The 72,089-nt window shown below is 40.8% G+C and overlaps 2 protein-coding genes and 1 non-coding gene across 7 annotated transcripts; 2 read left to right on the forward strand and 1 right to left on the reverse strand.

Moving 5' to 3' along the window:
- The first annotated feature begins 24,417 nt into the window (after positions 1–24,417).
- On the forward strand, positions 24,418–35,598 carry LOC132621520 (uncharacterized). Of its 5 annotated transcripts, none has more exons than XM_060335821.1 (8): positions 24,418–24,594; positions 26,969–27,176; positions 30,810–32,650; positions 32,767–32,848; positions 32,997–33,063; positions 34,144–34,329; positions 34,439–34,499; positions 34,992–35,598. In XM_060335821.1, exons 3-8 carry the CDS (start codon positions 30,850–30,852, stop codon positions 35,156–35,158), a joined length of 2,364 nt encoding a protein of 787 aa, XP_060191804.1. In that variant the 5' UTR covers positions 24,418–24,594; positions 26,969–27,176; positions 30,810–30,849; the 3' UTR covers positions 35,159–35,598. The 5 variants fall into 5 exon arrangements, with proteins under 5 accessions (XP_060191804.1, XP_060191805.1, XP_060191806.1 ...); XM_060335822.1 differs by having other exon boundaries at positions 30,821–32,650; XM_060335823.1 differs by having other exon boundaries at positions 27,004–27,176.
- A 777-nt stretch (positions 35,599–36,375) lies between these two features.
- On the reverse strand, positions 36,376–36,570 carry LOC132625269 (U2 spliceosomal RNA). Its single transcript, XR_009576714.1, has one exon. It is a non-coding gene; the product is annotated as a U2 spliceosomal RNA (small nuclear RNA).
- An 11,204-nt stretch (positions 36,571–47,774) lies between these two features.
- LOC132624354 (uncharacterized) lies at positions 47,775–49,189 on the forward strand. The gene is made up of 2 exons (XM_060339147.1): positions 47,775–49,011; positions 49,128–49,189. The coding sequence occupies exons 1-2, from the start codon at positions 47,775–47,777 to the stop codon at positions 49,187–49,189; spliced, it is 1,299 nt and encodes a 432-aa protein (XP_060195130.1).
- Positions 49,190–72,089: the final 22,900 nt, after the last annotated feature.

The following is a 72,089-nucleotide window of genomic DNA, read 5'->3' on the forward strand; positions in this document are numbered from 1 at the left end:
CATCTCACCTTGGCCTTTCATGAAGTGGGGAATGGACATTGTTGGTCCGTTACCTCGGGCACCAGGTAAGGCCCGTTTCATTTTGTTTATGACTGACTATTTTTCTAAATGGGTTGAAGCGCAGGCCTTCGAAAAGATAAGAGAAAAGGAAGTCATCGACTTCATATGGGACCACATCATCTGCCGCTTCGGCATCCCGTCTGAAATTACCTGTGATAATGGCCCCCAGTTCGTGGGAGGCAAGGTCAACAGTTTCCTCGAAGGCTTGAAGATCAAGAAAATCGTGTCAACCCCGTATCACCCGTGTGCAAACGGGCAGGCAGAATCAACGAACAAAACGATAATCCAAAATCTGAGGAAGAGACTTGAGGCATCGAAGCATAATTGGAGGGAAATACTACCGGAGGTGCTCTGGGCTTACAAAACCACATCCAAATCAAGCACGGGGGAAACCCCGTTCTCGTTGGTTTACGGAGCCGAAGCCCTCATCCCTGTAGAGGTTGGCGAACCGACCCTCCGTTCCAGATATGCCACCGAAGAATCAAATGGGGAGGCTATGGCCGTGAGGCTCGACCTCGCGGATGAGCTACGCGAAGGAGCGTCGGTCTACATAGCGGCACAAAAACAGAGGATGGAAAGGTATTACAACCGAAGAGCCAATTTTCGGCATTTCCAAGTGGGGGACTTGGTGCTTCGAAAAGTCACATTACATACAAAGAACCCCAACGAGGGAAATCTAGGACCGAACTGGGAAGGACCGTACAGGGTAACCGGTGTAACGGGCAAAGGATCATACCAGCTGGAGTCTATGGATGGGCAATGCCTGCGCAACAACTGGAATATAGCCTATCTAAAGAGTTACTACTGCTAAGGTATGATCTCCCCACATGCTTTTTGATAACCGTATCTTTCTTTTGCAGGAAATCAAGGACAGCACAAAATTAGAAATTTAGGACTGAAAGCACGTGTTGCACTCTTTTCCTTAGTGCGGTTTTGTCCCGAAATGGGTTTTCCGATGAGGTTTTTAATGAGGCAATAAGTACAACGTGCTACGCAACAAAGATAAAGGGCCAGCAGTCGGACACACGAGGTCACACCTTCGGAGTGGGGGCTTGATAACACTCACCCGACCTCGAAGCTCGGATAAATGTTAGGGGGCACAACACCCACATCGAAGCACGCCACGATAAAGAAAAATGAAGGCCGGCCACCGGTCATTGCCATCGATGTAAGGACCAAACGATCATAATGAATCGTGTCCCATTCAGCATTTGCCACGGCAAAAATAAAGGCTGGCCACCGGTCATCGCCTTCGATGTAAGGACCAAACGATCATAATGAGTCGTGTCCCATTTAGTGTTTGCTACGGCAAAGATACAAGAAATAAAAATTCTCATATGTACGAACATTTACAATACAACGAGCATGGCATTGGTTGTATTTCGGCGTTGTTCAATTTATACGCCCTACACCGGGCACTGTGGTCGAAATTCGACAAAGTCAACGAGGTCATTACGAACCGGCCATAAAAAATGCCGGTCCTAAAGAGGCGCCTATCACAGGCACGAAAATATTCGAGGTCACAAAACATCTTAGTAAGCCCTACGGGCAGAATTAATCAATGACTACGGGTCATCTTGTCCGAAAAATGGACCGATAATTCAAAGCAAAATAAAAACAAGCACTCAAATGAAGAAACAAGAAAAGTGCAACTTTCATATATACATAAGGTACTCTTACAAAGAACACTTTCACAGCGAGGGTCAAAAATCCAGCAAAGACAAAAGGCAAAAGCCAAGTAAAAATCCTATGTTAGATGACTGGAGGCAGAATGATCGGACTTGGTTCTCTCGGAATCGTCTGAATCGGACCCGAGGGCGTGGTTCGCCTCCTCCTCCATTCCTTTGGCCTGGTTTATCAAGGCCGGGAGATCGGAGAATCCGTGCTCGGCTTCCTCGAGGGTGAACCACCGAGACTTCCACTTCTCGTACTCAGCGACGATGGCAATATGAGCCTCGGCCGCCTTCACGCCTTTCCAGGCTTCTTCTAAATCAGCCTCGACTTTACCTAACTTAGTCTCCAGCTCGGCCCGGTTTGCCACAACTATATTCCTCATGTGAACAGCAGCTTCTAGCTCAGCCTTAAGAACATCGTTGGCGCTCACCGCCTCCTCCAGCTCGGCTTTCAAGCCCTCACATATCCGAGACCGCTCCTCGGCTTTCCCATAAAAAACTCTCATACGTTCTTTATACAGAGCGATGTCGGATTCCAGTAGCCGGTTCCTCTCGGCCAGGCCCGCTGCATCGGCCTTCACCAAATCCAGTTCCCCCCGGAGTTGGGATACGGTGGTCTCCAGCTCGTCCAGCCTCGACGAAAAATGGGCCTTGTCTCGGCTAAGGCCAATCTTCTCAGCCTAGAGGCTTTGGTTATAATCGGTCATGGCGACCAACTCGCTCTTCAAACGACGATTTTCGTCCTTGGCCGCATCGAGCTCGGGACGAAGGTTGGCAAGAACAGCCGCCCGACCCAACTCTTCCTCTTTTTCTCGGAGAAGATGCTTGTATTTCTCCGTTTCTCGGCCTTGGGCATCTAGTTGACCTCGAAGATCGTCCATCTCGTGTTGGGCGCGGATGAAGGCCTCATTGACCAGTATCACACTCTGCAAGAAAAACAAACATAAAGAATCAAACAAAGTGAGCATAAAGTCTGATGATATATAAAGGTGGCTGAGGGTCTTACCCGGTTGCCCGCGTGCATGCCTTCGTTCATAAGGCACTGCCAGGTGACCCCGGTCATTTTACGCTTGTCCGAGTCGGAGACAAGAGGCCGTAAGTAGCTTGCTACTCCCACCGGGCGCGATAGAGATCCGCAATCCTCGGGGACGGTGATTACGGCCGATCTAGTCCTTCTTGGTTCTACGCTCGGGGCTGGGAAGATGGTCACCAGGTTATCTCTAGAGCCAGATTCTGACTGTCGGTTAGCCGGCCTCGTGGCCTGAGGAATTGGCAGATGGCCGAAACCCGCAGTTTCACCGGTAGCAGGAGGAGTGGTTGAAAACATATCTTCAAAATCTTCAGCTCTCCGAGCCGGGGTAGATGAACTTGGTGTGGACTCAATGTTTCTGGCAAAGACCGGGGGCATCGCAGTGAAAACAGGTTCATGGTCGGGAGACGGATGTGCGTGAATGGGGGCTTCGGCCTCCGGAACTGGGGAAATCCTTTGATCGGCTGTAGTGACAGCCGTTTCCCACGGTCCCTCCCTCTGCAGGGGGGTATCTTCCGGAGAAGTTCCACCTGAAATGTCGACAATGTCAACCGACCGGAGAGGAGCCGGGGAGAGGATTTCTTCCGCACCTGAAGGAAAAACGGAAATCAAGAGACCTTCGTTGACAAAAGGCAAAGGCGGAACGGAGGCGGTCTCCTCGGGTACTGGAGTCTTTGACGGAGCCGGGTTGACCCTCCGAACTAGGATGTCGGGCTCCGCTTCTTCTCTCGGGGGCCGGGCAACACCTCTTGCCTTCTTCCGTTTGGGCGGCTCTCCCTTTTCGGAGGGCCGTTTCCTTTTGGCAGCTTCGGCAAGAACGCGGGAAGAACCCGTCGTGTCGAACGCGGACGCCGGAGCAGGGGAAGCGACCCCCGACTCCGATCTGGATGCCACCGAGCCCTTCGGCAAACCTGAACGACAAAGGCATAGGCAGGGCTGAGAAAACGGACGACCGCGAATGGCTAAAGATACAACAGAAATGAAGGAAAGTCAAACATTACCATGATTTTGAGAAATCCATCGACCACGAGACAAATGGGCCCATGTTCGGTCCTCATAGGGAAGCTGGCCGAGGAGTGTCGTGACCCATTCACTCAGATCACGGATAACCGGGGGAACAAATCCGTTTGCTGCAAAAACTAAGGAAAGGGAAATAAGGAAACAACACTAAGAACGGCTAAACAAGTAAGGATGATTGCTTAAAGGATCGAACTTATGCTTATCGTTCCACTTCTCCGGAAAAGGTAGATGGGCGGCCGGGATTATGTCCTCGGTTTTCACCCGGACGTAGCGTTCTAGCCATCCCCTGTCCCGGTCTTCGTCCACCTTCGAGAAGAACGGGTTCCGGCTACGCTTGGTTAGTTTTATGATACCGCCCCGGAATATTCTCGGAGAATACAGGCGTATTAGGTGGCCCAGCGAGAATTCCATCTCGGCTCTGTTGGCCAGCTGCCGGAGGCAAGCGACGACCCTCCAAACGATTGGGCTGATCTGTGCCAAAGTCACACCATAGGTCCGGCACATATCCAGTATAACCGGATAAATCGGGGGGTCGAGTTTAAGGGTAAAGGGATAAGAGTACACGTACAAGAACCCTTCCCGGTGGTCGGTAATGGATTCGTCCGGCCCGGGTGCAAAAACCCTCACTGGGCGTGTGTTTCACCCGCAGTCTGCCCGGACTATGTCAAGCTTATCCTCGGTTATAGAAGAAGGATATCGCCTCACGTCGTAACCCCGGTCCGAGACGGCAGAAGGCTTTTCCACCTCGAGGTCTTTATTGAAGTTAAATTTGGCCGGTATAATATCCGAGGCCGTTGTCTCGGGGTTGCTCCTTTGTTTAGTTGGAGACACAGTCTCGGTCCTCGGGGATGAAACCGAGGGAATTTCGGGAGAAGTGGTTTCAGACATGTTGTAGGAATGAAGGGAAGGGAGTTTCGGAAGATAATGCAAAGGCAGTTGGCGAGAATGATGACAAAATTAATCTCCCTTTCACGTAAAAATAAGCGAAGATTTGGTAGTAGATTCGCTGTAAAAAGGATGAAGGTAGAACGCAGAGGAGAGAAGAAACAAAATAGAAGATCGTAAAAGTGAAAAAATGAGGAGATAAGGGGCTTTATATAGGCATAAGGAGGGGAACGGTTATCGAGGAGGGCCAATCGGGGATCGCCACGTGCCCCATCATTAATGCGAAGTGACCCGAAACGACGTGCAAAAGGCGATTGGCAGGAGCGGACCATCCGGAGCAGGGCACGTGGCCGTCGAAGGAAAAGGCATGACACAACTATTCCCGCCAAAATAAGGAGATAAGAATAGGCCATCCGGGAGGTCGGTTGTATGATTCATTCACTTCCCGTTACTCCAATGGATCATTGACCCGGGAAGCGTGGGGGCTAGCTGTATACGGTAGAAACCGGATATGAGTCATATCCGGAGAAACTATGGACCGGAGGAAGAAGAGGGCTGGGAGTTCGCACGAGGGGCGTCACACCTTCCCGGATAAGCGCTTTGATCGAAGCTGAGCAGGGGCGCCCTTTGGTCCGGTCTCCGTGCCACCGATGGTTCGGGGGCTCTACCCGAGGGTTCGTCACCGTTGATCCGGACACCGTTTGCCCATGTATCCGTTGGTCCGTTATGACCGTTGCCGAAGCGCACTAGTGGTGTCACGTCATGGTCGGCCACCAACTACGCGTGTGTCAGACGGCGCCGTCAGTCCAATCTCACCAAATCCGTGCAGGGGCTGTCCTTTTTATTGGTATTTTATTAATTCCTATTGTATGAAGCCCATGCGCTCACTGCTATAAATAGGGCATATCTACCTCCCTTAAGGGGGTTGGGCTCTTCTTACTTTCCAAGAACATTTGTAATAGAGGAACTCTTGTATACTAATTCTTTCATCATTTAATTCGGCCAAGGCCGCCCGCTATTGTGATTAACGCATTTCGTCTGTCAAGTACCATACATTGCTCACAAACCTATATATATCGCTAACCTTCAAATATTTTGTTTACTTTGCCTAGTACACATCAAGAAAAAAACACATATCCTATACCCACCTATAAATTTAATTGATCACCCGAATCAGGGGTAAACAGACATATATAAGCTATAACTGATAATTAACAATATGCCCACTTTAACGTTACTTTTGGGCATACATACATGATATACCAATGAAAAAACTGGAGAACGCTTGCAGGGATCGTAGTAGTTACATCTCCGTAGCCCTTGCCCAGGCTTCTTTTCCCCTATGCAACTGCCAGACACTTTTTCATTGCAGATAGGTGCCTTGTAATTAAGAGCAGAGTAAGAGAGACTATTTCCACCACCTGCAAGACTAACCTCAATTTAGACCATCCAATTCTGTCATATTCATCGTAGGGGTAGCTGAAGAAGTAGAGAGCAAAAGCTCCATGATCATCACCATGGATAGGAAGAAAGTGTGGCTCCTCATCCTCATGTTAGAAATCTCTCAGTATTGTCTTGGTTCAACGAGTAATGAAGATAATGAAATCACATTATCAATTGAGAGAATGCTGTCAAAGCTAAATAATTTGTAAACAGGCAATAAATAAATAAAGAAACAAAAATAGAAGCAGACACACAAGATTACCTCAGGGCCAGCATCAACGAACCACGGTGAGCACTGAATCTTCCTCTGAAGTTGGAACAATCGTCGTCATTTTTACTATGTTTTTTGGTCGATTAAACTCTCCGGGAAAGTGAAGGAGGGAGTATAGTAACGGAGATGAGGGGAAAGAAAACCCTAACTTGATGAAGTGGACTGGTGGTGAAGTGGACAAGGGTATCCACGTAAACATATTGCAACACATTGGTACTCAGATTACTAGTTGGGGTCATTGTCCTTATTTTTAAACCATGAAAGATTAATAATGGGTGATGTCACCAGTCAAAGCAATTAAAACTTTTTTGAGAGGTATGAGCCCGTTTGGATTGGCTTATAAGTTGCTGAAAATAACTTATAAACTGTTTTCAGTTTTTTTAAGTGTTTAGCCGGTCAACTTATAAGCCATTTTGTGCTTAAATTAAGCATAAAAAATAGGTTGGGTGACCCGACTTATTTTTTTTTTAGCTTATAAGCTGTTTTATTGTTTTTTTTAAGCTAAGCCAAACAGGCCCTATATCTGAACCTTTGGCATAAGTTTGATCTTTTTACAAGACAAATTTGACCTTTTCGCATATTTTTTTTTTTTAAAAAATATCTTTTCTCACAGTTTAAGGGCAAAGAGCATAGATAAAAGTTGTACCAGTGAAATTTTGTAAATCTATATATAATATAAAGCTAGGCAATAAGAGAGTGATGTGACACCTCTCTTTGGCCAAAGATTCTATTTATTTATTTATTTATTCTCCTTTTTTGAAATTTTCTCTTATTTTTTCATTTATTTTATTATAAAAATATATTTTCATAACTCAAACTTCTTCATATTCATATTCCTAACTTCTACTCTTAATTAGTATTAGTAATAGTAAAATTCATAACTCCCAAGCTCTTTATGTTTATAAGCTCCCAATTATTTATATGTAAGTTTATAACACCTTAAAATTACACCAAAATGATATTCCTATCCAAATAAATTTAGTTTGAGCTTTGGTATCTTATACTTTTGCTGTGCGTTAGCCATCCGAGAATGGGTTTGTCTTCTTCATTGCATGAATAATTCTTTCAAAAATTATTTCAATTTTTCTCTTTCTTTCTCTTTCAATTTTTCAAAGCAACTTCATGGTGACAATATAGTTCTTCTTTCTTCTTTAAAAACTATAAGCATTTTTCTAAAATATTCATTTGTTTATCTAACTTTTTTCTTCTGTTTTTCTTATGATGTTGTCTCCGGTGTATGGATTTTGTTGAGAGCGGAAGCAGGGGAAGGAACATATATGTTGTCACGGGCCGACTCCTCCTAAGCGGCAGCGGCACACAAATAGCCCGTGCGGCGCCCGTAGTCCCACCTGACTACAAGCCAGCCTTTCTCTATCCCAGGTTTTCTTGGCACGACCCTATGCCTATGGTGAAGCTTACCTCAGAGGCTTAGCTTTCCTTGTGCCGCCCGTTTGATATCAAGGCTTCAGCCTTGTGGCACATTTCATATGCTGGGTCTCATCTATGCGCACCCCTTGGGTTGGCTACGGACATGCACGTCCCTCGCCTGGCACTGAGCGTCGCTCTTGCGCGCACAGTCCTATCCTCAAGCTTGACACTTGCCTTGTGTCGTGCCCGAGTAGGGCAACTTCCAATCCTTGGCCTTTGTCAGGTGCGGTCCTCTTTCATGTGCCTATGGTTGTCCCATGGCATTGGCAAATATAGCCCTCGCAACGTACTTCCATCCCTCGTGGTGCAGCGTCACCCCACGACTGCACGTCTAGGCCAACAGACCCTTGCTTGCAAGGCTGAACCCAAGCCAAGCTCACAAGTCAATACACGAGGCTCTTGAGTGGTGCCTTGAGTACTCAATCGGTACGGAGGTCTTTAACATCCATAAAGATAGCCCGCGGGGCATAATCAGTTCCTACGTCAAACCTCCGGCACATGTTGTGCGCCCAACGCGGCCCGCAGGCACGATGCCGTCCATAGAGTCCCCTAACTCGTATGGATACCTAGGACACTCCTATGAGATGCCTAGGCAGGCCCTTGAGGTCCTCCCTCAAGGTTGCTCACTTGGTGCGACTGGACGACAGCACGTACGGGGGAGGCTGGCTGAGCTGTGACACCTCTGCCCCCCTTATATATGCTTTAAAAAAAAAACCCCAAGTTCTAGCACTGGACATCATTTTGCCAGAGAATCACAATGGGACTTTCTCACTCTTCCGAACTACAAATGAGGCGCCGTCTGTTCCTAACTCTTTCTCTTGACTTCCTTCACTCCTCCATGAAGTTTCGTCTCATCCCCATACTCGTGGAACGAGATATAGCCTTCGGGAGCTTTATCACTGACACTGCTCCTTGGCTAAGTCAAGCCCTTAGGTGAACGATCTTCAAATGACGCCAAACTTGGTAAGCACATTCCATAACATCCTAGGAAGGGTCCCCTCACCCTAAATCCCAAGATTCCATCCATAGCTCGGAAACGCACGGCCGACACTGCCTGCGCGCGGCTGACACTCATCTGCGCACATCTCCTGCACGACTGACACTCGCTTGGCCCTCCTGGGCGCGCAGGGGTTATGGGCACCAAGGCACAACGAAGTCAGCCCGTAACATTCTCCCCCACTCAAGCTCGTCATCGTCCTCGATGACATAGACAAGTCCACGCCAACCCGGAGTTTGCCCCCTCGGGGTCTCACATCCCCTTCCGTAATCCTTTGGGTCTAAAACCCATCTCATCTCCTCTTAAAAATGGAGTCGTGCCCCATGCACTTCTCCTCCCTAGTTTCTCCCAAGCGTGCCTCTGCACCCCGCTTGGAAAGTGCCTCCGCACTTGCACCCTCTAGTGGCTAACTTTGTGGTGACCGCTTGTCATCCACACTATGTTCCTCACGGCCTTCCTCTGATCAGGAACCTTTGTCTCCCTTCTTGTTAATTCCAACATAGCACCCATTGGTGCGACTTCCACAGTCCAACTGCAACCTTTGCAGCCCCCTTTTTTACCGTTTACTTCGGAAGACAATCGTCCTTCAATTTTCACATGGCCCAACGCCTCTTCATAGGCGAATACTCCCCCAGTAAAAGTGGAAGACACTTTTCCTTATTTTTCAAGGTAGGTATCCCTCGATGTGGAAACCTTTGCCAACCATTTCCTCATGGTCCTTTGTCCGTTTTCCTCCGCAAGATCCCGCTATACCAGCTGTATAAACAAATCAAGGCTCGACCCCATAAATTGAAGTTAACTTGCCCACACACTGACACTAGCGGCTTTTCAAATCTAATCTTTTCCCCTTTGACGTCTAACACGGCCCCTGCATGACCCACGCTCCACAGTGGTGTCTTTGGCACTTATATATTTTGCACCCTCTTGGCCTTCGTCAAGTTCTTGGGACGTACTCGTGGTGAGTACTTCATTTCCTCAAAGTGGTAGCTTCGCCCATTCTGAACAACATCTTGGTTCTTAGATTGTCACTCCCTCGACAGATCCCTTACGCTCTCGGTGTACCCCAATACTTGGTTCCATATTTATGGTTCCCCGATTGCTTCGTGTACCCTAGTACTCTCTGCTCTGGAAAGACTACATTCTCAAACTTGGAAACCCCATCCAATCCGAAGCTTAGCTAACCCCACTTTACCTTGGCCTCCTCACATCCGTGATTCAGCCCATTGCCTCATCGGCTAACTCTTGTATCTCCCCACTCTTGTGGTTTGATACATTTCCACACATCTGCCTCCCCACGCTAAGTGGTTCGGCTCGCCTTCAGCATCGCCGCCCTGCCCTCGCAGTTTGGCCCCATTTCCATCTTTGCCTCCCTACAAAGTGGTCCACCATCCTTCAAGGATCTCCCCGCGTCACGCGGTTCGACTCCGTCCTCTTCCTACTCCACGCAATTCCACATTCTAACCATCAATACCTCTCTGTCTAGCGGTTCAGCTTGGTTTTAATCATGCATCCCTACCTCTGTAGTGGCTCCCTTCTGATTTTTCCTCCCATTAAAATGGTTTGGCCTTCCATTTCACAAACATGGTGGCTGCCTCCACCTCATTGTGACATTCAATCATCCCGCAAGGCATCCTGCTCTCAGGCCATTCCTTACGTTGTCGCGGCTCACCGGTACGCCTCACTGAATCCTGCAAGCCAAGCTTGCTCCATGTTGTAGGCACCAAGCCCACTTGTCCGATATGGTTTTTGAGGGTCTCACCTTCCATTCATTGCAACCCTTAAGATGGCTAGGCGTCCGTCAACTTCCCCATAACGTCCAACCCTCGAATGACGCTTTCCAATGCCCTCAGGCAATACTCAAGTCTATCCATCCTGGAAAGACACTCAACTGATGCGTCCGTCGCATCCACTATAGGATCTCCACGATCAATCCCAAAGCTTATAGTCCATGGCTCGTAGCTCTCCACAACATGGTTTCTCGACCTGGCAAACATGGCCTTTTTCCTGACCACCCGACTCATCGGCATGTCCCTCTCCTCAACGGGAGCCCAGACTGTTTGAAAGAAAAATTATATTTCCTATTTCCCCTTCTTCCGAATGGCCAACAACTCTAACTTGTTGCATCACACGACCAGACATTTTGAACCGACAAGTTTCTGATGTAAGTGAACCCTATGGAACGCTCGCTACCTTCGCCAAGTCCATGCCTTGCTCAGCAAAGCTGCTAGCCCACTGCTAACAGAGTTTCTAACTAACTGATGGCTCATCATAATCAAGAACATTTGAGCTTCAGCTATCCGTTTGTCCCATCTTGCAACACTATCCCAACAGTATAGCACGCTGGTGCACTAAGATGACCATCCTCTGATGGCGCAAAAGCCAACCAAACATGCCTCAATGGAATCCCTCTGAAAACAGCATCCACTGCATGGAAGACATCCCCTGAAGATACTTCATTCAAACTAGGATGCCCTAAAATCAACTCCCAAAACACAGACGATGGCGGAAACAACGACTGTGAAATGGCCTGATCCTGAAAGTAGTAGTTCATGGCTGACAAAGCAAATTCTATCCATAATACGCGCAACCAATCCCTTGTAACCAGTAGTATCGGGTTCACCCACTCGACTGGCATGAAGAATATCATTCCTGCTTTGATGTGATCTCTGCACTGACACTCAACCAATGCTCTTAAAAAAAATTAGCTCATGAGGGTTGTGAACATAACCGTGGCTTCCCTCATCTTTCTGACCCTGGCCAGATCAACCTTCGCCAATGGCTTCATTTCAAACCGCACTGCAATCCACTATTGCTAATATCAATCACACGTGATATCAACTCAGCATCACAATGCTCACCCTTCGCTCTGATACCAACTGTCACGGGCCGACTCCTCCTAAGCGGCAGCGGCACACAAATATCCCGTGCGGCGCCCGTAGTCCCACCTGACTACAAGCCAGCCTTTCTATATCCCAGGTTTTCTTGGCACGACCCCATGCCTATGGTGAAGCTTGCCTCAGAGGCTTAGCTTTCCTTGTGCCGCCTGTTTGATGTCAAGGCTTCAGCCTTGTGGCACATTTCATATGCTGGGTCTCGTCTATGCGCACCCCTTGGGTTGGCTACGGACATGCACGTCCCTCGCCTGGCACTGAGCGTCGCTCCTGCGCGCACAGTCCTATCCTCAAGTTTGACACTTGCCTTGTGTCGTGCCCGAGTAGGGCAACTTCCAATCCTTGGCCTTTGTCAGGTGCAGTCCTCTTTCATGTGCCTATGGTTGTCCCATGGAATTGGCAAATATAGCCCTCGCAACTTACTTCCATCCCTCATGGTGTAGCGTCACCCCACGACTGCACGTCTAGGCCAACGGACCCTTGCTTGCAAGGCTGAACCCAAGCCAAGCTCACAAGTCAATACACGAGGCTCTTGAGTGGTGCCTTGAGTACTCAATCGGTACGGAGGTCTTTAACATCCATAAAGATAGCCCGCGGGGCATAATCAGTTCCTACGTCAAGCCTCCGGCACATGTTGTGCGCCCAACGCGGCCCGCAGGCACGATGTCGTCCATAGAGTCCCCTAACTCGTATGGATACCTAGGACACTCCTATGAGATGCCTAGGCAGGCCCTTGAGGTCCTCCCTCAAGGTTGCTCACTTGGTGCGACTGGACGACAGCACGTACGGGGGAGGCTGGCTGAGCTGTGACACCTCTGCCCCCCTTATATATGCTTTAAAAAAAAACCCCCCCAAGTTCTAGCACTGGACATCATTTTGCCAGAGAATCACAATGGGCCTTTCTCACTCTTCCGAACTACAAATGAGGCGCCGTCTGTTCCTAACTCTTTCTCTTGACTTCCTTCACTCCTCCATGAAGTTTCGTCTCATCCCCATACTCGTGGAACGAGATATAGCCTTCGGGAGCTTTATCACTGACACTGCTCCTTGGCTAAGTCAAGCCCTTAGGTGAACGATCTTCAAATGACGCCAAACTTGGTAAGCACATTCCATAACATCCTAGAAAGGGTCCCCTCACCCTAAATCCCAAGATTCCATCCATAGCTCGGAAACGCACGGCCGACACTGCCTGCGCGCGGCTGACACTCATCTGCGCACATCTCCTGCACGACTGACACTCGCTTGGCCTTCCTGGGCGCGCAGGGGTTATGGGCGCCAAGGCACAACGAAGGCAGCCCGTAACAATGTGCATGTTGCTTAAGGAAGTATGTATGTGATGAAAATCAAGAAGCCATATTGGGCTTTTGTTATTTAGGGCGTCAACAACAAGCTGTTGTGAACCCAAGAATTGGTATGTGGACTTGTCTTCAAATTCAAGAAGCCTAAGGATGATTTCAAGCCCAAGAAGCCAAGTTAAAATTATTTCCTTCTTAAATTAGGATTAGTTGTTTTCCTTGTTCTAGTAGGTTTTACTTTCCCCTTTCCTTGTAGAATAGGGATTTTACTTTCCTTGTTTTTAGCTACTTCCTTTCTAGAGTAGAATAGGGATTTGTAGTCATCAAAGAAGAGATCTTAGGCCTATATAAAGGGTTCTTATTCTTTGTTAAATACTATTCACGTTTTTAGCATAAACCTAAATTTTGCAATAGAGTTATTCTCTCTATTTCTTGTTCTTTATCCTTGTTTTTGGTTCCAAGCAAGGTGGTGATAGTCTTTACCTTGTTTTCAGTTGCGTGTGGTGTTTCTTTATCACGTTAATTGATTTCAAGTGGTGACTTAGGAACTTTATTTGTTCTTGATCATTCAAGAACGCGTTTCTTGATTAAAATTCGTTCTAGTTCATACACAGAACCTTAATTTTCTTTCCATCGTTTTTCCCTCAATACTTACTTGATTTAAACCATTCAATACTTATTTTTATATTTCAAATTGTCATCTTTCACATAGTTTTTGAATCACTTTATTCCTACGCCTACAACTTGAGATACATCCGTTTGTTGAATCTGCCCATCAATCGCTTCAAGAATAAGATCCTGGTCGATTGATTCTTTGTTAACTCGAAAAATCACATCAATTTGGTATCAGATCTCAGTTGATGAGTACCATGGCTAATAATATACAAGCAAGAAGAGGACGTTGGGTTCAAGAAGATGGCGGAAGAGCAGCGGATCGTGACATGGAGATGGAAGAGATGAGAAGGACCATACAACAATTACAAACACAACTTCGACGTTACCAAAGGCAAGAACGGCGAAGGATTCCTACGGATGATGATGAAGGGTCTGATATTAATCCCTTTCATGATGTTGATGATGATGACTCTAACGATAATTCTGATTTTACTAGGAGACGACAAGATGATGAATTTGATCATCCAAGAAGAAGGAGGAATAATATAAGGGATAAAAGAGATGATGTGAAGGTTGATGTTCCCGATTTTGACGGAAAAGCCCAAGGGGATGCGTTTATGGATTGGTTACTCACTGTTGAACGAATCTTTGAGTTCAAGGACTATTCTGAGGAGAAAAAGGTTAAGATTGCTGCCATCAAGCTTAGAGGATATGCATCACTTTGGTGGGAGAATCTTAAACGAGAAAGAGAAAGAGAAGGTCGTGGAAAGATTCGAACGTGGGAGAAGATGAAAAGAGAACTGCGTAGATATTTTATTCCTGATACATACAAGCAAGAAAACTATCTGAAGTTTCATAATCTTCGTCAAGGAGACCTGACCGTGGAAAACTATACTCGGGAGTTTGAATATCTCATGATTAAGTGTGATACTCGAGAACATGAGGAGCAAACTATAGCAAGGTACATTGGTGGGTTGCGGCTTTCCATCGCAGATGCTATTCGACTGCAACCTTATTGGACATTCAATGATGTGCGAAAACTTGCTATCAATGTTGAACAGCAACAAAAGGAGCCTAAAAGATCTTACCCCAAGAAGAACTATTCTAACTAGGGGAGTAATAGTATTGGTGCTGGGAATTCCAAGGCAATTCATAGAGGTAATTCTTCTAATTCAACTAATGCTAAGAGTGATGAGAAGAAACCTTAAGGGGATTCAACTAGGAGAAAGTGTTTTAAGTGCCACGGTTTTGGCCATCTACAAGCTGATTGTCCCAATCGAAAGCCTATTATGATAGTTGAGGAAGAAGATGGGGTTGATCATGAAGACAACCAAGAATCTGATCAAGTTGATGAGAAACGTGAGGATGCCGAAATTGAAGCCGATGAAGGTGCTTGTTTAGTTATTCAGAGAAGCTTACATGCTGGACATAAAGATGAAGAGCCATGTCAAAGAGAAACACTTTTCCACACTAGGTGTACTTCACATGGCAAGGTATGTTCTGTGATTATTGATGGTGGAAGTTGCACTAATGCTGTTTTGGAAGAGATGGTGACTAAATTGGGTTTGAAGACCGAGAAACATCCCAAGCCTTGCAACATTAAGTGGTTACAAGATGGTGGAGGTATGAAGGTCACAAAAAGATGTTTGGTCTCTTTTTCAATCGGTAAAATCTATAAAGACCAGATTTGGTGTGATGTAATGAGTATGGATGCTTGCCACTTATTACTTGGTAGACCATGGCAATATGACAGGCGTGCTCATCATGATGGATACCTTAACACCTATTCATTTATTGTTGATGGGCATAAGATAACTTTGAAGCCATTGCACCCAAGAGAGCTTAATAAGAAGACCAAACCCATGGGTGATGCCCTATTGACCAGATCACAAGTTGTTGGCCACGTTAATAAAGGAGAGCCATTGTATATTTCAGTAGCTATAGAAAACTCACAAGGGGAGGAGAAAGAGTAAGATGCACGAGCCAAAAAGCTACTTACTAAGTTTGATGATGTGATCTCTGAGGATGTCCCATTAGAAATTCCACCTATGCGTGATATTCAACATAAAATTGACCTTGTACCTGGGGATTCTTTGCCGAACAAAGCTGCTTATAGGATGAATCCTACACAACAAGCTGAACTCCAAAGGCAAGTTGAAAAGTTACTAGAGAGGGGCTTAATAAGAGAGAGCCTTAGCCCTTGTGCTATACCCGCTTTGCTTGTTCCTAATAAAAATGGCACCTGGAGGATGTGTGTTGATAGCCGGGCAATCAACAAAATCACCATCAAGTATCGATTTCCAATTCCTAGGTTAGATGATCAATTTGATCAATTGCATGGTGCTAAAATCTTTTCCAAGATTGATTTGAAGAGTGGATATCACCAGATTCGTATGAGAGAAGGTGATGAATGGAAGACTGCCTTCAAGACTACCCAAGGCTTGTATGAATGGTTGGTAATGCCTTTTGGTTTGTCTAATGCTCCGAGCACATTCATGAGACTTATGACTCATGTGTTTAGACCATTCACGGGGAAGTTTGTTGTTGTTTACTTTGATGATATCTTGGTTTTTAGCAAGGAGGAATTCGAACATGAGAAACATTTGGAGAAGGTTTTTGAAACCTTAAGAAGGGAGAAGTTGCATGCACAACTCAAGAAGTGCATCTTTTATGCTGATAGCGTTTGCTTCCTTGGTTACATAGTAACTAGTGCTGGTATTCAAGCTGATCCAAGCAAGATAGAGGCAATCTTAAGTTGGCCAACTCCTAGTTCAATTTCAGACATAAGGAGCTTTCATGGAATGGTGTCCTTCTATAGACGATTTATTAAAGATTTCAGCACATTGGTTGCTCCTATAACTGAGTGTTTGAAGGGAGGCATATTCAAGTGGAATAAAGCTGCCCAAAAGAGTTTTGAATTGATCAAGAATAAGATGACACAAGCTCCTATCCTTCAGTTACCAAACTTTAATGATCTATTTGAAGTAGAATGTGATGCTTCAGGTGTTGGAATTGGAGGAGTCCTTAGTCAAGAAGGTAAACCCATTGCATACTTTAGTGAGAAGTTGGGTGGACCTAAGCTGAGGTATTCTACCTATGAGAAAGAGCTTTATGCTATTATTCGAGTTTTGCAACATTGGAGTCATTACTTGCTGCCCAGAGAGTTTGTTTTATATTCTGATCATGAGGCACTAAAGTATCTTAATCATCAGCAAAAACTCAACGCGAGGCATGCAAAATGGGTAAAGTTCCTTCAGAATTTTCAATTTGTGATCAAGCACAAGGCTGGAAAACTAAATCAAGTTGCGGATGCTCTTAGTAGAAGACCATGTGTGCTTTCCATCATGCAAACTAATGTATTCAGATTCGACCATATTAAGGAACTTTATGAGGCTGATCCAGACTTTGGAGTCATTTGGATGAGATGCTTGGAAGGTCCACAAAGAATGTTCTTGATAAGAGATGATTTTCTTTACTATGGCAAGCAACTTTGCATACCACAAGGCTCTTTAAGAGAGTCCATTGTTAGAGAAGCATATGAGGGTGGATTAGCTGGTCACTTTGGCCATTCTAAGACATCAAAGATGATTCAAGAAAACTTCTATTGGCCCAAGTTGATTCGAGATGTTTTGAGGTTGATTGAACGTTGTGAAACTTGTAAAAGGGCAAAGATGCATGGTAGCAATAAGGGGTTATACGAACCTTTGCCATTCCCACATCACCTTGGGAACATATCAGCATGGATTTCGTGCTTGGATTACCAAGAACTCAAGAAGGTAAGGATTCTATCTTTGTCATGGTAGATAGGTTCTCTAAGATGGCCCGCTTTATCTCATGCAAAAAGACAAGTGATGCAACACATGTGTCTGTTTTGTTCTTTAACCATATTGTCAAGTTGCATGGTATTCCTAGAAGCATTGTTTCAGATCGTGACACTAAGTTTCTAAGTCACTTTTGGCGTACTTTATGGGCTAAGCTTGGTACAAAGTTGAAGTATAGTTCGTCTTATCACCCTCAAACGGATGGACAAACAGAGGTAGTCAATCGGAGTTTGGGTTCCCTATTAAGAAGTCTGGTTAAGAAGAACATAAGAGAGTGGGAGTCATTGCTGCTGCAGGTTGAATTTGCTTTCAACAAGTCCGTGAATCGAACAATCGGAAAAAGTCCTTTTGAAGTGGTATATGGTAAGAATCCTCTTGGTCCTTTAGAATTATTTCCTCTCATTCAAAATCATTCTTTTAGTGGAGATGCTGATGAGAGAGTTAAAGAGTTGAAGAAAATTCATGAGAAAGTTTTACAAAAACATACAAAAAACAAGCTGATAAGAAGAGAAAGAAACAACTCTTTAAAGTGGGAGACAAACAAAAACATACAAAAAACAAGCTGATAAGAAGAGAAAGAAACAACTCTTTAAAGTGGGAGACTTAGTGTGGGTATACTTGAGAAAGGAAAGGTTTCCTAAACAAAAGTATCCAAAGTGGCAAGCAAGAGCTGATGTCCCTTTCGTGTTGTTCAAAAGTTAGGTAATAATGCTTATAGAGTGGAGCTACCAGAAGAGTATGGGGTATCCCCGATATTTAATGTAGCTGATCTAGCACCATTTATTGAGCCTTCAGACTCGAGGACGAGTGTTTCTCAACCATGGGAGAATGATGAAAATCAAGAAGCTATATTGGGCTTTTGTTATTTAGGGCGTCAACAACAAGCTCTTGTGAACCCAAGAATTGGTATGTGGACTTGTCTTCAAATTCAAGAAGCCTAAGGATGATTTCAAGCCCAAGAAGCCAAGTTAAAATTATTTCCTTCTTAAATTAGGATTAGTTGTTTTCCTTGTTCTAGTAGGTTTTACTTTCCCCTTTCCTTGTAGAATAGGGATTTTACTTTCCTTGTTTTTAACTACTTCCTTTCTAGAGTAGAATAGGGATTTGTAGTCATCAAAGAAGAGATCCTAGGCCTATATAAAGGGTTCTTATTCTTTGTTAAACACTATTCACGTTTTTAGCATAAACCTAAATTTTGCAATAGAGTTATTCTCTCTATTTCTTGTTCTTTATCCTTGTTTTTGGTTCCAAGCAAGGTGGTGATAGTCTTTACCTTGTTTTCAGTTGCGTGTGGTGTTTCTTTATCACGTTAATTGATTTCAAGTGGTGACTTAGGAACTTTATTTGTTCTTGATCATTCAAGAACGCGTTTCTTGATTAAAATTTGTTCTAGTTCATACACAGAACCTTAATTTTCTTTCCATCGTTTTGCCCTCAATACTTACTTGATTTAAACCATTCAATACTTATTTTTATAGTTCAAATTGTCATCTTTCACATAGTTTTTGAATCACTTTAGTCCTACGCCTACAACTTGAGATACATCCGTTTGTTGAATCTGCCCATCAATCGCTTCAAGAATAAGATCCTCGTCGATTGGTGTTACACCCCGTACCTCGGAGAAGCACTAGTTAAATTTGAATGTAAGTATGTCGAGTTACGACTAGGTAAAATAACTTTGGAGTATGAGGAACGAGACATTATTAAGTATATTGCTTAAATAAAGGATGGTTACGATCTCGTAAGCCGTAATCGGGAAAGACTATTTTGAAACACGAGAACATGGCCATTATTAGTATAATAAGTGATAAATATCAGGTATGGAGAGTTTCGGAATATTTCGAGATCGAGCGAATTGAAGAAAATAAGTTCGACGAAAATTTGAGAAATGCTGGAAAGATTTTCAGTCAACTTTGGAGGGGTATATCTCTATGTATATTTGGAGTTTTAAGACGTTTCAACAGCCTAAAATGAAGTCCGTCGAGTCTAGTTTGTAATGCAACAAACCGCTCGTTGATAAGACCTCGGAGTAGAGAATTATAGACGTTACAAACTGAACAGTCGCACAGAAACAACACTGCTACAGTACTGTAGCTACAGTACCCGACCCAACTTATTATAAAAGGGGTCAAAATCCCATGTTTCATCATCCAAAATGCTCTGAAAATTTCCAGAAAATTCAGCCAAGAAAAGGGGCTCTTAAACCACCTAAAAGTGAGATTTTGAGCAAAATTTCAAGCTACGAAATACCAATCGAAGTCCGGGCAACGCGTAGACGCGATTATGATTTCATTTTGGAGTTGGAAGAGCTTGGGAGCAAGTGAAAATTGAAGATCTTGTTACTTTGGTAAATACAAGGTATGAATCATTAAATTTCTTTCTTTATCAACATGGATTAACGAATATTTGCAAGAAATAAAAGTTTTAGTTGTTGTGTTGATGTTATTGATCCATGGATTGAGGGTTGAAGAGAAATTTGGGTGGAAATATCTATATTTATCTTGTAGGATGTTGGGAATGTTGTTATTGATGTTCTTAGTATTAATTTCAACTTCCTTACGAAAGTAAAGATTATTGAATAGTCGTATTACAAGTGGGTTAGTTAAGAAATTTAGGAAACATCGTGTGGGATGTTTTAGGAAGTATATTGGTATGGAAATGATTGTATTGATGCTGGTATTGTTATTGTTGTGTTGGTTGTTGAATTGAGAATTCGGGCTGGGCATATAAACAGGGGAGATGCTGCCCGAGTTTCGACAGAATCTAAAAGGATTTTAATTAAAGTTTCGAGTCGAGCGTATGATGACGATTCTAATGATATTATGAATGGTTATATATGTAGATTACGAGGCTACGAATAATTCTTAAGAGAGGTGCAAGACGGGAAGTAAGTTAGAAGTCGAGAAGTTTCTTCCAGATATGTTAAGGCTCGCCCCTTCTTTCAAAGGCATGATCTTTAGGTTATGGTTTCATAAATGTTTCCGTGTTTTCCTCTTCATCAAAAGTTAAATGTCCCAGATTCCAAAGCATGATTTCCTTCTTGATATTCCATAAATGTTTTCCAAAGTATTCCTACTTTCCAAAACCAAAGGTTGTGATTATGTGAGATCTTATGATAACGACAAAGGCTATGTTTTTCAATGACAACGATGATGTCAAAAGTGAGAATATCATTTTGATGACTATGATGAGAATGATCTTATGTTTAAAGGTTTCAAGTTTATGATTTCAATGACGATATGAGAATGTCGAGCTATTTATTGATTTCTCAATCTATTCATGAATGGTGACTTTATTTCTAAATCTTCCAAAGTATATGAATTGATGCCTTATGAGATTTACGATCCTATTATATGTTTTCTCTTAATTCTATTCTTCATCGATAGTCTCACCTTAAAATAATTGTTCCTTCAAGGTGAGACAAAGCGACGATGATTATTCCATAATACAATCGAAGGCTACCGACCTTACGTCACTCCGATATAGTTGTGGATTTTGATTGGGCTCTTATGCATGCTTTATATATATGTATGCATTTTCTCACACCGCGCCGCGCTATAGTCGGCCGGGCAGGCACGTAGATGTGCACACCACTGCAGTGGGCATGTTATGATATTGCCCCGGACGTGGGAGGCCTGGACGCAGGCTAATGATGATAACACCGAGCCTTATTGGCCGGGCATGTTCCTATATATATATATATATATATATATCACACCGCGCCTTAATGGCCGGGCATGTTACTATGTATATGTATAAAAATATTTTTTTAAAGGCTAAGCATGCACGACATCCGCCTTACGAGGCATTCAGATGTACAGGTTATATCTCTTATTCCTTGTTACTTTTCATATCTATGTTATATTGTTACTCATGCCTTACATACTCAGTACATTATTCGTACTGACGCCCCTTCTTGTGGGCGCTGCGTTTCATGCCGCGCAAGTGCATACAGGTGAGTAGAAGACATTGCTAGAAGATATTTCAGCGGGATTGTCGAGCTCCATTTCTTTCCGGAGTGTTGCCGAGTCAGAGTATCCATGTCATGATATAATGATTTATGTTAGAGACTTTGCAGACAGACTCGCGTATTTAGCCTGCCAGTCTTGTATGTGGCTATATAAGCCGATGTATTCATTATGCATCACTTTACAGATTTATATGAATACAAATTTTATTTGATTCGAGAAAGATAAAAAGAATGTTTTTGTTAAAAGCTGTCCCTATGCATTTCAGTTCATGACTTAAGGATTATGAGTACAGTGAGATTCAGCGGGTTCGCTCGGCTCTAAGTAAGGGTCGGGTGCCCGTCACGCCCTATCGGGATTGGGGTGTGACAATTGGTTCTTTGTTAACTCGAAGAATCACATCAGTATGTATCTCTCCGTAGTTATGTTGATCAATTTTTAATAAGCCTATTAATAAAACATGAATAAATTTAATTTGTACAACAGCTCCACGACCCTTTCGTAGGGCAAATTAGGTTAGAACCTTATGGATCTTGTCTTGGCAGGTTTATGAACTCTTAGGAGTGTTTGAGATCAAGTTTGGTCGAATAAATGAAATAAGAGGGGGTGCCATCGCTTAAATAGAAAGGTGGAACTTTCCACCGCCGTAGAAATGCGTTGGGATCTGCGGTGCAGATGCCCATATGCGGCAGCAGATCCTACAGCATATCTAGGCAGTGAGTTCCCCTTCTTTTTTCAGCCCATCTGCGCCCTAGTTTATGGGGCGGATTACAATCCGCAACGCAGTATGCCTCCACCTTTCACTGAACTTCGTTGAAACGCGTTTTTTTCGATTCGTTTAGCCCCTTATCCTTACGACACTACCTTAACATCATTCTGACCCATTAATATTCTTACGAATGACCTTAACCCTCCGAGCTCATAAAGGTTCTCCTGCGGTGCGTCTTGATATGAAATTACAGGGTGTTACATTTGTCTTGCTTATTTGATAAGGTTGTCTAAGAATTGAGAAAGTTTTGATAATTTTCACAAATTGTAGGGGATTTCATCAAAACCCTCTTCATGCGAAAAAAATACAAATTAACAAATTCAAATAGAATGTCCAAATAATATTTCAACTTCAAATCATGTCCAAACGGGCCTTAAGATAGGGGTGGATTCAAAGCTTTAAGTACAGATTTTCAGGACCTCAATAAATTTTTCCATATCCTATAGAATAAAAAATTAAATGTAAATTGAATTATCATTATAAATTAAATTGAAGTTATTATAAAAACTCGTAAACTATACGCGTTATAACTACTTCTAATACATAATTAGTGATAATAACTACCTTTTATTTTAATTACTGATAATAACTAAATATTTTTCTAATTTAACTATTATAGCTACACAGTAACTTTCAATTACTATTTCACAAATACACCTAAAAATTAGTAACCCCAATCCCATATCCCCTTTTAATGGTAACAATATTAATCACTTAATATACATTACCATTCTCTCTCCTTTTTTCATAAATTCTTACCTTTTTAAAAAAAGAAAAATCTGTGAATGCCTACTGAAATAGTCGTCTTCTTCTTCTCTTCACCCTTCTGCAAAAATTTCACTTCCATCCTCACCAATCAAGAAGATTCGTCGTATTCTTTCTTCTTCTTTTTCAAAAAAAAAAAAAAACCTTAAAGTACTCTTCTTTCTTCTTTTAAAGTTCTAGTATATCAATCGTCACCTCAGCTTCTATTGCCTTGTGAATTATTAAAAATCACAGTAATTCGATTTTCTATTTTGGGGTATTGCAATCCGAAACGGTATTTTCAGTACGGTTATTTCGATTCAAGGCATATGTGGTCAAAGTTGGCCTCTTTCACGTTCTATCCCATCTCGTTTGTTTCATGAAATTTTCGCTATTTGTGTTATTATTCTTCCACAAAATCAACTTGGTGGAAGTGGTTGTTTTTATTTCCAAGCCATGGTGGTGGTTATGGCGGCGCACACGAGAGAAGGGGAGAGAGAAATTTTTTTAGGGTTTTGAGAAGATGGAAAATATATGTATTTGTGTATGTTCTATGATATAACTACTAATTGTTGTGGTTGGTGGTGTATTTTTGTAAGTTTTTCTATATATTTGTGTATTTTGTTCAAATTAATTCCATCAGTTCATCTAGTTTCAAATACACGGGTGACACAAATACATGGTAAGTTTTCTATATATTTATGTATTTGTTCAAATTAATCCCATCAAATACACGGCTGATGCAAATTGTTACTCATGCAAATACATGAGATTTAATATAAAATACATGGGGTTTGATTGGAAACTTCAAATACATTAGTTATGCTATCAAATATATGGGTAAATAAAAAATGAAATCAGAATTGAAAACTTCAAATACATTACCACTAAATACATGGGTGATGCAAATTGTTACTCACACAAATACATGATATTTAATATAAAATGCATGGAGTTTGATTAGAAATTTCAAATACATTAGTTATGCTATCAAATACATGGGTAAATAAAATACGAAATCAATATTGAAAACTTCAAATACATTGGCTGTTGAATGTTTTCAAATTTTGAAATTTTGATTTTTTACGTTTGAATGTTAAAGATTGGATGAAGGACTAGAAAACTGTTATGAAAAAGAAATCTAAAATCTGATAATGTGGAAGAGTATGGTAAAAAGTACCAATTAATAACTAATTAAATGTATGGTAAAAAATACCCATTAATAACTAATTAAATGATCCCACCGTTATGGCCTAAAATCAAGAGATATGTTTTCTTTTTTACTGTGTTTCTATGAATTTACACGCATCAAATACATCTGAAAAAATATCTTAATTTGGGAAAACATAGCTACAAATGATAATATTTAAAAGGGTAGCTATAAATGATAGAAAACTACCATAAGGTAGTCATTTGAGTAATTTTACAAATTTTGAATTGGCCGTTGGTGAGTAATTGGGCTAACTTATAGCCCCAATTTTTTGTCTAAACCAAAACAAAACCACATTATAGGGCTGAGAAGACAGCGTTGAGAAAGAGTCCAGCCCAGATTTTTCGTAGCAGTTAGGGCGCCACGAAACGGATATTCCTTACTTGGACCCAAATTCCAATCTCAGCCCGCCAATACTCAATCGAACGACCACAAATCTCCATCGGCGATCTCCTTTCCCGGCGAATAAAATTTGTAAGTTCCATCTTCTCTAGATTACACCTATGTGTTTTTAATATGACCAAACTAACCCTTACATTCTCTTTTTTCTTGGTAGAATAAGAATTTTATGCTTCGTGTCTGCTCCTGCTATACTAAGAAAGGCTCAAAATTTGATCTTTGTTGCTTGCGTGTTAATTTGCATTCTATTTCTCATGCTACAAAGTTGTGACCTTTTATTGATTTACTCCCAAGTCAATTATTATTAATCAATTTTCTGAATGTTACTCTCAGGAAAAAGGTCAAAGTGATTACACCTTAGAATATTAATTGTAAACTTTTACAAAATCCTTCAGATACTGAATTTATTCTACATTCTTTTTTCTTGATAGAATAGGAGCTTTTATGCTTCGTAATGATCTTTGTACTTCTTTGTTTTTGCTTGCGTGTTAATTTGCATTCTCGTTTGCTTTCATGTGAGAATTGCTACAAACTTGTGACCTTTTATTGATCTACTCTGTCGATGTAATCTGAGATTACCGAAGCAGAAATGAAAGGAAAACTAAGCTAAGAAAAAGAAGAAGACTCATATTTCATAATCCATGATCAATTGAGCTACATATAACCCCCTTCTAACTGAACAAGGGACTGAAATGCAAACAGAAAATAAAGTACATACAAGGGTCCAAATGTAATAAGCTAAAATACGTAACTAACTCGAACAGTCCCGGAATGTACTACATCGCAAGCCTATAGTACCCCTCCTTGCTCCTTAATTATTCTGGGTCACATCAGTACTTTCCCCTGAAAAACTTCCTTGTCCTCAAGGAAGGAAGACTCGAAATCTGACCAATATGAGAGAATGACTGATGTAATCTGATCCACCAGGATCGAAATGGAATTGCAAAGAGTCCCTAAATATAGAAGTCCTTGTCTCCGAATCAATCTGACAGCCCATAACTAGTACTAGCATTTTCCACTTGAATCTTGAGTCCTGCTTGTTGCCCACATATTTCTTAGTGAGCTAAGCTTGTCCCCAGCTCACAACAGTTGCAAATGTATTGGCAGGATTGGCATAGTTTCCAGAATACTTAGGAACAAGCTTAAGCAAAGTTTTATTTGCAATCTTCTGTAGTTCAATGCAGCACTTTACCCTCGTAAGTTCATAGCTACCAACACATATCTTAGCAGCCTCATATGAACTACAAGCTGTGACGACACAAACAAACATCACATAATTATTAAGTGTTATCTCATAGCTTTCACTTGACATCTTCTCAGACAAATTGAGCACCATGTCCATACATTTGTGGTGAGTATAATCCCAACTTGCTACGTTCCAAGTAGTCAAATTGCTCCCAGGTTCATGAAGTGTGCTCTCATAATCTTCAATGTTTTCACCTTTCCCGTGCCTATCAAGAAGTGCACTCTCAAGAATTATTTTATCACTAACAGAAGTAAACTTTAGTCGAGGTAATGAATAGAACTTCCCAACTTAAGCATTGTCATCCTTACAAGATCAGTAAGCATACACGACACCATGTATGCAATAGGCTCAATACTTTCTTTGAGATAAATGAACTTGGACCCCCTCCTAACAGCAATGCATGTTTTGACAATCTTTGATTTGCAATTCATGATCATTAGAGTAAGAACTTCAGCATACACCCTTAGCCTTTGAAGGGAAAGGTCATCCCCCGTTGGAAAAACTCCAAGAGCCATCATAGTCCTATCAAAGAAGAAAACTGATAATGTACCTCATTTGGAAATAAATCGCAGCAATTGTTAACTAGTGAAAATGAGAAACTGTCACTTGACTTTGGAAACTTAATTATCTCCTCCTTCAAGTGAATTACTCAAGTAGATAACACATGGAACAATTTTTCAGTAAATGCTTCTGAATATTCATTATCCCACCAGTTACCACAAGCATCGAGAAAAGAATTAGCGTGGTTTACACTAAGCACATTTGCCAAAGCGAATATGAAATTGAGGCATCTTAATCCACCAGGATCATGTGGAAGAGTGACAGCAATGGGTACTTGTGAGTTCAAAAATTGCGCAATCAGGAAATGTAAGATCCATGGAGAACTTACAATTGCATGCTTCACACTAGCTTCTGTAGAAACATGTGTTGCAAGTACTGATTCTAGCTCCCTGGTCATGCTCTCTTTTCCTCCTCCAAGAGGCTCAGATTGTTCATTCTCCATTTCAGCATCTATATCATCAATCTCTTCCTGAATACTCATTACTACATCTTCCTTGTCTAGAAAGGTACCCTGTGAATCACCTAATGTCTAGCAGGTTCCACTTTTTTATTCTTTGTTGCATCTGTTTCCACAGCCCTATTTTCAACAGTTGAAAGATGTTCCTGCATCACTATTTCATCATTCTCCTCAACTTTATTCAGATTGATTTCCTCGTCGATTTTGGTGATTGAATCAGCTGCTTTGCCGGTATCACAATTGGACGTTGCCCAAGATTTTGTGCTTGCGGAATTACAATCATCCGTGATGAAGGGTCAGCCACGTTGACTTTGAGACAGTACACACTGTTAGGCGGACTCACTATCGGCTCCATCAGCATCTCAGGAGCTGGGCACTCCACCCCTTTCAGAGGTTCGACTTCTTCCAAGCTCTCTTCCTTCAATGTCTCATCTACATAGCAGAAATTAGCGGAAACAGGGGCAATCAATCCCGAGTCAGTTGTTGGTTTCGTTAATTGTGTATTGCTCTCCTTGCTGGCGCAGCTGTTGAAACCAATAATAACCTCCTCATTAGTAGGCATTTCCTCAAACACCTCTTGCACCTGGTTCGGAGTGCCCATTTTCCTATACTTAAGTTGCACAGGAATTTCCATATTTGCCTTGTCAACCCCCCTTTCTTCTGATAGACTTGCATCAATCGCCAAATCCAAATTCACAGGAATATTATAATTGTTGTATGTAACAGCGACGGCGAGATTAAAAGTTTCAAGAGCACCAACCTCGTGAGAAGAGAAAGGACAAGTTGCAAATCCAGCGGTAGGAGGAGGAAGTTGGCCAGAATTCAATCGCTGTTGATGGCAATACAAACCCACGATTTAACCCAACTCCAAAGGAATCTGGACTTGAATTGGGATTTACACCGGAATAATGATGCGCATATGGATTCTGATAAGAACCGCCACCTTAACACTTAATGCTGCCATAAGAATTTGGATATGCACTGTAGTATTGATAGGCGTGTGGATTCACACCACCAAATTCAACGCCATTGGAATCTAATTTGAGATTGAGATCAACATTGTTCTGCTGATGAGGATTACATGTCGTATTACATTTCGTGTAGGAGCTCACGTTGGTGTCACTGTTGTAAACATTGCTTGTATAGCTCTCTATGGTCCGAAAATTAGAGGGAACCCTAGCAAACTCCGATGGGTAGCACCAAGAAGGAGATGAATGGGAACTAATGGCTTGTCAAGGAGTGACAAGGAGTGAAATTAGAGGTGTATAAAGGGTTTTGGAGTGGTAATGGACATGGTGTTTGTAGTGGTTTCTCTGGTTCTCTTCTACGGTTATGAGTCACTAGTTTCTCTCCATCTTCAATTGAGAACTTCATCTCTTGGACAAATTCCCTCAATCTATTGTCCATTCTATCATAACTGCTGTTAATATTTGAGATATATGAATCCAATTTCTCCATCCTTATCTTTATCTCCTCCATCTCGGAAGCCATTGATGAACACCCACAGTTGCGAGGATCAAGCTCTGATACCACTGATGTAATCTGAGATTACCGAAGCAGAAATGAAAGGAAAACTAAGCTAAGAAAAAGAAGAAGACTGATATTTCATTATCCATGATCTGCTCAATACCAATTGAGCTACATATAACCCCCTTCTAACTGAACAAGGGACTGAAAGGCAAAAAGAAAATAAAGTACATACAAGGGTCAAAATGTAATAAGCTAAAATACATAACTAACTCGAACAGTCCCGGAATATACCACATCGCAAGCCTAACATACCCCTCCTTGCTCCTTAATTATTCTGGGTCACATCATCCGTAGTATTACTAATCAGTTTTATGAATATTACTCTCGGGGAAAGGTCAAAATGATTACACCTTAAAACATGCATTTTGAATTTATGTAATGGACTCAAATCCAATGTGATAGTTACCGGTTTCTCAACTATATTAATAAGACTAAAGTTCAATTACAATTCTTGAAAGTAAATGCAACAACTCAAATGGCAAAAGGCCAAACGGAAATACAGAACTATTAAATGTAAGAACTAGGATAGATTGTAGACGGACATGAGGAATTAGACTAAGAGAAAGCGGGATGAGAGTAGCGGACTTTGCCTAAGCATCACAATATGTATAAACCCCTTCTTTCAAACCCTATGCCCGTTTAAACTAGTTGCTAGTTGGCCCTGGATGCCAAATAAAACACCCCAACGTTATACTCGGCCCAGTAATCCCAAATGAATGAGTCTCATTCACCACTTCTAGCCCGTAGGCCCTTATGGAGTTAGCTTTGTTCACAACAATTTATACTTCTAAGTTTTACAAAATCCTTCAAATTGTGAATTTATTCCCTTTGTCCAATTTGACTGCTGTGTAAAGTGTTGGTTTGGCTTATCTATTAAGTATATTGGTGATCGTGGGTAAATATCAAAGTATTGGGTGAAAAAGTAGGCTGATAGAGTAAACATCACATCATATGTTTGAATTTCAGTACTTGAAGGTGTATGCCGATGGAATGGCATACATTCGGTGACCTCCTGAGATGGAAAGAGTATCATATAATTTGGACATAGGGAATTGTTACCAACTATTTTTAACTTTAGTTATTGAAATCATTACTTTTGAATGCCCTTATATCTGAATCAGTCTAGTATATCCAATCAGGTGATACATATAACTAATGGCATACAAAAAATTTCTCTAATGTAGCTATTACGTGGTGGTTCATATTTGAGGCATTTCCCTTTCTTCTGGGCTGGGCATTTCAAATTTTCTGGGCTGGTTCACATTTTTTTCTTGGGCTAAAGAGAATCTTGTCTTCATTTATTTTTACGGGACAAGCAATTTTTTCTTATTGAAAAGTCTGAGGTCTATTTCCGTCTTACTGATCCAAAAGAAAAAAGAGTAACTAGTGTTCTATAATTAAATAATTGCTCATCATTCTTGAAATATCATAGACTGGATAAACATTTACTAACTTCTAATTTTTGTTTGATAACCGAGAATCCCCGAGGGCCAATCCGTAAGCAGATAGTGGGCCTGACCCTCTACCCTTCTCCAACATATACTAACTTCTAGTTATTTGACAGATTTCTATTCTTAGCCATTTAAAGTTAAGCAATTAAAATAATCAAAACTCCACTTCTTGTTTACCCTATCCCAGAGTTCTAACAAACAAACAACAACATACCCGAGTTCTGTTCAGGCAAATTTAAAATATTACAGCATTTGTCTAAATTAATAATTTCCCATAATCTATGAAATATCATGGAATTGAGGCACGATTATTCGAGGACTAATTTTATTGTGTCTTGAAGTATGAGGGTTGGGAACTTTGAAGGGACATTTACTTCCCTTTCCAATTATTCGAACTGCAGATTATAAAGTTTCACCTTTTGGTATTTAAGTGATCAAAATCAATTGATCTAAGATGACCCCAGTGGAGGCAAAAACACTAGGTATTCCCCCCCCCCCCCTCCCCCCCCCTCCCCCCCCTCCCCCCCCCCCCCCCTTTTTTTTTTTCTTTGGAGAAAGGTAATAACTAACACTAGGTGATTTTCTTTCCATCTGTCCAAGCCCTGGTAGAGTTACTGAGTACTTGTGCTAGTGGAATTAGTCGAGGTGCGCACAAGTTGTCCTGGACAGCACGGTGATTTAAAAAAAAGAAAAGATAAGCTGACCTAAGATACCACTTAAATCCCAAAATGGACGCTTAAGATAATAATTCATGAAATTTGTGCACGAAGAGTCACATTTCCCTTTTTCTGGAGCTTGAGGTCAAACATGTGCAGCCATGCAGGGTTTACTGTTTGTTAATTTTGCATTCCAATATTGACATCTCTCCTTTTCTTTTAATTACTTTTTCTTCATAACTTGTGGTTTGTGGCTCTGGATAAATTTTCAAAATCTAATCAATTGACTGCTTTCATTGTTAATCCACCTTATGTTATGGGTGGAACTGCGCTTGAGTGAAAGTTGGAGGTCCTTACATCACTGACTCACTCTGGCTTGTTGTTGCTAGTGATCCACCAGGTGCTCTCCTTAAAGTTCTGCATATCTAAATGGACGCACTTTCAACTGAAGATTCTATTACTAAGAGTGCAAAATTGATATCAAAGAGGAAGAGAAAAACAGCGAGGAAGAGGGCTAACAAAAAGGAAAGACAGCAAAATTTGGATCAAATGCTTAAAAATCTGGAGGCTCCTAAAAATGAAGAAAGTTCCATCGAAGACGTGGCTAATTTAGAGAATTCTGATGCACAAATGCTTCCTCTAGGACATCTAAAAATACAAAGAGAATCGACGACAACTCTTTTGGAAAAGAGTCCTGTTAAGAAAAAGAAAAGAAGTGTGATGAAGGCGTTGAACAAAAAGGTTGACCCTTGTAGCATGGATCAGAACAGTGTTCCCTCAAATCCAAGCGTGTTGGATAGCAAGCATGGAGAAGTAGAAAATGGTCTACTCAATCCTAATATTACCATTGAAGATGTGGCTAGTTTAGCGAATTCTGATGCACAATTGCTTCCTCGAGGACATCTAGGAATACAAACAGAATTGACCACAACTCTTTTGGAAAAGAGTCCAGGTAAGAAAAAGAGATTGAAGAAACGAATGAAGGCATTGAAAAAAAAGGTTGACCCAGGTAGCACGGGTCTGAACAATGTTCCCTCAAATCCAAGCCTGCTGGATAACAAGCATGGAGATGTAGAAAATGGTCTACTCAATCCAAATATTTCCATTAAAGACGTGGCTAGTTTAGACAATTCTGATGCACAATTGCTTCCTCTAGGGCATCTAGAAATACAAACAGAACTGACCACAACTCTTTTGGAAAAGAGTCCAGGTAAGAAAAAGAGATTGAAGAAACGAATGAAGGCATTGAAAAAAAAAGTTGACCCATGTAGCACGGGTCTGAACAATGTTCCCTCAAATCCAATCATGCTGGATAACAAGCATGAAGAAGTAGAAAATTTTCTACTCAATCCTAATATTTTCATTGAAGATGTGGCTAATTTAGAGAATTCTGATGCACAATTGCTTCCTCGAGGACATCTAGAAATACAAACAGAAGTGACCACAACTCTTTTGGAAAAGAGTCCAGGTAAGAAAAAGAGATTGAAGAAACAAATGAAGGCATTGAAAAAAAAGGTTGACCCATGTAGCACGGGTCTGAACAATGTTCCCTCAAATCCAAGCCTGCTGGATAACAAGTATGGAGAAGTAGAAAATGGTCTACTCAATCCAAATATTTCCATTAAAGACGTGGCTAGTTTACACAATTCTAATGCACAATTGCTTCCTCTAGGGCATCTAGAAATACAAACAGAAGGGGCCACAACTCTTTTGGAAAAGAGTTCTGTTAAGGGAAAGAAAAAGAGAAAGAGAAAGAAGAAAACAAGTGTGATGAAGGCGTTGAGCAAAGAGGTTGACCCTTGTAGCATGGATCAGACCAATGTTCCCTCAAATAACAAGCATGGAGAAGTAGAAAATGGTCTACTCAATCCAAATATTTCCTTTGAAGATGTGACTAGTTTAGAGAATTCTGATGCGCAATTGCTTCCTTTAGGACCTAAAGGAGATGATGTTAAGGTTGCAAATGGCGCAATGGAAGGAGAAGTTTCATTATTTGAAGCTGGAAGAATTTCGCCAGAAAGCTGTAGTGAAAGGACTCGACTCACTCACAATTCAGAGTTAATCATGCATGTTCATGCGACTCCCACCAGGCCAGGTGATTTCTGCATGATGAAGGGTCCTTGTTTGAGGAGAAAACTTCTCATCCTTGATGTTAATGGACTACTTGCTGATGTAGTCAATCCACCACCAAAAGACTGTAATCCAGATGCTTGTTTCTGGAGACGGGCAAGTGAGAATTGATGACTTACTTTTTATTTAATTGCTTTAATGACCTTTCGAACTTCCTTCATTCGCAAGATGAACACACATGGTTCTTACATAAAATACCTGTCACTTTGTTTGCAGTATTCAAGAGACCCTACTGTAATGATTTTCTGAAATTTTGCTTTGAAAGATTTGACGTGGGCATCTGGTCTTCTAGATCCAAGTAATCCTTGATTTTGAAATGCTTCTTGTGTTTCTGTCATTTTCCTGACATGATCTTTTATGTTTTACCCTGTATAATGATTTAGTTTTTCTAATGCATTTTATGGTGTACTTGGGATAAACATTTACCAGAATATATGTTTGTGCAGGAAGATCGTTGTTAAAGTGGTTGATTATTTATTGGGAAACCTGAAGCACAAGTTGTTATTTTGTTGGGTAAGCAGTCCTCCTTCCACACATCGTTCCAGATCGCTTTTCCTAGTTGCACCCTTAAATTCCTCTTCCAAACAGCAGGAAGTGACAAAAAGAAAAGCAAAGAAAAAGGAGTATGATTTCCTTTTCAAAAAAAGAAAAAGGAGTATGATTCCCTATCATTATTTTTCTTTGCTTGGGCAAAGATCCTATTTCCTTTGTGATCTTTTGGCCATGATCTACGCTGAGTCACTGATGCCTAAGGAACTCTCGTGGTCTGCCAGATTGTTAGGGCTCTGATGGATCATTGTAACTTTACAATTCCTTTGCGAGCATGAGAGTAGGAGCCTGTTTGGATTGGCTTATTTCAGGTGCTTTTAAGCCAAAATAGCTTTTAAGCACTTTTATAGTGTTTGGGCAAGATAAAAAGTGCTTTTAAGCACCTGTTATTAAGCCAATATAACAAAAATAAGCCAAAAGCCATAAGTTGGAATTCCTAGCTTATGGCTTTTGGCTTATAAGTCAAAAGTCATAAGCCCATCCAAATGGGCTCTAGTATTACCAGCTGCATTAACACATTGCCTGTTTTTCCCCTTTTGGGTTTAGGATTTAGCATTTAGTGTATAGTTATTACCAACTGCATGAACACATGGGCTGTTTTTCCCCTTTTGGAAATGAAAGAAAGGGATGGGAAGTTATATTTACTTCCTTGTAATTATACTGGCCCTAGTTCGTTTGTATTGCCTGTCTATATCAGTTATGGTGCTTGACCATGCCCTTGGCAAGGATAGTGAATGGTTATAGAAACCACCTTTGTTTTAAGGTGGGAGAGGAGGTTACTGGTGAAAATTTACCTGCTTATGTTGCCGCGCCAGAACTTTCTTAACCAAAGCTTAGTTCATTCTTTTCTTCTCTCTCACCCCCACCATTAAGAAAATGGAAAGGAAAAGAAAAAGAAGAATAAATGAGCCTGCAGTCACAGCATGATACTTCTCTGACCATTGGTTTGTGGATGTGTGTTTATAGATTTTTTGGTTTTTCCATTTATCGTTGGGCTCTTCCCTCCTAGAAGAATAAGCAATTTCTATTTACTAAATATCGCAGGATATGTCGCATAGCACTCAGACAATGTTCAAGACACTTGAGAACAAGCATAAGCCCTTGGTTTGCAAGGAGCTGAGCAAGGTGTGGGACAGATATGATCCCAATCTACCCTGGGAAAGAGGGGATTATGATGAATCAAATACTTTACTATTGGATGATTCTCCCTACAAGGCCTTGCTAAATCCTGTAAGCTTTACACCACCCTCTTTTTGGTTCCAAGACTACCCCTCAAATGACCCCTTTTGATATTTATTTGCGTGATTGTAACTACATTATGCATGACCTTGTTCCTCAGGCGCACACTGCAATATTTCCTCATTCTTACACCTTCAAGGCCGAGAATGATAATTCACTAGGTGAGACCCCTCTGTCTGGTACTGCTTAATACTTGTATACTGTTGTTTCCCTTTTTATGTTTCATGTGCCCCTTTTAGTGGTGTTATTAGAACTGATTCCCACCATCTGACTAGTGTGAACCACAGTGGGCTTAGACACTCTTGCCGCTTGATTTCTTTCCTTGCTTAATGATGTTAGATGTGATGCAACACGCTAAGTTAGGTTAACATAGACAGACATGCAGCAGCAATCCGCTAATGGTGATCGATTGACTATGAGTATTAAGCATGGGCGACTTAATGGAATTTGTGGCAACTTTTTTTTTTTCACATATTGTTCTTTTCACTTCGAAGAAGAGTCCGCATTTCGTTTCTCACTTCAAGCCTCATGGACCTTTTTTGCTTTAAAAAATACTGATGATTATTGAACCAAGTTTTTCTTGGAAATCTCTAATTTATGTTGGTATAAAATGATGGAAGTTATGAAGATTGAAAAGTTGCACCTTGTTGTAGGCCCTGGAGGTGATTTACGAATTTATTTGGAAGAATTATTGAAAGCCGAACATGTACAGAAATACGTAGAGCAACATCCATTTGGTCAGCGGGCAATTGATCAGACAAGCTCAGACTGGAACTTCTACTTTGATGTTCTTTCCAGTCTGCGTGGTCAATCAGGCTAAGATTCTTGATCTGCACTTGTGTAAATTACATGTGATAGAGACATATGCTGCTAACATCTTGGGTGTAAATTACATGTGATAGACATGCTGTTAACATCTTGGGATGATCTCGTTTGTGGACATGGGACACCATAAGAGCTGAGGCTTGGTTTCACATTTTTGGCTATTTATAGGTGACTGGTCTAAGCTGTGGATAAACGTGGAATGTGACAGCTAGAAATTTTTTGAGCCCATAGGCGGTTCTTATCCTTAAGAGGGTCTCCATTAATTTTTCGCATGTTGTTATCTTGTAACATTATCCAGTTAACGTTCTTGATTTAATTCCTCTCCCTCTTATTTTGTGTTTTTTTTTTTTTGGGGGGGGGTTGTGTGTAATTGTTTTTGTAGACTAGACTGTTGTTCCTCCTGTTGATTGTAATATTATATGGTTAATTTCATGATACTCTGATACTCGTACGTCTGTCTTATTTTGTGGCACTGGTGATTTGTAGCTCAGGCTCAAACTGCATTTCTTTGATATTTTAGCGACGTCTTAAGGAAAAATTCAATTAATGGGTGAACGATTGCAATTATTTTTGCAAGAAAAGCAATAAGTTCTTCTTCATGCTACTGTAGCTAGTTTAATAGATTGAGGCAGCTCCAATACGAGTTTCATGAAAGGAGATAGAGACTAGCCCATCCACCAAGTATTTTATAAGTAAAATTAGCAAACTGCGCATTTACATTATCACATGTATTCATATTGTGCGCAGAGGTTATGACTAGCACACAACAACTGCTAGCATTTTCCTTCAACTTTCATCCGTACACTCTTTTACTCGGACCTCTAGACAAATAGTGAACAAACCTCTAATGCATGGTCTCTTAATTGTTACATAAACAGCGAGCTTCAATTTCCCAAAAAATTATATTTAGAACACTGAAAATTCTATATGAGGTACTTCTACCTATCTTTTGCGTTTCTTTTCATCAGTCCCACCGAAAAGAAGAAAAAAACATGTAGGATTTTATTCAACAAACATCTTGACAGGTTCATGACGCAAATGATGATTAGTACACACCTCAATAAATCACAAGTGGAACTATCAATCTGCTAAGACTATTGATAATCTATAGTCGCGATGCACAAACAATTCTAGGTCCTACATTTCCTAACCTCGAAACCAAAAACACAATTGAACAAACACACAGTTATCAGAAAACTTTGGATTTGAATTGTGGGGTGCGCCAGGCCAAGGCTGTAGTGTAACACCAAGGCGACGCTTGAGAGCCCCGATAGCAAGCTACCATAATGAACTCTCCCCTCAAAAAATTGAGTTAATATCGTGTGGATCAATGACCCACATATCAGATATTAAACTGATAAGAACAGATACTACACTTGATCTTAGCCAAAAGGCCGAGAAAGGTATGCTTTACTCGGTGCTCGGCCCAGGTCTTTATTTGCAGCTCACTTGCGTTCTTCCTAATGCACCAGCGATGTGGTATCACTCATTAGTTAAAGCAATGGGAATTGCTACCTTTGCTTAAATCATTTTATTGTTTTATAGTTTCCATAGTTTACATATTCTCCAACTTAGGATGAACTTTTGTTGAGCTTATACTAACAATAATACTCCACGCGTCCCAATTTATGTGACACCTTTCAGTTCGAGAGTCAACCAAGTTTTTCTTTGACCAGAACTGTTTTATATGCCTTTTAAATATTTTAAGTTGTTAATTATTGAGATTTATAATATTTTGACCTAGTTTTCAAATATATACATTTTATTTTTAGAAACTTAAAGCTTCTATTTCCGGATATATGGTCAAATTTAGAAGTTTGAATCTCGAAATTCCAACCGTGTCACATAAATTCGGACAGAGGGAGTAGCAACGTTTTATGTTATATTCACCGTAAAGTTTTTTTACACTATTGAATTTTAACCTATGAAAGTAGGTTATTTATCATTTTTCTCAAATTAACAATTAGTGTTTTTTAACATATTTACCTGAAATTATTTAACACGTGACCTGATTGTATAAACATGTTTTATACTGTCAGTGCATAAAACCTAAACTAAAAAAGTATTGGTATTGCTAATATCTCTACAATAGAAAAGTATATTCTCCAATTAAGCCAACCTATGACTATGAAAAGCTATGCAGGTGGTCCTTTTTCTTATGTAAAGAACAGAGGTAAAAAGATCAAAATTTTGGAAACCCTAACTCTCTTTTGTACCACTTGCACTTCTTTTATGTCTGTTGCCATTTTGAGATTAAGTCCAACTCTACTACTTCTTCAAGGTGTATTTTATTAGATCCCAAGCAAAAAAACTGCTACAAATCTATTACTTGTCTCATTCACCATATATAAGGCACCCTAGGCCCTAGCTACTGCGCATCTACTCATCCCTCTATCTTTTCCTATTGTATAAAAAACATACAACTATATGAATCATCACTATTCATGCCGTTTCATTTAAACTTATTCATGCCGTTTCATTTAAACTCGTATCAGTTAAATATTTTAAAATAAGTTAGTCTCACTAATACAAAAAGTTCTCTACACTTTCTATTGATATATGAAATCTCTGACAAGACTAAAAAGACTCCTAATTAACAAACATTGGACCTAAAATAAACATAGTTACTTCATGACTACAACAATAACAACATACCCAATTGAATCCCACAATGTGGGATAGTTACTTCATGACTAAAACTTATAAATTATTTACTTTGTATTGCCTATATAGATTTTTATCTTCCATTAGGTTTTATCTTTTGCTAGACCTGCATAGATAACTGAGAAAGAAATTTGTACTTTCTCCCTTCCACATTGAGACACCAGCGAGGGTTATACCAATATTACTTTGCTAAATGAATAAAACAGCTAATCTGTAGCTGAAAGATTAACCATGCAATGTTCAAATATGAAAAGGGTGCCCACTATTATTACCACGCAAAACACGAACTTATCAACCAATTGTGTGCAATGTATACATTAAAAGAAGTTCATGCAAGGACATCTGATCATAAAAATGGAACGACACAGAGAAGAATGGAGTGACCCTTGCAAAAGGATACATGCACAATTAAATCGAGAAATGTTAGGATTTTACTAATAGGTGTGAATGGGAAATATTCCTTTACACCTGCTCATGGAAAAAGCTTCTCCTCTCTTCGTTCTTTTACTTTGTTGGCTATAAATATTTAGTCATTTTCATCAGATTTTACTTACAAAAATCCTGATCATCTTCTTCTTTCTTTTCTGCACTTTAAATATTTTCTGTGTGTGATTTCTGCGGTCTGTTACGTTCGCCGTTGATCAGGGTTTGAGGTATCACTATACTGGTGAATTAATTCGTTCTATCCAGAGAAGATATATTCCATAACCTCGGGTATTTGAGGGAAATAATTTTCTTAAGGACACACTGTGAATTCAGTGGACTCAAATTTATTTTCCTTTCTTTCTAGATTCAGTTTTAGATTGTTTCATCTCTTTCCAGATTCTGTTTTAGATTATTTTTCTGAATACGAAAATACAATAATCTTAATTCCATATTCTGTTAATCTACTAGAATTTTGCTCTTTTGACAAAGAAGAAAGTAACATTTTTCAGAAATAAAAGTACTTCTTCCAGAGATTAAAAAAAGTAATATTTTCAGAAATAAAAAGTTTTTTTTTTTGGAGACTAAAACCTTTGTGGTTTTCTGCTTCTGCTGTTTGGAGATAACAATCTGCGTGATTTTCTACTCCGATTTAATACTTGGTTTGAAGATATAAAAACTCCACCGACGTTACTAAATCTGTTTGTAATATTCGATTTGAAGATATAAAAATTTCGCCATTTATTAAATCTGATTAACGAAACAAAAAGATAACAATTTAATGGAAATGTTGTGTTAGAACGGTGGAGAAAGAAAATTCGAACGGTGTGAAAAGTTTCTCGACCACGAGCATTTCTGTGCTTGAATTTGTGATATTGGTCATTGTTAATGTTGTCAAATTATATTCTGTTCCATATCATATTGCAAAAGAGAAATGATTAAAGGACGAAGTTGTATAATTGGTTGGTGATAAAGTTGCAAATAAATTTTGCCTCCTATTTATATTGCACACTCTGAGGAAACTAACTGGGTCATTACTGTATATGCTTTCACTACTAAAAAAATTGTACTTTTCTAGCTAAAAAATTCGACCTCATGAGGTCGAAATCTCGAGATTTTTTTTATTTTTTATTTTTTTAGGATTTCGACCTCATGAGGTCCTTTAATTAATTGGAAAATACGACCTCATAAGGTCGAAATTATTTCTAGTGCAAATAATAAATGAAAAAAAATTATTTTATCCATAATATAATTTTAAAATAAAATAAAATTTCGACCTCATGAGGTCGAAAATTTTAGTAAAAAAGGTACAAACATGACATAAAATTTTCGAGCTCATGAGTTAAAAAATTTTAAGATATTTTTTAACAAAGACAGGTTTTCAACCCATTTTTCTCTCAACCCCTCTCTCTCTCTACATATACACACACACACACACACACACCATCGCTGTCCCCGCCCACCCGCACCATCGCTGACCTCGCTGCCAGCCACTGCACTTAAGGCCGACGTCCCTGCTGCCTGCCTCCACCGCCGCCTGTTTAGTCCAAAAGGGAGAGTTTTTCATTTTAGAATCTCATTTTATAATTATTAGTTGCATTACATTGCTTAACTGTTCGAAAAATTAGTAGATTTCTTAACTTTATTTATTGTTCAATATTAGTTTTTAGGGTTTAACTTTATTTTAGGGTTTTGAATTGAAATTGAATGTTGTTGTTGTAGCATTGAAATTGAAATTCCAATTAATTTGGTTCAAAAATTGCATTTGTGTTTAAACATTGCATTTTTAGCTATTTGTTAATATTTTACAATTGTAAATTGAAATTGAATGTTGTTTTGTATTGAAATTGAAATTGCAATTAATTTGGTTTAAAGATACTTCTTGTTGTTGTTGTATTGAAACTGAAATTCCAATTAACTTGGTTTAAGATTGCATTTGTAAATAGAATTTTCCTTCAAAGGTTGTAAATAAGTTCTTTTATTCACCATCTAAAATTTTTTCATGAGGATAACTGGGTGATCCTGTTTCATTACTGGACGACTGATCCACGATTTTTGCAACAAAGTGAGAAAGGGGAAGAATGCCAAAGCCTCGAAGAAGGGTGGATCGCTACACACTGGTGGGCCTACGAGCCAGATTGGCGTGAGGAAGAAGTTGGTATGTTTCATTTTATCATATTTTAAAGATACTAAATTTATTTACTTTATATGAATAATAACTCAAATAATTTGTTTACAGAAACTCCAGAGGGGGCAAGTAGTACCTCAAGACGAGGCGTTCAAGATCACTCACACGAGGAAGATGAAGAACGCCTATGGTACAGACCAATGGGTTGAGCCACAGGCTGATCGAACCTTTGTAAGTCAGTAATTAACAATAATAACTACTTTCTTTTTCTAAATTTAGCTACTAACATTGTATCCTTCAAATTCAGAACGAATTTCAACAACACTTTGAGGAGTTTCGTGCCACTCAGCCAGCTGGTAACCCCAGATATAATAGAGCAGCAGTGGATGGAGAGTATTGATCGGCCGACAAGGTATGGGACAGCTTATGGCACGGCTAATCGAGCCTTTCTTTACTTCCCGTCGGCCTATAAGGCATAGGTTCTAGTGATGAGGGGGCTGTGGATCCTAAGGATTACCTAGCAATGAAGCAGCATGTTACTCAACTAACAAGCACACTTAATGCCTCGTAGGCCAGGATGTTGGGTATGAAGGCCCAAATAGACAACTTACTTAATTCGGGAGTTTTTCTAATTCCCCCATGTCTCGGGGATTCTCATAGGTCACAACCCCCTGACCTTCCCAAGGTAGACAACGTAGGTCACGTACTAATGTAGATCATGCTCTTGTTGATCAGTCTAGTGGGGAAAATACGGATCACGTCTCTAACACACAACGTTGACCTTTTTGATTTGTATACTTTTGAATTCTAACTTTTGTTGGATATGTATATATTGTTTAAGTTTATGATGTTTAAGTGTCTGAATGTAGTTTTAATTCGAACAAGAAGTACTTTGAAGTTGAATTTGATGTATTGTTGCAACTACTTTGAACCAATTGGTTGTAGAATGTAGTTTATGCATGGTTGAAGTGGTTGTCGCATAGTTTATGTTGCATTGTTGAAGTGGTTGAATTGGTGGTAGAATGTAGAACCAATTGCTCGTATAGTTTATGTTTGTTTTGGTTGGATTATGGTAGCTATTTGAGCTGGTTGTTCAGGTTTTGGTATTGTGTTTTGTTTGGCAGGTGGGCTACTGTAAAAGCAGCCAAATTTTGATTTTTTTTTCCAGATATTACTAATTTTCGACATCATGGGGTCAAAATTATACATAGAAATTAGAATTTTGACCTAAACGAGGTTGAAATGTAGCAATATTGTTTCCAGATTTTGACCTCATGAGGTCCAAATTCTGCCCAGCATTTTGGATTTCGACCTAATGAGGTCAAAATCTGGCAACACTATTGCTAAATTTGGACCTCATTAGGTCAACATTCTAAAAATAAAAGCTTTTTAATTATTCATCGAGTTTTCGACCTCACGTGCCCGAAATATTAAATAATATTTAATTTTTTGACCTCACGTGGTCGAAAACATTAAATAATATTTTAAATTTCGACCTCAACAGGTCGAAATAATTAAAATAAAAAATTATTTTTATATACTCATTCATGTTTTCAACCTCATGAGATCGAAAACATTAAATAATATTTAAATAAAAAAAATACTATGTTTGACCTCATGAGGTTGATTTTTTTTTTTGGCCAAGCTCTTATCGACTTGGGCTTAAGGTCAAAAATTTGACTTTTTTGACATCACGAGGTCGAAATTTAAGATCGTAATTCACTATTTTTTTTAGTAGTGTTTAAGCATGCCAAGAATCCTTGTGGTCAATACTTGGCAATAAGCAGAGGGTGAATTGAAGATGTAACTTTCACAAAATTTTCATATAAAAGAGAGAAATGCCCACTGATTTCTATAACATCTCTGGAAAGTACAAAAGGGAATCCAAAATTGGAGTACATTTCTCAAGGAGATCCATGGTACCACAATTATGAATAGTTATCTTAAAATGTTAAAAGACACAACTTTTCGGGCATAAGTAGTTCAGTTTTGCCACTGTTTGGAGAGATGGGAACTACATTAAAACAGGCTTAATCTTCTCTCACTCAACTTTGTGATTTATTTGTTGATTTCACCCCATATTGTAACGACCTATTAGGTCGTTTTGGTTGTTTTCCTGTTTTACCCCTATTAACCTTTCTTCTATCTTTTTAGGGTATATTTAACTTGAGGGGATGGGTGATGCGATTCCCGAGGCATTCGAATGAGATTTGGGTAAGAAAATGAGGTTTTTAGGAATCCTTAATTAAGTAATTGGTTGATCAAAGTCAACATCGGGGACAAATGAGTCTTTTTGAAAGTTTCGTCTTCCATTAGGTCCGGAATATCGATTATGACTTGGCTGAGTGGTTGGTTCGGTTCCCGAGGAATTTGGTTGAAAATCTAATTTTATGGGATTTGGAGTTGACCACGATCAACACCGGATCAAGACGACCTCTTTTGAGAATTTCGAGTATGTGAGTGAGTTCGTAGCGTGTTATTTTTCTTGGTTTCAAGTGTTTCTGGTGTCCTACGCGATCGCGATGCCACGTGGCTCGATCGCGAGCTGCAGCTAGTTTGGTCATCGCGGTCGCGATGTCTTGGGCCACGATAGCGAGAAAGAGATTTTTCGGTGTCCTGCGATCGTATGAGTGGGCACCGCGATCGCGATTAAAGGGATGACTGGGCAGAAACTTAAAACCCCATCTCGAACTTGAACATTTCATTCACATATTTTGAGCTTGAGACCTCGTTTTGGAGAGTTTTTGGAGGGGTTTGTCAAGATTCTTCTCAAGGGTAAGTTCGTAATCCTACTTTTACCATTATACCTTTGATTATTAAGAAACTTTATCATAAAAATCATGATTTAGGATGACGAGATTTGGGTTTATGAACCCTGTGTTGGAATTGGGAATTTCTTCAATTGAGTATCAGTTTGATGTTGGATTTGGTTCTTTTTTTATTTTTAGACTCCAGATTCCATGGATTATGGGTAGACTAAGTTTGGGACAAATTTCCCATTTTACCCTTCGAGGCACAAAATTCTATTTTGAGTGGCTTTTTAGGTCCGGAACTAAAACATAGAACTATGGGTATCATTAAATTCTTATAAATCCCTAGAGTAATAATTTGACCATATTGAACCTGATTTTGCAATAAAATTACGGTTTTGACCTTTGGGGTTTGGTGCGGGGTTTTGAGCGGAGTTTTGGGTTGACTTTCTAGACCCGAATCTTTTGTATGGATTTATGGATACCGATAAACTCATATTCTTATCTAAATATCATATTTGGACAGTTTGAGATCGTTCGGAGGCTCTACATAAGGGCAAGATTGTGTTGTGATCGTTAGACTTCAATTTAGACAAGTTGAGCCTTTCTGACCTTCACTAAAGCGCCGTGGTTGGTCTAATTGAATTAATAAAAGGGGATTATGGGGTATCTAAAGGGGGCCCCGATACTTGTGAGGTGATGAGCACTTGTATCGCGTATCGGTGCCATGAAATGAGTATTTATGTAATTTCCATTGTATAGTCCGGTGAATGTCATGCTTTGGGCATTAGCTGATAACATATATTGATTTGTGTCTGTGATTGGGATATGAGGTCCATTATTTATTGCTTCTATGCTATTACCTGTCTTATTGTGATTATGTGTTCTCATCACTCCTAAATACTCGTTTGAGCTAAAGATTGAGTCTTTATTGCTTAGCTTGATTGCTTATGATAGTGGCATGTTGTGACGGTTCGCATTTTTCGCGGGCGGGGTTAGCGCTAGGAAAAAGCTTCTTCGAAATCGTTGGTGCTCTTTCGGACTTTGTTTTAAAAGAGTCGCCACCTAATTTTTAGAAAATTAGGAAAATCAGTTTTGAAGGGTTTATTCATTCGCCGTGAAAAATCTTCTTAATCCAAAGTTCTAGGTAAGGGTTCTGGTGATCCCCTAGGGAAGGTGTTAGGCACCCTAATATTAAGGATCCGTACTATACGGTTGACCTTCGAGTTCCAATGTGTGGGCATTTGCATGAACTATTTAGTTAGTGTTAATTCCCGTAAAATTTGTCTTTTTATTTGCATATCAAATTCTTTTCTTGAAAAATTTGAGTGTAGTTCCCTTATATAGGGGCTATTTTTTAGGCTGAATCTATCGTATATAAAATATATTTCCTCTTATATATGAGGATAAATGATCTTTTTCAAAGAGGAAAAATGAAATATATATGCTTTTAGTTCATGCTTTGCTCCACATAGGTTCGGGTTAAACATATACTTATGCTAAGACCCCTTGCCTATTACTTCTATTGAAGGACGTCTTAGTATATTTGAAAGAGGTTATTTTAATTCGGCATTGGTCCGCGAAAACAAGTTGAATTGGTGAAGGATAATTACCTATTATATATTTTGGACTTAAAATCTTATAAAAAAAAAGGGAACGATAATGAATTTTTTGATGCAATGTTGACGGATTCTAGCCCAAAACTTATTTCTTTTGGTTTTCAAAAAAAGGGCTCAAGACTAACTTTAAAATTGAAATCTGGTCTTATAACAGTTTAGTGGGCCGTGGCCCAAAAATTCAATTATGTTGGTTTGAGACTTGTCAAAATCATGCCAGTTTCTCAAGAACAAGGCACAGTATACACTTTGATTTGTTTTTTGAGTTTACCATGATACCGACTACCGAGAACCTTTGATGCAGTCCAAACTGATCAAGACATGTTCTAGTCGTCCCGGCCATTCACTAGGAGTCAGGCTATGGTCCTTCATGGTGTTCACCTACCTTTAGAGAAGGAGTTTGCGTTTCAAGAGCCGTGGACACTACCTAGCCTGGGGAAGCAGCCTATGGACTTATTTGTGCTAGCCCATGGACCCACTTTGGAGTCCCATGCGTGTGGCTAATGATTTGGAGCCCTGTGAGGCCATATTTTAAAAGCCGACTTGTGGCTATTATTTTAAAGACTAGGTGTAGACTTTACCTATATAAGCTACACTTAGAACTATTTCTGATTTTAGAACCTATCTTGACATATATGAATATTGCACTTTTTCTCTCTAGTTGAGACTTGTGATTTGGTGGACTCCAAATTGTACAACCTTGTTTCGATCATTCAATTTGCAAGAGATTGTTATTCTCTTGAGGATTGTTGCATAAGATAGGTGCCTTTGATCCTTTTGGAAGGTAACTAGGACTAGTTCTTCTAGTTATTGTCCAATTGTTTATCAATTGTGTCTTCTTCTATCTTGTCTTTATTTTCTTGCATCATTTGGTATCAAGAGCCAGTCATAGATTTGTCCCTACAAATCTAGTCCTTGTTTTGTATCAAACTTTATTTAACCAAAAAAAAATATATTATGTTTTGGACGAATTTCTTAGTGTTCTTAGGGTTAAACTTCTTGATAGTTGTTGTTTTGGATGAAATTCGTGTTACTTGGAGTATTTGGGTGTTCTTGATCTGTTGGTGAATCTGATTTTGTTTTGTGTTTGAAGACATGTGTTCTTGGATGTTCATATGTTCAAGAAAAAGTTCATGAACTATTATTTTAAAGTCTCCAATCGTGCCATTAGTTTAGGTATCTTGGGTGATCCATGGTGATATTTGGAAACTAGGCATCAAGATGGTCATTTTGGTATATCATTTGAAGTGTTTTGAATACTTGTGTTCTTGAGTGTTCATAAATATTTTGTGAATGTTCATGTGTGTTCTTGATAATTTCAGATTTACTAACTTTGTTTGATCTAATTTTGGTGATAAGTTAAGTTTTCAAGGTGTTAGGGAGTGTGAAAGCTATTTGGGAAGTCAAAGGGACTAGTCAAGAGTTAATTCCCAAGGAGTTGGTGCATTGAACCCCTCCAAAACGTGGAGAAGGGGGCTGCACTCATTAGAAGAAGTAAAAAAAATCAGTTTGGGGTGTGTGAAAGGGTGTACACGCAAACAAATAGTCAAACCATTAATTGACACAAGTTCCCAAGTCAATTCTTGGGAAGACTAACAGTCACCTTGAGAAAAGAACGTCCAAGTTCGTAATTACCTCTTGGGAAAATGAGAAGTCAAGTGTGCAAGTCCCTAGTCATCTGTTGGGAAGACGAGAAGCTACATTGAAACTTGTAGTAATTAAATTCCAAGACAAGTTGGTCAAAGGATATTAATTAGTAAGACTTAGGGGTCTGCCTTGCACGTTTTAAGGGGGGTTGGGAAGCTTCTTAATCCTTTCTTTGTGACATAACTTCTAGCTAGTATTCATTGAGTAATTACCTACTCAAAGTTTACTAGTTCTTGAGCGATAACTTCTTTCGTGCTAATTCTTTTTAAACTTTTCTCGTTTTGATTCATAGTGAATTGTTTGACTCAGTGCGCCACATTTAAAGGAGTCGTCCGACTATAGAGTCCCATAAACTCACTCTAATCCCAAAGAGGTAGCAGCCTCTTTTGTCTACTGAAGTGATCGAAAAGGAGTTGGTCAATTCCGAGAAAGCCAATTACAACAAGTTTGAGTGAACCAAACCTTTACATTATTGAGGGAACCGAGCGCCACCCAAATAAAGTAAGGGAGTGAGTAAGGTGATTTCTAACCTTAACCCATTTCTTTAAGCTTTGTTGTGCAAGTACAATGGCAGGAGATGAAATTGTTGCAGAGGTACAAGGAGGAGTGACTATAGCCGACCTTGTGGTAGCAATGAACAACATGACAACTCAGTTGACGGCTAAGATAGACGGAGTGGAATCAAGGATGCAAGCCCTTGAACAAGGGGGAGCACCATTGGTTCCAGGGGACACCAGTTCTAGTACAATACCACCAGAGCAATTTAATGATGTGGCCCGTCGACAAAGAATGAGGGAAGAAGCTGCCCGTAATGCTCATGCTATGGGAATTCCTCAAGTTCGTAGAGTTGAAAATCCCATACTTCCGGATCCTCATATTCAAGTTCAAGTACCTCCTATGAGGGCAAGGAGAAATTTGGTCCAAGTTGATGAAAATGTTAAGGTCTATGACTTAGAACAAGCCGAAGATGAGTTTGATCAATAGTATGTTCGGAGAGCCCAAGAACAAAGGGGCCAAAGGAGATATAGAGGAAGAGGAGGTCGAGGAGCATATGTTGGGAGAAATCTTGAGCATAACTATGGCAACCATGATGATTATCCGGATCTGGTCCGAGGGAATCAAGGTAGAAGGGATACTAATCTTAACAATGTCAAGATCACTATTCCACCATTTAAAGGAACTAGTGTTCCGGACAAGTACATCGATTGGAAGATTCGGATTGAGAGAATATTTGACACAAATGAACTTTTGGAGGAGCGGAAAACGGTTTATGCCATTGCCTCTTTTGAAGGCTATGCTTCTACATGGTGGGAATCAGAAAAGCGAGTTCGGAGAAGACATGGTTTACCGGAACATCTTACTTAGGGACAATTGAAACATGTCATGGATGCTAAGTATGTCACTGCCAAGCATCGTCAAGAGCAGCTCCGAAGGATTTATGAATTGAAGCAGGGTTCTAAGACCATAGAAGAGTTCTATGATGAGTTTGAGAAAGCAAGAATGGCTCTTGATCTTGAAGAAGACGAGGAGCAGCTTATCATCCGATTCAAAGCTGGGTTGAACCAAGAAATCTCATCTCAATTGAGGTTACTCACTTACTATACTCTTGATGAGGTGTTCCAAGCGGCTATAGAGGCAGAAAAAGGGGTCAAGGAGGACAAGACATTCAGATTGAGAGGAAGTGCCAATACTACTTCGTGGAGTAGGGGTCAGGATTTGAAGAGTCCAAGTTCGAGTGCTAGCCATGATGTTAAAACGCCACTTGAAAAGAATCCAACCAAATCTGAACCAAAGGACTCCGGAGGTAAAGCTCAACTCAATTCTCCTAGTGCTTCATCTATTCAATGTCATAAATGTAAGGGATATGGGCATATGGCCAAAGAGTGTCCTACTCGGAGGACCATGCTTATTCTTGATGATGGCACTATTCATGAACAAGAAAGTGAACCAGAAGATGGCAATGAAAAAGAACTTGATCATGGTCTTGAGAAACCGGAAGGAGAAGAGGAGGATGATCTGCCCGAAATGTTTCTTGTGGTGCGGAGAAATTTGAGCACTATAAGCTTGGAAAATGAAGAAGATGTGCAAAGGGAGAATTTTTTTCATGCTAGGTGTAGGGTAAAGGGGAAGGTTTGTTCATTGATTGTGGATGGAGGAAGTTGTGCTAATCTTGCTAGCCAAACTTTGGTTGAGCAATTGAAACTGCCTACATTGAAACATTCCCGACCCTACCGATTACAATGGCTCAATGAGTGTGGTGAATTGCGAGTTACAAAGCAGGTTTTGGTTAAGTTCAAGATAAGAGCTTACCAAGATGAGGTAAAATGTGATGTGGTACCAATGCAGGCATGCCATTTACTTTTGGGAAGGCCGTGGCAATATGACAGAGCTGCAATTCATGATGGCCGAGCCAACACATATGCAGTTCAAAGTGAAGGTAAGAGTCTCATACTCAAGCCTCTGTCACCAAAGCAAGTGATAGAAGATTATCGTCGGATGAAGAAGTTGAAGGAAGCGGTTAAAGGAAAGGCTAGTATTGTGACTGATCCTAAGTCCACATCACCACCGCTGGGTAACGAAAAGGTATGTGCATCAATGCAACCGGGAGAGTACTTTAAAGGTAACGATGAAAACAAAATGATGATTTGCCTAGTGCATAAAGGTATTCTCTTGAGTGATAGCGATGATTTGTCTAATGCTAATCAATTTTCAAGTTTTGTTGAGAATCTTTTGCAGGATTTTGTGGATGTATTTCCCGAGGAGATGCCAAGTGGACTGCCTCCCTTGAGAGGAATTGAGCATCAAATAGATTTTGTGCCCGGATCCCAAATTCCGAACAAACCAGCCTATAGGTGTAATCCGGAAGACACCAAGGAACTCCAAAGGAAGGTTGATAAGCTCTTAAGCAAGGGGTTGGTGCGGGAAAGTTTGAGTCTGTGCGCCGTTCCGGTCATACTTGTGCCAAAGAAATACGGAACGTGGAGAATGTGTGTCGATTGTAGAGCTGTCAATAAGATCACGGTAAAGTATCGTCATCCTATTCCTAGGTTAGACGACATGTTAGATGAGTTAAGTGGTTCTTGTTGGTTTTCCAAAATTGATCTTAGGTCCGGCTACCATCAAATCCGGATGAAACCGGGTGATGAATGGAAGACCGCATTCAAGACCAAGTTTGGTCTCTATGAATGGTTAGTGATGCCATTTGGCCTCTCTAACGCACCGAGTACTTTCATGAGATTGATGAATCATGTGCTTAAACCATTCATAAATAGGTTTGTTGTGGTTTATTTTGATGACATTCTTGTGTATAGTAAAACTGTGGATGAACATGCTGATCACTTAAGGCAAGTCTTTGATGTTTTCAGAAAAGAGAAATTGTATGCTAATATGAAAAAGTGTGCCTTTTGTGTTGAGCGTGTTGTTTTTCTTGGTTTTGTTGTGAGTGCTAGTGGCGTTGAAGTCGATGAGTCAAAAGTAGAAGCTATTAGGGATTGGCCTACCCCGTCTAGTGTTACTCAAGTGAGAAGTTTTCACGGGTTGGCTAGTTTTTATAGGAGGTTTGTGAAAGACTTTAGCACCATAGCAGCGCCTTTGACTGAGTTGATAAAGAAAGAACAACCATTTGTTTGGGAAAAGTCCCAAGAGAGAGCATTTAAGGAGTTGAGACATAGGCTTAGTTCTGCCCCATTGTTACAACTACCCGACTTTAGTAAGACCTTTGAGATTGAGTGTGATGCTTCAGGGGTCGGGATAGGTGGAGTACTAATGCAAGAGGGGAAGCCTATAGCTTATTTCAGTGAGAAACTTAAGGGGGCAGCTTTGAACTATTCGACATATGATAAAGAGTTGTTCGCCTTAGTGAGAGCTTTATCCCATTGGCAGCATTACTTGTGGCCGAAAGAGTTTGTGATTAGAAGTGACCATGAGTCTTTGAAACATCATAGAGGCCAAGAGAAGCTGAATAAGAGACATGCTAAGTGGGTTGAGTTCATGGAGGGTTTTCCCTATGTGATTCATTACAAGAGAGGCAAAGAGAATGTAGTGGCCGATGCCTTATCTAGAAAGTTTTCCCTAGCTACCACTTTGACTTTTAGACTTTTAGGATTTGAGAGCATAAAGTCTATGTATGAGCATGATCCTAAATTTAAGAGCATTCGTGAGGATCTAGTGAGTGGGAAGCGGGTAGAAAAATATCAGTGGCATGATGACTATCTTTTTAAGAAGGGGAGGGTGTGCATACCCATGTCCTCGTGGAGGGAGTTACTGATTCGTGAGGCACATTGTGGAGGTTTGATGGGTCATTTTGGGGTGGATAAGACCTTAGGTATTCTTGAGGAGCAGTTTTTTTGGCCTAAGATGAGGCGAGATGTGATGCAATTTTGTGGTGCTTGTTTGGAATGTAAGCGAGCTAAGTCTAGGTCCAGTCCTCATGGTTTGTATACCCCTTTACCAGTTCCTACTAGCCCGTGGATTGATATATCTATGGATTTTGTTATGGGTTTACCTCGTTCTAGGGCTGGTCATGATAGTATCTATGTTGTTGTGGATAGATTTTCTAAGATGGCTCATTTCATCCCGTGTAAAAAGTGTGATGATGCGCTGCATGTTGCTTCTTTGTTTATTGCTAATGTGTTGAAATTGCATGGCGTGCCACGTACCATTGTTAGTGACAGGGACACGAAATTCTTGAGTCATTTCTGGAGATGTTTGTGGGGTGCACTTGGCACCAAGTTGTTGTTTTCGACTTCTTGTCATCCTCAAACGGATGGACAAACTGAAGTTGTGAATCGTACTTTGGGAGCTCTACTTAGGACGATGAACAAAGGGAAATCAGGAAATTGGGTTGATCAATTACCCATCATTGAGTTTGCTTATAACCGTACGGTGCATAGAATGATAGGGAAATCTCCTTTTGAGTGTGTGTATGGTTTTAACCCCTTGATTCCATTGGATTTAATCCCTTTGTCTCGAGATGCTATTTTGAATGTTGAAGGTACAAGCAGGGTAGATTCATTGCTTAAACTTCATGCTAAGGTGAGACAAAATCTGGAAAAGGCATATGCTAAGGTGGCGTCCAAGGCGAACAAGGGAAGAAAGAAGTTAGAGTTACAAAAGGGCGACTGGGTTTGGGTGCATTTCAGGAAAGATAGATTCCCGAACCAAAGAAAAGGAAAGCTGTCCGCGCGGGGAGATGGACCATTTAAAGTGTTGGAAAAGATTAACGATATCTTCCAAGTGAGTATAATGTTTCAAGCACTTTCAATGTTTCAGACCTAGTTCCTTATGTTTCAGGTGATGCAGTCGAGGGTGAAGACACGGCGATTTCGAGGACGAAATCTTTCCAAGAAGGGGAGGATGATGCAGTCCAAACTGATCAAGACATGTTCCAGCCGTCCCGGCCATTCACTAGGAGTCAGGCTATGGTCCTTCATGGTGTTCACCTAGCTTTAGAGAAGGAGTTTGCGTTTCAAGAGCCGTGGACACTACCTAGCCTGGGGAAGCAGCCTATGGACTTATTTGTACTAGCCCATGGACCCACTTTGGAGTCCCATGCGTGTGGCTAATGATTTGGAGCCCTGTGAGGCCATATTTTAAAAACCGACTTGTGGCTATTATTTTAAAGACTAGGTGTAGACTTTACCTATATAAGCTACACTTAGAACTATTTCTGATTTTAGAACCTATCTTGACATATATGAATATTACACTTTTTCTCTCTAGTTGAGACTTGTGATTTGGTGGACTCCAAATTGTACAACCTTGTTTCGATCATTCAATTTGCAAGAGATTGTTATTCTCTTGAGGATTGTTGCATAAGATAGGTGCCTTTGATCCTTTTGGAAGGTAACTAGGACTAGTTCTTCTAGTTATTGTCCAATTGTTTATCAATTGTGTCTTCTTTCTATCTTGTCTTTATTTTCTTGCATCAACCTTTCATTGCTATATATTTTTTGCAATCTGGATTTATTTATGAAAAGAGTCATGTCCCTTTTAATGCTAAATGAAGATTTTGATGACTAATTTTGATAACAAAAACCGTTTAAGTGCTAATCTCTGCCAGAGTTTCCAAATCCAAGTTGTTTCTTTAGGAAAACATATGTTTTGTTTTCAGTTTTAGAATTCTTTTTGAAAGTGAGAAAATAAATAGGTTTTTGGAAATTCGCAAAAGGGGCCTAATGTCCAGCTAAACGGCTTAAGTACTGTCTGCCTAAAACGTCTAGTTCCAACTATTTGGTTTCCAATAATGTTGTGAGTTGTGAGTTTTACAAATACAAATGAGGATAGACATATCATATCACAAGAATAAAACAAAACTTGGGGTGTACCAAGTTCCTTAACCATTTTCACCCATAGTTGGGCCTTCATAGACATATATTAGCTTCCTTTATTTCTCGTACTTGGCCGAATTCGAAAGAATTGTCCTATTGGACCTTAGGCCCAATAGGGAGGATGTATCCCCAGCCCAAGTGGCCATGCGATGAGTAAGAGGGGTGGGGGGGGGGGGATAAAAGGAAATAGGTTAGACTGAATCCTATGAAAATTCACATAATATACGCTGAAAATATACACATATAATGATAACATTGAGATAGGCATAGCCAAGATGTCCTAGCATGATATTTTTTCCCATGATGCATTTTAGTGATGTGTGGGCAGAGTGTATTGGAGTGGTATTAGGGTGGTTTCCACCCTCCTTGTTCCCAGTGTCGCACAAGATCCAAGGGGTTTCATCGAACCCTAGGCATGGCTGGCACTGGGGGAAGGTTTGGCCAACCCACAATCAAGCACAAGTGTATAACTAGGATCCAATACCACTGAACAACTTTAGCCTTCATCCCAGGATGGAGTACAGATATAACTCTTAAGAAAAGATACTACTTCACTCTACATTCATGATTGCCACTTAATCATACCAAGGAGACAAGAGCATATTCATCACACTATGTATCGTATTTAGGCTAAGAGTGGTTTATGCCAAGTAAGCTTATCAGTTTCTATACATAAATGTATAGTAATAGCAAATATCAATATGAAATTTAGTTACAAACTACACATGTATAGAGAACCCAACAGACCCTGGCAAATAAGGAGATATATCCTAAGTCACAGTTTACAAGGCCAAGTATAGACTGAGCAGACAAATATCATCATAGAAGAGGGACTAACTTTAAGTCAAGCTTGAGATACATGAATCATGGAGATAGGTGGGTGAATTCCAGGTCCCAGTTGGACCAAAAGATGAAGACACCGAGCAAGAATATGCATCTACACTTATAATATAAAGGGGTATGCATGGAATCATTTATGTCTCTTTGGGTGGTGTTCCTTTTAAAAAGAAAACTGTATGATCTTCAACAATCTTAATAACTCTGTTTCAATTTTAACCCCTGATTATTCAAATTTCCTATTTTCTCTTTTAAAGTTTTTCCCTTGGTATTCAGTTAGATTATGTACATCATGCTCACTGGTTCGTCAGTAAGTCTTTACTAAACACTTATCAATGCATGTCTGATTCAACTTATTCCTTTAGGTCCTGGCAGTAAGTCTACATGATTTTGGAAGGATATATTCAGTCAACCTGCACCACCATAGCTCAGGAAAATGCCATGATGCCTTTTATACAAAGGGAAGATGTGGTGGATCCAACAGTGTCATGATCACCCTTTCTTTAGATCCCTTCTCAAAGCACCTCTTTTTGAAAAGACTCTTCCTGGTCATGTGGTTTGAGTTTACCTTCAACCCCTTCCAATTATAAAGGCTATTTGCTATAAAGAATCTTTTCTTATAGCCAATTGTCTCAATAAGTTAATTACAAGGATGTATAAATGGATAGGATCATTTAGGTTAGAGTCATGATCATTTCAACACTAGAAGCTAACAAGTTCTATGCAGGGTCACAACATAAGTCAAATGTCACCAACAGATTTCTTAAGTCACTTCATAGAATTACCCTAGACCAGCCTAGGAATTTAACAATGTTATGTCATATCACAAGCCTCATCTAGGTAGGCCATAGGAAGTGTATAAGAGACATTCAGGAGATAGAGGCAACCAAAACATCTTGACAGGGCATTAAAGATCAAGCCTGGACATAAATTTACTCAAGTAGTGGACAGTAGGCAATTCCCATTTTTATCTTAAGCTGGTTAGGTTCCAATAGACTCATGCAAGGCATTTCATGTTTTAATCAGCACAAGCCAAATGGGCAATTTGATCTTGGATATGGGGCAGTCACTTTCTTTTTAAGAAGACAACATTCAGAGTCTCTAAATGGAGCACAAAGGGAACTCAAACTACCATTTACCAGATGGCCATGAAACAAACATTTATATTTTTTAAGTAAACTCCTCCATTTTTCTAAAGGGCCAGATCCTGAAGCTTTTAAACATAACAAGATTCACAGAAGTAGAAAAACAAAAGGAAAAGGGAAGATGTGCATTAACTGGAAAATGAAGCACATTTCTGAAACTGTCATACAAGTGCAAAGAAACAAAGTGACTCTTCATGAACATGTCACATGGCAGACACTTTAGGTTTCTAATCTAATTTTTAAAAGGCTAGTTAATTAGCAAAATATTGACTTAAACCCCCTCCCTCACTTTGCTAACCTAATCTCTAGACATAATCCCCCTTAACCTACACATGGTTCAATCTAGTCTAAGCAGTCTCACCTTCTTTTTCCTTAGTCATGTTTTAACAGGTTGAAATAACAGGGTAATGATTTTTTATCAAACCAATGGTTCATTGTTAATCTAGCCTTTCCTTCGCTCCACACAGCCTTGTTTCAACACCGTCCTAGACTTATTCTCATTATGATTCTTTCCCTGATTTGCCTATTCAAACTTTTGTTTTTTAGTAGTGATTAATTACTGATACTAAGTCCACTCAACAACTCCTCTAACCCTGCACTTATATTGTCAATAGCAACTGGTCACTTTCATTAGTCAGACCTGATCAATAAAGCTCCAAACACATCAACCTCCCATCAAGGGAGAAGAAAAACACATACTAGGCTGTTAAACTTGTTTTAATTTAGCTTGATTTTACAAATGAAACAGTAAGCCAAGCTGATTCTCAGGAAAAAAAAAAAGTGGCTCCTTACTTAGTGAAGAAAAAAAATGCTTGATCTATCCGTGTCTCTTATCCCTTTTCATCTTATTTACCAAGGTCAATACAATTATTGCACATTCATAGAGTTAACCAGCTAACAGGAAGTAAGAACAAATCACACAGAAGATCAACCTAAGTCACTGGTACAGCAAGGTAGCACCAACCATAGATGACCCAACACATTTGCACACACACACTCTTTTAGGCACAGTCTTAAAAGAATTTTCAACTCAAGCATGATAAGATAGGAGTAGAGCAGCCTTACTTTACAAGGAAATATCACAAATCAAACTGGTGGCAGTCTCAGGTATGTTTAATAAGGCAAATCAAGAGGTCCTCAAACATAACTAAGAATACTTAAGTCATGAATTCTTTTTGGAGACAGGTATTATCATATCATGATGCAAATATTACAATGTTTATCCCACAAACATGTCATAATGACTTTCTAATTAATATCCTAAGCAACCTTACAACAACCTAGGTATTTTCTGATTAAACTAGACCCTCTTGTTTCAATAAATACATATTAATAGTGTATTGTGACCCTTATCAAAATTCAAGATCACACAAGCCATTTCCAGATTCCAACAACCTCAAACACCTTTGCAGAGTTATAACATTGAGATAGGGCACCCACCTTAAACCAGATAATCATGTACACATAAGTAAAGCATCATGTTTGTAAAGAATTTACTCTAAAGCTTGCTAAACAGTGCCTCAACAATTATACTACAAGGCCATCAACCAAGAGCATTTTTAACAATACATACTAACAACTAACTTATCAAATGACAAAGAACATAAAAGAGGGGTTGGGTATTACCTTTTTTCGATGCAGCCCTTGTCAAGAATTGATTCACAAGCTCCTTGTGCTTCCAACCCAAACTCAACCACAACAAAGGAGAAAAAGTAAATAAATTTTTGACTAAGGGACTCAAACCAAACGAAGAGGTTTTCTTTTGAGTCTAAAAAATTATACTTTGCTTAAATTTCAAGTTTTTAACTTAAAATTCTAGCTTTCTTTGATTTTGTCTAATTTTGAAAACCTGTTTTGTGATGAAGGTTGGGGTTCTATTTTATAGAACCCCAAGGCTGTGAAAAAACCTAATAATACCGATGTGGGACGAACCAATTTCGTTCAAATCACCCTTGCAAATGAAGTTCTACGGTTGAAATCGACCAGAATAAAAAACGCATGACTAGATCTGAGTATTGTTCTACTCGATCTGGCCCGTTTGTACTCAACCAATGAGAATCGAACAACATACAACAATACAGTAGCAAAAACAAAAAACAAATGCAGAAATCGTGTAATAGAATAAAAAATTAAAAGAAAGGTCGAAGCTAAAAGCGACTTATACCCCGTTTGGAGCGATTTTGAGTGAGAAATCGTTAGATCATTAATTTTGCATGCATTTGGATGCCCAAAAAGATTTTGAGGTCTGAGACCTCTGAACGTTTGTGATTTTGGAGATGAGAGAGCAGAGAGAGCATAGGCGGCGCTAGGGTTAAGCTGGAAGAGGAAAGAGAGAAAGGGAGGGGGTGTTTGGCCCTTTCTTTTTCTGAAAATGATAAGTGAAAGAGGTAGTTACCCCCCTATTATTTGACTTGGGTCGGGTCAGCCCCTATTGGGTTTAGAATCGGTCCAACCGTTTCTTGGGGAATAAAAAGGGCCTCTCCTCTTTGTGTATACACTAAGTGTACACACATATATCTCACATATATGTTGTGTATACTTGGTTTACATGGTGAATATATTTAGTCATTAACCGTTTATAATTAAAACTACTATTAAAGAAAATTTAAACCATGGGGAAAAATAGGTTGCTATGTATTTTGTAATAAATAATAATAAATAAAAAAAGAGAAATGATTTTTAAATGATGGTTAAGTCGTTGATGGGCCTGAAATTCAATTGGTCCAACACATTCATTTTAATTGTGGCCTCTTAGCCTAGATTCCTTTTTTAGAAAATTAAGACAACATATTATTTTAAATAAAATATCGACAGGCTAATTTCTAAAAAATATAAGCTAATTCCTTTAAATGAAAGAACAATTAAATTAATTGAGACTAAGGAAAATCAAGAAAAAACGAAAGTATATATGAAAAGGGATGAATTTTGCAATAATTATTATTTAATTAATTAACTAGTCTAATTAAATAATTAAAGGGCGATTATACTTATTTTTTGTAAAAATCAGGAGTAGTAAAGAAAAGGTAAATAATTAATTACTTAAAATATTTAAGTTATCCAAATTTCAGAGGTGAAAATAAAAAAGAGAAATGTTAAACAAAATAATTTTAAATGATTAAACAAGAATAATTCAACCAAATATCTTTAAAATTATTTATTATTCTCTAAATAAAATATTCAGCTTTTTTAGTAAAAATCATTTAAAACCATGAGAGATATTCAGCTTATTCAATTATTACCCAGAGACCCCAAGTGATTAAAATGACTTACGGGAGGTCAAAAATTAGGTGTCACCACATGTCATATTCATGCTTTAAATAGTATGTCATAGGCATTAGAGGATACGTGTACAAGATCCGAGGGAAAATGGTTTTAGACGGAGTGATACTGATGATATGAGCCAGATTGGTTAAGTGACAGGTAATGTGAGCCTACGGGTTGAGTTTGATGTTTTGGAAATCCTAAAGAGGCTAGGAACCCGAAGAAAATTGATTCTGGGTTGGTATATGGAGCTCGCGAGTGCCCCACGAGTCACGATTCATAGCATTTGAACGTGTGTGTACCGGGTGATGGAAAAGGCCTTGCATTACATAGCATTTTCATATCATGTTATTTCTTTGGTTCCTTGTTTGTATGACTTACTTGGATTGTTGTCGGAGTTGTCTTAAATGCTCCATTGGATACTTGACAGACTTGAGGATTTAGAATTTTTTACCTAGGCCTGTAACCTGAGATTATTATGCTTATTGCGATTATTATTGTGGAATAGTAGCGGTTAAGTGTGGAAGTAGTAGTCGTATCCCAACCCTCGTCTCTATTTTCGTTATAGTCGGTCTATGATGCTGCTGAGTACACATTGTTTTCCCGTACTCACGCTACACTTGTTGCACCCTTTTTGTGTGCAAATTCTGTGCCCAATGCCAGTGGATCTCGTGATTACACTGGTTATTGAGGAGGCCATCTGCAGAGTTCAGGGTGAGCTACATGAGGATCCGTAGCACCGGATTTTCCCTTTATCCTTTACTTTCTTTCTTTTACTTCCTAGACAGTATTTCGGGTTGCAACTCAGACTTGTAATTCTTTAGTAAGTTCTTGTACTAGTTTACCAGATTTTGGGGGTTGTAACACTGTCTTCATGTTTTTATTATTATCAGACTTATTAAGACTCTAAAATTACTTGTATGATTTCTTTCCGCATTAATTTCCTTGTTGAACTTTTCTAATTGGGTTGTGGATGGCTTACCGACTTAGTGGGACTTGATGCCTTCACGACTTAGTAAATTGGGGCGTGACACATATGATTTATCAATTTAATTTTTATAATTATGAGGGTAAATGTGCATGTATGATCTCAAAATTTATTTTATTTGCATACCATACTGTTAATTAGTGTAACGACCCATTTGGTCGTTTGCAGTTTATCCTTTTTCTCCAAATTACACTTCCCGTAGTTGCATTTCGGGATTTATGACTTGTAAGGATGAATGATGCGGGTTCCGAGGAGATCGTCTGTGTTTCGAGTCATTGGTTGGAAATGTTGGAATTGAGTTTTGATTGTTGGGATAGACGCATATCGAAATTTGTGAGCCGTAGCAACTTGAATCGTCAAATTCCGATGTCGTATGAGGGAGTCATGATCACTTTAGTGCGGACAGCTGTTGCTAGTTTCTGGTGAGTTTGCAAATGTGAACTTTTGGTTGCAAAAGGGATATCTGGTCCCAAATGCGGCATTCTAGTCTAAAATGCGAAGAAATCTGATCACTAATGCGTAAAGTTGGTCGCAAATGCAAAGACCTCTATGTATAAAATTTCAGACTTCGTCCATTTGAAATTTTCATCATATCTTGAGTTCTACAGCTTTATTTGAGGTGATTTTCGCATGTTGTTCTCTTGTCAACTAGGGGGTAAGTATCTAACCTTTATTTTGGTGATTCCCCATTATTATTTTTGTTGGTTATTATTTTTATTCGTGTTTGGGTTGTAGAAATTAGGGTTTTTAACACAAAAGTTAGAAAATAGTAAATCATGAATTTGAGGATCAAGATGATGGATTTTTGAATGGTTTTTCTGGATTTAGACTAATTAAGCTATGGGCAAGCCAAATTTGAAATAAATCAGTTTTACCCTTGTGGGCTCAGGGTTACCTTTTTGTGTTCATTTTTAGGTCCGAAACTATAACATAACAATACAGGTATCTATGGATTCATATTTTAATATAAATTCTATATTTGATAGACTTTGATCTTTCAGAAACACTTCAGAAAGGAAAGGCTCCAGCTTGAGGTTCGTGGCACCTATTCGGCCTTCGAGGTAGGTTATGACTTTTCTTTTTAGACCCCGATTAGAGATTTGTATGTAGTTCGTAGTTATTGACGGGGAAAGCATGATGGCCTCTGGCGTGGTTGTGGTGATGAATCCACTGATTTGGTATGCATGTTGTTATGTGGGCTTGTCGCCATGTTTGCTAATAATTGTGATTATTGATTGAATCTACCTTCGTCACTTGATATCTTACTTATCTCGTGGAGAAGGGAAGGATAATATTATCGACTTGAGTTGTGATGGTATTCATGACGTGCATCTATTGCTTCTATGATTCGCGATGTTGTTGAAATTGATTTCCATGCATGACATGCCTTCTAATTTCATATATGACTGATATGATGGTGAGAGAGATTTGTAGCCTCTGAGATCTTTTACAGAAAGCGAGAGTGGTACATGGACGTCACCGTTCCCCCATGGGTCATAGCTTTGAGGCATAGCCCTTAGCATGCATGTATGGGAGTGAAGAGTTGGCCAAGGCATTGCATTGTATTACATTTATTCATCTAATTCTTATTTAGTGATTCACATATTCTTTCTGAACTTTTACTTGAAGTATGATTTCGTGACTGTACTTGTTGATTTCTATATCCTTATATGCGTTATCTAATTGTTGTCGGCCTATGATGTCTATAGGTACTAGTGTTGTACTAATACTACTCTTGCTGCACTTTTTGTTGAGTGTACAGTTTAATCCAGGTTCCAGTTCGCGGCCTCGTAGCTGATCCCGAGGCTATCGCATTCCTGATTCTAGGGTGAGCTATAGTTGGCCCGTAGCCGTGGATTTCCTCTATTTATGTTATTTTGTCCTTTATATTTCGAGACAGTTTCTTCTTTTGTATCTTCAAAGATTTGTAAAATTCTATTAGAAGCTATCGTACGAGTTAGCGAGGTCTTAAGTCGTATTTGACTAAGTTACATTCCACACTTATATAACTACGTTGAGACTGTTGGGTAATGTTGTAAATGTTGTCAATTCTTTACTTTACTTTTTAAACGAATAGTTATTTAGGGGATGGTTCGCCTACTTGGTGGGATAGTGTAGATGCCATCATGACCTGTGAATTTGGATCGTGACAAGTTAGTATCAAAGCTTTAGGTTCACCAGTCTCACAAGTACAAGAGCAATTTCTAGTAGTCTTGCAGATTGGTGCATAGACGTCCGTACCTATTCTCGAGAGGCTATAGGAAATTTAGGAAACTTCCATTCTTTCATTCCTTATCGTGCGTATTTGATTATGAGTTCTTCATTGCTATCGTTCACCACCAAATGACTGCGAAGCATGTAAAATGTCAGGCCCGTGCTTGCACAGGACATCAACATCTAGTATAAATATAGGTAAGACTCCATAATAAATAAGACAGTGACTTGTGAGATCAATCAAGCTGTATGCGGTAAAAACCGGGTATATGCCAAACCGGAGAGATCAAAGGCCGAGGGAAGAAAGGGACAAGAACACGTATGAAGGCCCCCATTCTGAACCGGGGAAGCGTTTGGACCGGAGCAAAGGATGAGCGTCATTTGGTCCGGTTCTTCCATGACAGGCTGTTCGAGGTTGTATGTCCGTTTGATCGTGGCCGGTGGTCGGGGAGATCCGTTGCGCAGTTGCCAGACGTCAATGACATCCTGTTGTGTTCAACTGCCAATCGTACGGGTGTCAGACCGTACGGTCTACCTAATCTAACCTAATCCAACTCAGAACTTTCATTATTTCATTATTTTTTATGTTGTACAAAGCCCATGGGGCAACATTATAAATAGGGGGCATTGCCCTCCTTTTAGAGGGTTGGCTTCTGCATGACCAAAAACTCTTGTAATAGAAAAACATGCAAATCTCTCTTTCATATATCAGATTCGATCAACGTTTCTTGCGCTTAATTCTTACGTTTCCTAAATCAAATACCGTTTATATATTAATAGATATACGAGTAAATAGCTAACCGTTGATAATCCATTGCTCCTTTATAACATATTCATATATTTCTTCTCTTTATCAAATAAGCACAAGATATAGCCACATATCCTATACCTTACTTAAAATTTTAATTGATTATCCAAAACTGGGGTAAACAGTTTGGCGCCCACCGTGGGGCTAGGATAATAGTGGTCTTTTATCCTGATCTCTACCTTACCCATTTAAATAAAAAACACCTTCTGTTCGTATCTGAGAAAGCGGACTAAATGGCTGATAGTGGGCAATCCGGTCACGTCAACAACAACGAAATCGTGGCCGAAAACGAAGGAAGCGATCCATGAGGACCGCCAAACCCCGTTGATCCTAACCCCGTTAATTCGAGGGAGGGCCTCAACCGGCAAGACACCGTAGACCAGGAGAATGCCACTTTACCGGCCACTGATCCTTTAAATACCCACAATTCTGTTACTTTGTCCCGGGCACAGGACCGGAAAGAACCGGGTACACCCAATGATAATATTGAATTACGTTTAATTTTTGAAATGTTGCAGGAGCAGAGAGCGGCGATTGTCGAGCAGGGAATCGCAATAGCCTGGTTGCAGAACGGAGGGGATACAACGACCCCAAAAAAAATGAGCGGTGTCGCTGAACTCAGAAGGGAGAAGGCACGTGTTATTAAAAGCAATGGATCCAGAGCTGGATCCTCAACCGAGGTTCTAAAAATGCTCGAAACTTTGGCAAAACGGGTAGACACGACCGAGAAGAGGGTCGAAACATACAACTCTCGGGTAAATCAAATCCCGGGGGCACCGCCTTTACTGAAAGGGTCGAATTCGAAGAGGTACATCCAAAGGCCTTTTCCTCCGAGTGCGGCCCCGAAATTAATCCCGACGAGGTTCAAAATGCCGGATATCCAGAAATATGACGGCACAACGGACCCGCACGAACACGTGACCTCGTATACATGCGCCATAAAAGGAAATGATATGGAGGAGGACGAAATTGAATCAGTATTGCTGAAAAAGTTCGGGGAGACCTTGTCAAAAGGAGCATTGACATGTTATGACCATCTGCCCGAACATTCGATCACTTCTTTCGAAATGCTTGCTGATGCCTTCATCAAAGTTCACGCCGGTGCCAAAAAGGTGCAGGCCCGTAAGGCTGATATTTTCCATATAACCCAAAGAGACGATGAGTTACTGCGTGAGTTCGTCAATCGGTTCCAAAGGGAACGGATGGAACTCCTCCCGGTTCCAGAAGAATGGGCCGCACAAGCTTTCACAAAGGGGCTCAAAGTTCAAAGTTCAACAGCTTCGTTAGAATTGAAAGAAAGCCTACTGGAATACGAGGCTGTGACATGGGCTGATGTCCATAACCGATACGAGTCGAAGATTCGGGTGGAGGATGATCAATTCGAGCTCCCCCCGGGGCTAATAAATGTGAATAAAAGTTTTGAGAGACCAAGGAAGGGTTACGAAACAAAGTCCGAATCGTCGAAGGAAAGGTATCGGCCATACTCCCATTCGGAGAGGCAAAGTTTTAGGTCGGAAAAGTCGAGGTTGAGCCCAAGCCGTTTCTCAGGTTGGGATAGTAAACGGGTCGAACGCCCATCGAACAGCCGGGGTCTCTCATTCAGGAGCGATGCCGGAAGCTCTGCCGGCAACAAAGACTCACCAAAGATATCGGAGTACAACTTCAACGTCAGTACCTCGGGTCTCAATCGGCCATCGGTCGTGTCCTGGATGTAAGATGGCCGAGACCTCTAAGGTCGGATCCGGGCCAACGGGACCCGAGCATGGTGTGTGAATATCATGGAACCCATGGTCACAGAACTGAGGACTATCTTCAGTTGCGAGAAGAGGTAGCCCGGTTGCTGAAGAGCGCTCATCTCCGAGATCTGCTGAATGAACGAGCCAAAAGTCACTACAAGGAGATGGAGGCTCATCGAAGGGCCGAGCCGGTAGAACCCCAGCATACAATCAATATGATAGTTGGGGGTATCGATGCCCCTCGGGGGCCGGTGATAAAACGGGCCAAGGTTTCTGTTGTTCGTGAAAAGTGCACCCGAGATCATTTACCCGAGGGTTCTATCTCCTTCAACAACGAAGACGCAGAGGGCATCATTCAACCGCACAATGATGCATTGGTAATCTCTATACTTATCTTTAAAACTAAGGTTAAACGTATTTTGAATGACCCAGGTAGCTCGGCCAACATCATCTGGTGGAGAGTGGTCGAACAGCTAGGGCTGCTTAACCAGATCGTACTGGTAGCTCGGGTACTCAGCGGGTTCAACATGGCGAGTGAAACCACAAAGGGGGAGATTTCATTACCTGTGAACGTCGATGGCACCATTCAGCAAACGGTGTTCTATGTGATCGAAGGGGACATGAAGTATAACACACTACTAGGCAGACCCTGGATACATAGCATGAGGGTCGTGCCCTCAACACTGCATCAGCTGCTAAAGTTCCCCACCCCGGAAGGGATAAAAACCATCCGAGGTGAACAGCCCGCTGCAAGGGAGATGTTCACAGTAGAGGAAGCAGCGCCTCTGCCCAAAGAATCGATGCAGAAGGAAGAAGATGTAACCGAAGGAGAGGACACCAAATAGCAATCAAAGCACATCGGGTCGGATCCAGGGCATGAAGAGGATGATTTCGAGGTACCCAGATCATTCGTCATGCCGGATGACTCGGATGCAACCAAGTCAACTGTAGAGGAGCTGGAGCAGGTCGTCCTGTTCGAGTACCTACCGGACAGAAAGGTATACCTGGGCATGGGGCTTACCCCGGAGCTCAGGAACAAGTTAATTGAATTTCTTCGAGCTAACGCAGATTGCTTCGCATGGTTCCATATAGATATGACAGGTATATCACCGGAAGTAGCAACTCACAAGCTCAGCTTGGACGGGAAGTTTTCCCCGATGAAGCAAAAAATAAGGCCCATGGCGGAAGCAAAACACGCCTTCGTAAAAGACAAGGTAACAAAACTTTTAAAAATAGGTTCTATCCGGGAGGTAAAGTACCCGGATTGGCTTCCTAACGTGGTAGTGGTTCCCAAAAAAGGTAATAAATTTCGAATGTGTGTTGATTACAAGGATTTAAACAAAGCATGCCCGAAGGATTCATTTCCGTTGCCTCACATCGATAGAATGATCAATGCGACGGCCGGGCATGAGATGTTAAGTTTTCTTGATGCTTACTCCGGGTATAACCAAATTCGGATGCACCCGGGGGATCAAGAGAAAACGTCCTTCATCACCCGGTATGGGACTTACTGCTATAATGTAATGCCTTTTGGCCTAAAAAATGCCGATGCAACTTACCAACGCCTAGTTAATGGGATGTTCGAAGAACAAATAGGAAAAATAATAGAAGTTTATATTGACGATATGGTTGTTAAGTCCCTGGAAACAGAGGACCATTTGAAGCATTTGCAGGAAACCTTCGACGTGCTTCGCAAGTATAACATGAAGCTTAACCCGGAAAAATACACCTTCGGTGTCCGGTCCGGTAAATTTTTGGGTTTCATTGTGTCAAACCGGGGCATTGAAATTAACCCGGACAAAATCAAGGCCATCGAGGATATCGAAGTAGTGAATAACGTCAAGGGAGTACAGAGGCTCACCGGAAGGATAGCGGCATTGAGCCGCTTCATATCGAGGTCTTCGGACAAAAGTCATCGTTTCTTCTCCTTACTAAGGAAGAAGAACGACTTCGCTTGGACACCGGAGTGCCAAGAAGCTCTACAAGAATTGAAGAGGTATTTGTCTAGTCCCCCGCTGCTGCACACACCGAAGGCGGACGAGCTGCTTTTTCTCTACCTTGCTGTCTCCGAAGTAGCGGTAAGCGGCATTTTGGTCCGAGAAAAATCAGGTACACAATTCCCTATCTATTACGTGAGTAGAACTTTGGGGGATGCGGAGACCCGTTATCCCCATTTGAAAAAATTGGCAATGGCATTCGTAAGCGCTTCCAGAAAGCTCAAGCCCTACTTCCAATGCCATCCAATATGTGTAGTAACTACTTACCCTCTGAAAAACATCATGCATAAACCGGAATTATCGGGTAGATTAACTAAATGGGCTGTAGAAATTAGCGGGTATGATATCGAGTACAAACCTCGAACGACCATCAAATCCCAGATCTTGGCCGACTTCGTGGCAGATTTTACCCCGACTATGATCCCCGAGGTCGAGAAAGAGCTTCTACTGACCTCGGGAAAGGCCTCGGGCATTTCGTCTCTGCATACGGATGGGGCCTCGAACCTCAAAGGTTCCGGGATAGGGATCGTCCTTAGAGCCCGGTCGGGGATGCCATTCGACAGTCCATTAGAACTGTTAAATTGACTAACAATGAAGCCGAGTATGAGGCTATGATTGCAAGTTTGGAATTAGCCCGAAGTATGAGGGCCTTAATAATTGAGTCAAAGTGTGATTCGCTTTTGGTCGTAAACCAGGTGAACGACGTCTTCGAGGTCAAGGACGAACGGATGCAGAGGTACCTTGAGAAAACCCAGGTGGTACTACATTTATTTAAAGAATGGACCATGTAGCACATACCGAGGGAGCAGAACAGCGAGGCCGATGCATTAGCGAATTTGGGATCCTCGGTCGAAGGGGAGGAAATCAACCCCGGGGCAACGGTGCACTTGTTAAACACGGCCATAGAGAACGGACACGCCGAAATAAACACAATGGGTTTAACTTGGGATTGGCGCAACAAGTACATCGACTACTTGCGTGATGGTAAGCTCCCAAATTACCCAAAAGAATCACGGTCATTAAGGACCAAAGATGCCTGTTTTTGCTTGGTAGATGGCCAATTATATCGGCGGTCTTTCTTCGGACCCCTGGCCAAGTGTTTGGGCCCCGGAGAGACGGAGTATGTGATGAGAGAGGTGCACGAAGGGACCTGCGGCAATCACTTCGGTGCTGATGCTCTGGTCCGAAAGATTATCAGGGCCGGTTATTATTGGAACCGGATGGATGAAGATTCAAAAAAAATTGTCCGTAAATGCGATGGGTGTCAGAGGCACGCTCCGATGATTCATCAGCCCAGAGAGTTGTTGCATTCGGTGGTGTCACCCTGGCCTTTCATGAAGTGGGGAATGGACATCGTCGGTCCGTTACCATGGGCACCAAGTAAAGCCCGTTTTATTTTGTTTATGACTGATTATTTCTCCAAATGGGTTGAAGCGCGGGCCTTTGAAAAAATCAGAGAAAAGAAGGTCATCGACTTCATATGGGATCACATCATCTGTCACTTTGGCATCCCCGCCGAGATAACTTGTGATAACGGGCCCTAGTTCGTAGGCGGCAAAGTCAACAAATTCCTCGAAGGGTTGAAGATCAAGAAAATTGTATCAACTCCATATCACCCGTCTGCAAACGGACAAGCGGAATCCACGAACAAGACAGTAATCCAAAACCTGAGAAAAAGACTTGAAGCGTCAAAGCATCATTGGAGAGAAATATTACCGGAGGTATTGTGGGCTTACAGAACTTCATCGAAATTGAGCACTGGGAGACTCCCTTCTCGTTGGTCTACGGGGCTGAAGCTCTTATCCCTGTGGAAGTTGGTGAACCGACCCTCCAGTTCTGATATACAACCGAGGATTCAAACGAGGAGTCCATGGCCGTAAGACTCGACCTAACGGACGAGCTTCGCGAAAACGCGTTGGTTCGTATTGCCGCCCAGAAACAAAGGGCGGAAAGGTACTACAATCGGAGAGCCACTTTTCATCATTTCCAAGTTGGGGACTTGGTGCTCCGAAAAGTTACCTTGAACACCAAGAATCCCAACGAAGGAAAACTGGGCCCGAACTGGGAAGGACCTTACAAGATAACCGAGGTAACGGGTAAAGGATCATACCAGCTGGAGTCCATGGATGGGCAACGGCTGCGCAATAACTGGAATGTGGATCATCTGAAAAGATACTACTGCTGAGGTAAAAATACACCGTGTTTCTCTATTTTTGACCTTTCTATTTTTGCAGAAAACCGAGTACCAGGCAAAGAAAGGAATCTAAATCTGAAAACACGTGTTGCACTCTTTTCCTTAGTACGGTTTTGTCCCGAAATGGGTTTTCTGACAAGGTTTTTAATGAGGCAACAAGTACAATGTGTTACTTGACAAAGATAAAGGACAAACGTCCGGACTATCGGGGTCATACCCAACGAATGGGGACTTAATAGCACTCACCCGATCTTGCAGCCCGGCTAAGAGCTAGGGGACTAACACATCCACTCCGGAGGCCGCCTTCGGCAAACCAAACCGGGCCAAAAATGTTAAGTTCCGATGTAAGGACCAAACGATCAAAATGAATCGTGTCCACCGAGTGTTTGCTACGGCAAAAGCAAGGCCGGACCTTCTGCTATTGGTTTCGATGTAAGGACCAAACGATCAAAATGAATCGTGTCCATTTAGTACTTGCTACGGCAAAAGCATAAGGAAACAAAATTCTCATGTATACAAACTCTTTGCAACACAAAATTATCGAAAGTTTGGGTAGCAGTTATCTCCCTGTTAAAGACCTTACCCCGGTGATAATCGTCGTATTTCGACACTACTTCATTCACACGCCCTATACTGGACACCATGGTCGAAATTCAACTAACGCAACGAGGTCACAACGATCCGGGCCGAAATTTTCTAACCTCCCCAAACGGGGACCGTTACGCCAAAATTCAGCCAAGGCTGAAATTCGGGTGCCCAGAAGAATACCGGCCCTAGAATATTGCTGAAAAATACCGGCCCTAAGGAAATGCCTATCGTGATACGGAGGCATCTGAATTCACAAAGCATTAGGTAAGTCCTACGGGCACAGTGAATTAATGACTACGAGTCAGCTTGTCCTTGAAACGGACCAACAATTCGGGTAAAAATAATAGCGAACATTCAAACGAAGAAACAAGAAAGAGGCATTTTTCATTTGTACAAGGGGTGTTTTTACATAAAAAAAAAAAAACCAAAGTCCTACAAAGGCAAAAAATAAAATAAAGATAAAAGCCAAGTACAGGCCCTAATCTACCCGGAATGGCTGGAGCCAGAGCGCTCGGACTCTGTCCGCTCAGAGTCATCGGAGTCAGAACCAAAAGCATCCTTAGCCTCTCCCTCGACCCTTTTAGCCTCGGAAATAAGGGCCGGAAGATCAGTAAAGTCATGCTCGGCTTGCTCGAGAGTAATCCTCCGAGACTTCCATTTCTCGTACTCAGCAACAATAATAGCCTGAGCCTCGGCGGCCTCGACGCTCTGCAAAGCCTCGTCCAAATCAGCCTCGTCCTGGGCTAACTTCGCCACTAGAGCATCCCGAGCCTCTCCAAGAACATTCTGCATTTGGATGGCCGATTCAAGCTCCGCCTGGACGGTGTCATTGGCATCGATCGTCTCCTTAAGCTCATTTTTTAGGTCATCGGACATCCGGGCCCTCGTCTCCGCCTTCTCTTCAAAAACCCTCGCACGCTCCTTGTATCGGGCACTCTCCGATTCTCCGATTCGAGCAGCCGATTCCTCTCGGCTAAGCCCGCAGCATCGAACTTCACCAGATCCAGCTCCTCCCGGAGTTGGGAGAAAATGGCTTCGATCTCACCAAGCCTCAAGGAAATTCGAGCATTGTCCCGGGTAAGGCCGATCTTGTCAGCTTCGAGACTCCGATTATATTCGGTCATTGCGGCCAGCTCACTCTTCAACTGACAGTTTTCGGCCTTTGCCGCTTCAAGCTCGAGTCGGAGGTTGGAAAGAGCGACCGCCCGGTTCAACTCCTCCTCCTTCTCCCGAAAAAGGTGCAGATACTTCTCCGTTTCCCGGCCCTGGGCATCCAGTTAGCCCTTAAGATCGTCCATCTCTTGCTGGGCAAGGACGAAGGCTTCGTTGACGAGCACCACACTCTGCAAATGAAGCAAATTAAAAACTTGGACAAAACAAAGTGGAAACTCTCAATGAAGTTATGCAGAGGCGGCTAAAGATCTTACCCGGTTGCCCGCATGCATACCCTGGTTCATGAGGCACTGCCAGGAGACCCCGGTCATCTTGCGCTTGTCCGAATCCGAGACAAGAGGCCTCAGATAGCTTGCCACGCCCACCGGGCGGGAAAGAAAGCTACAGTCTTCAGGGACAGTGACCGTAACCGATCTTGTTCTCCTCGGCTCCACGCTCGGGGCTGGAAAAATACGCACCAAGCTGTCCCTAGCCCCAGATTCGGAGGACCGGCTGGCCGACCTCGTGACCTGAGGAATAGGCAGATGCCCAAATCCCGCAGCTTCGCCGGTAGCGGGAGGAGTGCTCGAGAACATGTCCTCGAATTCGTTAAGCCTCGGAGCCGGAGTAGAGGAACCGGGAGCAGCCTCAGTATCTTCAGCAAAGGTCGGGGGCTCTGTAGTTGCAGCAGGCTCATGCTCGGGCGTCAGGTGAATGACAGTGGGGACTTTGACCTCCGGGACCGGCTCAGTCCTTCGACCAACTTTAGCAGCGGCCGCCTCCCCAGACCTTTTTGTCCTTTGCAGGGGAGCTTCTTCGGAAGAAGTTTCACCTGAAATGTCGACGAAGTCAATCGACCTTAGAGGAGCCGGGGAAAGAATGTCACGACCCGACTAGGGGCCGTGACGAGTACCCGATACTTGTACCAAGCACCCCGTATCTATCATTGTACCCTTACTTCTCAGTGGGCCGTAGGAACTGTACTATACATTTTTTTTTGTTGCTGAACATTAACATTAGCAGCGTCATCATAAACATACTGCCGTGCCCGAATATATATATACACAAAATAGTACCAAGGAAGTGAGGATCCGGAACAACTGGAGCGCTGTCAAATGCTGCTGGTAGAGCTCCTAAGAATCAAACCCGCCTGTCTGCTGACCTGCGCGGCATGAAACGCAGCGTCCACAAGAAGGGACGTCAGTATGAATAGTGTACCGAGTATGTAAGGCATGGAAGATAATACAAGCAGAAACATAAAGTATGATTAACAATATCATGAGGTCATAGGACATATAATGGGGCTAGAAAGTAACCTGTACGTAGGAACTCCCCTTTCAGGCCGGGTACCGTGCATGCTTGTCTTTCCCTTTTTAAAACGTTTCTTTTCCATAGGCACAGAAAATAGGATTTATATCATGTCATGTTTTTATCATATTATATCCTGTCATATCATAGTGTGTCGTATCATATCATGTCGTAGCATATCATATCGTAGTATATTATGTCATAGCGTATCATGTCATAGCATAGCATGTCATAGCGTATCATGTCATAGCATAGCATGTCATAGCGTATCATATCATAGTGTAGCATGTCGTAGTGTATCATATCATAGCATAGCATGTCATAGAGTATAATGTCATAGCATATCAGGTCATGTCATAGCATAGCGCCGAACAATGTCGGCTCGTCCACATAGCGCCGAAATACCGGCTCGCCCATATATCCCGCGTCCGAGCATCCCGCGTCCGGGATGATAAGCCAGCTGACCAGGTGGCAATGAAACATGTTTCCCTTCCCATTCCCCCATGTATCCCTTCCCCCCAACCCATGTTCGTATACATATCTTATATATACTTATATATTTCTTGTATACATATGTCATATAAGCATGCAAGAGAGCCCAAGAAAAATCATGTAGCCATCGGAGTGACGTAAGGTCGGTGACCTCCGATTACATTATGGAACAATCGTGGTCGCTTTGTCTCACCTTGAAGGAACAAGTATTTTAAGGCGAGACTACCAACGGAGAATAGCGTTAGAAGTGAACATAGAATGAAATCATGGGCATCATAGACGTCAACTCATAGGCTTTGGAATCCTTAGAAAATGGTGTCATAGCTAGGAAATGGAAATAAGATTCAAGAACTAGTTTATCACTTTCATATTCACATTGAATCCTTAGCTTAAAAATCTTAGTCATGGAATCATTCTGGTCATATTTGTCATAGGCATATTCTCTTTTCTAACATCGTCGTTGTCGTTATCGTCATAGAAGTATTACCGTTAGAGTAGTTACAGTACTTGTCATTTGGTAACGAAATCGGGATCAAAGGTTTCCTTTGGATTCAACCACAAGTAAGTCAGACAGAACTATAAGGAAAATCCGGGAGCAACGGGCCCACCTCGGGCCGAATGAGGTAGCGTATACGATTTGCATATGTTA

The sequence above is a fragment of the Lycium barbarum genome, chromosome 12 (genome assembly GCF_019175385.1).
Source record: "Lycium barbarum isolate Lr01 chromosome 12, ASM1917538v2, whole genome shotgun sequence".
Classification (NCBI taxonomy): Eukaryota; Viridiplantae; Streptophyta; class Magnoliopsida; order Solanales; family Solanaceae; genus Lycium; species Lycium barbarum.

What these genes read in the sequence shown, in the direction of transcription:
- LOC132621520 (XM_060335821.1), top strand. Translation starts at nt 30,850, where the DNA reads ATGGACGCACTTTCAACTGAAGATTCTATTACTAAGAGTGCAAAATTG. An exon ending in ATCTGGTCTTCTAGATCCAA is followed by an intron (nt 32,849 to 32,996) that starts GTAATCCTTGAT and finishes ATGTTTGTGCAG; the next exon opens with GAAGATCGTTGTTAAAGTGG. An exon ending in CGAGAATGATAATTCACTAG is followed by an intron (nt 34,500 to 34,991) that starts GTGAGACCCCTC and finishes ACCTTGTTGTAG; the next exon opens with GCCCTGGAGGTGATTTACGA.
- LOC132624354 (XM_060339147.1), top strand. Translation starts at nt 47,775, where the DNA reads ATGGATGCTAAGTATGTCACTGCCAAGCATCGTCAAGAGCAGCTCCGA. An exon ending in ACCGGGAGAGTACTTTAAAG is followed by an intron (nt 49,012 to 49,127) that starts GTAACGATGAAA and finishes AATCTTTTGCAG; the next exon opens with GATTTTGTGGATGTATTTCC.